At 41.9% G+C, this 60,690-nt stretch overlaps 1 protein-coding gene across 1 annotated transcript; it reads left to right on the top strand.

The window, feature by feature from the left end:
- The first annotated feature begins 27,181 nt into the window (after window positions 1-27,181).
- Window positions 27,182-57,452, top strand: LOC115145622 (15-hydroxyprostaglandin dehydrogenase [NAD(+)]-like). The gene is made up of 7 exons (XM_065003927.1): window positions 27,182-27,332; window positions 27,531-27,654; window positions 29,162-29,268; window positions 35,580-35,676; window positions 54,589-54,665; window positions 55,853-56,016; window positions 57,170-57,452. Exons 1-7 carry the CDS (start codon window positions 27,240-27,242, stop codon window positions 57,291-57,293), a joined length of 786 nt encoding a protein of 261 aa, XP_064859999.1. The 5' UTR covers window positions 27,182-27,239; the 3' UTR covers window positions 57,294-57,452.
- The last annotated feature ends 3,238 nt before the right edge of the window (window positions 57,453-60,690 follow it).

Raw genomic sequence — 60,690 nt, 5'->3', positions numbered from 1 at the left:
CAAAGGGAGAAAAAACAACAGGTTTTAATAAGGAAATGTGAAATGTGGGATTAATCTTAAGGGATCTGGGTAAGTGTAGGCGATAAGAAACTGGGTTAACTCTCCTGGCAACCTTAAAGGGACCGATGTATTTTTGGGACAGCTTGCGAGACTCCACCCGTAGTGGTAAGTCTCTTGTGGAGAGCCAGACTCTCTGGCCGGGGCGCAGGGTAGGCCCGGGACGGCGACGTCTGTTGGCTTGTTGTTGGTACCTCTGTGAGGAACGCATAAGATTAAGACGGGTCTTCCTCCACATAAGCCGACAGCGTCTGACGAACTTCAAGGCTGAAGGCACTCTGACTTCTGCCTCCTGGTCCGGGAACAATGGAGGGGCATAGCCAAACTGACACTCGTGCGGGGACATACCAGTGGAGGAGGAGCGCAAGGTGTTGTGCGCGTATTCGGCCCAAACAATGAAGGACGACCATGTGGACGGGTTGTTACGAGTCATACATCGGAGGGTGGCTTCCAGCTCTTGATTCATCCTCTCTGTTTGGCCGTTGGACTCCGGATGGTACCCTGAAGATAGACTGGCAGAAGCACCCATGAGTTGGCAGAAGGCCTTCCAAAACCTTGAGGCGAACTGGGGACCTCTGTCAGAAACCATATCTTGAGGAATGCCGAAGACTCGGAACACATGATTAATTACCAACTCAGCCGTCTCCTTGGCAGAAGGTAACTTAGTCAGAGGGACGAACCTGGCCGCCTTTGAAAACCTGTCGATTATGACTAGGATAATAGTATTGCCATGGGATGGAGGAAGGCCAGTAATAAAGTCCAACGAGATATGGGACCAGGGTCTGTGGGGAATAGGTAAAGGGTGAAGGAGTCCTTGAGGGCGGAGGTGAGAAGATTTGCCCTGGCAGCACACGGGGCAGGCATTGACGAAAGAGGCAACGTCTTCTCTTATGGTAGGCCACCAGAACTTACGCTGGATGAACTCCAAGGTGCGACCTACGCCCGGGTGACAGGTGAGGCGAGAGAGTGCCCCCACAGAAGGACCTGAGTCCTCACTGCCTTGGGGACAAACAACCGATTGGCAGGACCCCCTTTCGGGTCCGGTTCGATAGCTTGAGCTCGTCTCACGGTATCCTCAACTTGCCACGAAATCGGAGCCACGATCTTAGCAGCAGGAAGGACAGGCATGTCCGTGTCATCTCGAATGGCAGGAGCGTAGACTCGGGACAGGGCATCCGGTTTGAGATTCTTCGACCCGGGCCGATAGGTGAGGATAAACTGGAATCGATTGAAGAAAAGAGACCATCTAGCTTGTCTAGAGTTCAACCGCTTCGCCTGCTGGATATACTCCAGATTTTTGTGGTCCGTAAGCACTTGAAACGGGTGAGAAGCCCCTCGAGCCAGTGTCTCCATTCCTTCAATGCCATCTTAACCGCTAGGAGTTCACGATCCCCCACATCGTAGTTCCTCTCAGCCGGGGTAAGCCGGTGAGAAGAAAGCGCACGGATGAAGCTTCTTGTCTTCACCCCTCTGAGACAGGACAGCTCCAACACCAACCTCTGAGGCGTCTACCTCCACCACAAACGGTTCATCCGTAGTCGGTAGTATCAGGATGGGAGCAGAGAGGACGCGCTGCTTGAGTCCTTGGAAGGCCGTCTCAGCTTCTCTTCCCCACAAAAACCTTGCATTGCCACCCTTGGTTAAAGCTGAGAGAGGGGCTGCCACCAAGCTGAAGTTCTTGATGAACTTGCAGTAAAAGTTTGTGAAGCCCAGAAACGCTGAACTTCCTTAACGGATTTGGGGGTGGGCCAATCCGCTACCGCCCTACCTTCCTAGGGTCCATTTGGACTCGACCGGGTTCCACTACAAATCCCAGGAATTGTACTCGGGATGAATGGAATTCACATTTTTCCGGCTTAACGTACAGATGGCTGTCTAGGAGGCGTTTGAGTACTTGTCTGACATGCTTTGTGTGTTCTTGAAGAGAGCTCGAAAAGATGAGGATGTCATCCAAGTAAACAAACACAAATATGTTAAGCATATCCCTAAGCACATCGTTTATGAGCGCTTGGAACACCGCTGGGGCGTTGGTCAGGCCGAAGGGCATCACCAAGTATTCATAGTGACCAGTAGGCGTGTTGAACGCGGTCTTCCACTCGTCACCAGGTCTGATCCGCACAAGATGGTATGCGTTCCGCAGGTCAAGCTTAGTGAAAACAACTGCTTCCTGGAGCAGCTCGAAGGCTGTGGCCATAAGGGGTAGCGGGTAACGGTTACGGACGGTTATGGCATTGAGTCCCGGTAGTCGATGCAAGGACGTAATCCACCGTCTTTCTTGGCCACAAAGAAAAACCCTGCTCCCGCCGGGAGGTGGATGGACGCATGAGGCCTGCTTCCAGAGCGTCCTTGATGTAGGTATCCATAGCAGCTCGTTCGGGTGGAGATAGGGAAAAGATCCGACCCCTGGGGGCAAGTGCCCGGAAACAGTTCGATGGGGCAATCATAAGGTCTATGGGGTGGTAGCATGGTGGCCCTCTGTTTGCTAAATACCAGTTTGAGGTCATGGTAACACTCGGGAACTCGGGTCAGGTCGATGGATTCTAAAGACTTGGGAGTAGAACTCGGGAATTCGGGAAAATACATGTAGCTTGGCACGTAGGACCCCACTGCTTGATAGTGCCCACAGACCAGTCGATGTGAGGGTTATGGCTGTGAAGCCAGGGGTATCCAAGGACGAGAGGGAACTCGGAACAGGAGATCAAATGAAAGTTCATCAATTCCTTGTGTTGTGAAACTGAAAGTCGCAAGGAGGTAGTGACATGAGTGACAAGTCCAGATCCCAAAGGGCTTCCATCCAATGTAGTAACCCTCATGGGGTCACTTAGAGGTTCAGAGGGAACGCCATTCTCCTTCGCCCAGACACCATCCATGAAGTTACCTGCGGCTCCAGAGTCTACCAAGGCTTGAAGGTGAAGCTTGTGGTTGTCCCAGGAAAGGGTGACTGGAATGAGCAGACGGGAGTTGGACGGATGGGAGGAGGTTATGTTTCCCGTTACAGTTCCCCCGGTCTGTACGGCACAGAGCGTTTCCCTGGAGCCCGGGACACGTGGAACGGAAATGGCCCGGTTTGCCGCAATATAGACAGCGTCGCTCCTCATCCGGCGGTCTCTCTCAGCCTGGGAGATGCGTCCAATCTGCATGGGTTCCGGTGGAGCCAGCGAGGATAAAGGTGGGGACTCGGAGCTGGGACTGATAGGGGCTAGAGGTCTACGGTTGAGTTCTCTCTCTCTCAGACGCTGGTCAATGCGTGAGGCCAACTTGATCAGGGACTCGAGATTGTCCGGTGGTTCCCGAGTGGCCAGTTCATCTTGGATAGTGTCGGAAAGGCCTTTCAGAAAGCACACAGTGAGCGCCTCGTTGTTCCAACCACTCGCTGCTGCCACCGTGCGGAACTGGATGGCATAGTCCGTCACGCTGCGCCGACCTTGGTGGAGAGTCAGGAGCTGTTTGGCTGAGTCAGGACCACTGCTTGGGCCTTGAAACACTCGTTTGAATTCCTCAGCAAAGGCAGAGTAGCTGGCACAGCAGGAACTATGGGCATCCCACACAGCAGTAGCCCAGGCCAGGGCTTTTACCGACAGCAGGGTGATGATATATGCGATCTTAGACCGGTCGGTGGGGAACGACGAGGGTTGCAGCTCGAAGGAGAGAGAACATTGGGTGAGAAACCCTTTACAAGCACTTGGATCACCTGAGAACCGTTGGGGAGGTGGAAGACGAGGTTCAGCCAGAGGGTTAACTGCCATGGGTACGTGAATCTGAGGTACTGGGACGGGAACTGTTGCCGAGGTAAGTCGATCAGATATCTGCTTTATGGAAGTCAGCATCTCCGACAGAAGATGAGAATGTCTAGCCATTAAGGCCTCTTGCTGAACCAGGGCGGCTTCATGGCGTTGGACAGTCTCCTGGTGGTGGGACAGCATGGCAACAAGGTCCTGGGAACTGGCTGCCTCTGGGTTCATTTTTGGCTCTGTGTTTCTGTCAGGACCCGGTTACGAACCCGGGTCTCCGGAGTGAGAAACAGTCACTTAACCAACTGAGCCACGAATAGTCGGCAGAACCCAGAAGATGAGGCAGACACAGCAGTACTTGAGACGGTGTATTTAATGAAGTAAAAAGTGAAGTCCTTCAGGAAAACATGTAACTCCACAACCTCAAAAGGAATTCCACAAGAACAAAGGTAATCCTCCAAGACAAAAAGGTAAATCCACAAGGTGGTAGGTATAGCACAAAAAGCCTCAAAAGATACTCAAAAATAAATAAACAAGAACAAAAAAACAGAATTCCACAAGAGCGTCCACCGGGATCAACAAGAGTTCACAGAATACTAGGGCTGGGTGCTAACATACAAACACAGAGCAAAGGACTGAGGAAAACAAAGGGTTTAAATACAATCAGGGGAAACGAGGCACAGGTGCAAATAATAATGGGGATCAAGGGAAACAAAAGGTCAAAAGGCATAATGGGGGCATCTAGTGACCAAAAACCGGAATAACCCTGGCCAAATCCTGACAGGTGGCAGCTGGCTTCTCATCCGAAGAAAACGGAAAAATACTGCAGCTGGAGATTACGCAATAATTGCAACGGAGGACACCAAGGGACCACCTGGTAAATGTAGTCTCTTAGGGTCAATCTTCCAATGATATGCCTATAAATACGTCACAATGCTGCAGACACCTTGGGGAAAACATGGAAAAGGTAAGCTGACTCCTAGCTCCTCCACAGCCATATAAGGAGTCATTGCTATGAGGCGGTTTCAAAAAATGCGGCACTTCCTGATTGTATTTTTATCTGGGTTTTTCTGTAACATCAGTTCTGTGGCACTCACAGACAATATCTTTGCAGTTTTGAAAACGTCAGAGTGTTTTCTTTCCAAAGCTGTCAATTATATGCATAGTCGAGCATCTTTTCGTGACAAAATATCTTGTTTAAAACGGGAACGTTTTTCATCCAAAAATTAAAAGAGCGTCCTCTATATCGAAGAAGTTAACAGGTACGCGACCAACTTTGCGTCACAACCCATACTTTAAGACACGCTGCTCTATGGGGCTTACATGCTAGCCTCCCAGCTGCCTGACTGCCTGCACTGCCTGACTGCCTGCACCCCATGGCTTGTTGTGATTGCACACTTACATATACAGACACAAATACACAGGGATGCTGGCCCATGTTGTGTCAAGTTGGCTTGATGTCCTTTGGTTGGTGGACCATTCTTTATACACACGGGAAACTGTTGAGCGTGAAAAACCCAGCAGCGTTGCAGTTCTTGACACAAGCCGGTGCGCCTGGTACTTACTACCATACTCTGTTCAAAGACACTTAAATATTTTGTCTTGCCCATTCACCCTCTGAATGGCACACATACACAATCCATGTCTCAAGGCTTAAAAATCCTTCTTTAACATGTCTCCTCCCCTTCATCTGCACTGATTGAAGTGGATTTAACAAGTGACATCAATAAGGGGTCATAGCTTTCCCCTGGATTCACCTAGTCAGCCTGTCATGGAAAGAGCCGCTGTTCTTAATGTTTGGTATACTCAGTGCTGAATAACAATTGATTCCCATTCACTTCCCAACTTCTATTTTCACCAAACCCTAAGCCTAACCCTAAACCTCACCCCTAACCCTAATTCTAAACCTAACACTAAAATAGCATTTTTACAAGTGAGGACTGGCAAAATGTCCTCACTTCTCTGAATTTGTGTTGGTTTACTACTCTTTTGAGTGCTTTTGGAAACTCACAGTAATAGTCAAATGTGTACATGCGCACGCACACACACACACACACACACACACACACACACACACACACCCACACATTAGTACACTGAGGTTGTGTCTACACTCATAGACGATCAAAGAACAACCAAGAAGGTGGGGGAAAGATAAGCAACCCAACACTTACATGCGACTTCTGCTATCAGAACGTGAAGACTGCATTGAATAGACAAAAGTGGCTTTGTGGTGTGATTGTGTTCAGATCTGACGGACCACTTTAGGAGGTGGTCAGGGATGCATTGTGTGTGGATTTCTCCTCAGTCTGGATGCAGTCAGGCTACCGAAAGCGCATACAGTGGGCAACATCATCAGCACTCCTCCCACAAGTCTCCAGAAAACGTGTGTTTTTGGACCGAGACACACCTTTTCATTATAACGTTGGAGGAAATGCTATCCAGCTAGCTAAACATATATAGTTATGCTAACCCATTTGCAATCCCTTTAGTGTTGCTTGCTGGCTAGACACAGAGGTTAGCTGGTTAGTTTGCTACAGTAGCTACTGCCGTCAGTTGTTGTTGTTGTGTTATTATCATATTTAGCCTATTCCACCATTTGTAGAATACATACTGGCATTTGAATATACCGCAGGAAAAGGGATACGGTAGACACATTTCAAAGTAGGTGAAGATGCACGACGTGTTTGGAATTCCATGATCAGAATACTGAAGCTGCATGAACTGTCAAGTCTAGACACGGCCTGACACACACACACACACACACACACATCACTACTGCCTCCTCTCCCTCAGAGACCTAGACCAGAAAGAGAAGGAACGGTGGAGCAGAAAGAGTCAGAGAAGAGGATGAAAGGAAAGGAAGACATTTGATATGATCAGAACCCAGCAGAGAGTGAGTGAGAGCAGAAGGAGTCGTTTGTGGGTGTTTTGTTGTAGGGCGGCGTCATGTGGTGTAGAGGTTATAGCAGTGACTCGTGGGACTAGAGAAGTGCATTAAGGGCCACGTGGCGTTTGGCCCTGAAAACCCAGCTGGCCATGGACTTCATTCAGAATTATTGCAGTATATTCCTCAAGAGACAACAGAGTCCTAGTGTGAGAAATGAATAACGGTATCTATTCGGTACAGATATCAGTGAGGCAGGCCGTGTCCCAAAAGAGCCTATTCCCTATGTGGTGCACAACTTCGGACCAGAGCTTGGTAGTGCACTATGTAATGGATAGGGTGCCATTTGGGACACAGTCATAGTTAACCAAGCTAATGGACAATTATATTTTATGTAATAAAATAACATGGGAAATTTTCTCGCTCGCCCGATTCAAAGGGTCAACCATCCCTGAAACGAGCCGAAATCCAGAGGCAAATAGTGTGAGTTTTCTTTTCGTCCATCCGGTCCATGTACAATGAAGTCTGATTTACAAAACTGGTTAAAATAAGCAATTCCTCCATTGTCCACCCCAAGGCCTGCACTGACAGCTTATCACAATTAATGCCTGTGAGTGGCAAGCTGCTGTCAAGTTCCAGAACAGACACACACAGATGGACGCACCAACCTGGTCTTAGAGGATTTTGTATTATTTTGTAAGAAAATCCGAGACACTCCAATTAGTATGATATGTTACATTTTGTATGGTATGTGTTATTTTGTGGATGTCCATCATCCATTTCAAATCAAATTGTATTTGTCACGTACACATGGTTATTTACATTTACATTTAAGTCATTTAGCAGACGCTCTTATCCAGAGCGACTTACAAATTGGTGCATTCACCTTATGACATCCAGTGGAACAGCCACTTTACAATAGTGCATCTAAATCTTTTGAGGGGGGGGGTGAGAAGGATTACTTTATCCTATCCTAGGTATTCCTTGAAGAGGTGGGGTTTCAGGTGTCTCCGGAAGGTGGTGATTGACTCCGCTGTCCTGGCGTCGTGAGGGAGTTTGTTCCACCATTGGGGGTTATTGCGAGTGTAACGAAATGCTTGTGCTTGTAGTGCAGCAATATCAACAAATAATCTAACAATTCCACAACAACTACCTAATACACACAAATCTAAGTAAAGGGATGGAATAAAGATATGTACATATAAATATATGGATAAGCAATGACCGAGCGATATAGGCAAAATGCAGTAGATGGTATAAAATACAGTATATACATATGGGATGAGTAATGCAAGATATGTAAACATCATTATTACTATATGTTAGAGTGGCCAATGATTTCAAGTCTGTATGTAGCCAGCAGCCTCTCTGTGTTAGTGATGGCTGTTTATCAGTCTAATGGCCTTGAGATAGAAGCTATTTTTCAGTCTCTCGGTTGGTAGCGGGGTGAACAGGCAGTGGCTCGGGTGGTTGTTGTGCTTGATGATCTTTCTGGCCTTCTTGTGACATCGGGTGCTGTAGGTGTCCTGTAGGGGAGGTAGTTTGCCCCCGGTGATGCGTTGTGCAGACCGCACCACCGTCTGGAATGCCCTGCGGTTGTGTGCGATACAGTTGCCGTACCAGGTGGTGATACAGCCCAACAGGATGCTCTCAATGGTGCATCTGTAAAGGTTTGTGAGGGTTTTAGGTGACAAGCCACATTTCTTCAGCCTACTGAGGTTCAAGAGGCGCTGTTGCGCCTTCTTCACCACACTGTCTGTGTGGGTGGACCATTTCAGTTTGTCTGTGATGTGTACGCCGAGGAACGCAAAACTTTCCACCTTCTCCACTGCTGTCCCATCGATGTGGATAGTGGGGTGCTTCCTCCGCTGTTTCCTGAAGTCCACGATCATCTCCTTTGTTTTGTTGATGTTGAGTGAGAGGTTGTTTTCCTGACACCACACTCCGAGTGCCCTCACCTCCTCCATATACAGTAGGCTGTCTCGTAGTTGTTGGTGATCAAGCCTACTACTGTTGTGTCGTCTGCAAACTTGATGATCGAGTTAGAGGCGTGTATGGCCATGCAGTCATGGGTGAACAGGGAGTACAGGAGGGAGCTGAGCACGCACCCTTGTGGGGCCCCAGTGTTGAGGATCAGCAAAGCGGAGATGTTGTTTCCTACCTTCCACCTGGGGGCGGCCCGTCAGGAAGTCCAGGACCCAGTGGCACAGGGCGGGGTTTGAGACCCAGGGCCTCAAGCTTAATGATGAGCTTGGAGGGTAATATGGTGTTGAATGCTGAGCTATAGTCAATGAACAGCATTCTTACATAGGTATTCCTCTTGTCCAGATGGGATAGGGCAGTGTGCAGTGTGATGGTGATTGCATCGTCCGTGGATCTATTGCAAATTGCAGTGGGTCTAGGGCAAGTGGGGGCACTTCAATCCAGCCCACGAGACATTACAAAAAAATGCGGCCCTCCGTTGAATTTCAAAATCCCGATGTGGCCCTTGAGCCAAAAAGTTTGACCACCCCTGGTCTAGGGTGACAGGTAAGGTGGAGGTGATATAATCCTTGACTACTCTCTCAAAGCACTTCATGATAACAGATAGTCATTCAGTTCAGTTATCTTTGCCTTCTTGGGTACAGGAACAGCAATTTCGTATTATATGTGCCAAGTTTGCAAAACGTACCATATGTTACGATCTGCCAAACCTATGATATGTTGTGAATTCTGGCTAGCTGGCTAACGTTAGCTAGCTGGCTAATGTTAGCCAGGCTAGGAGTTAGGGGTTAGAGTTAAGGTTAGGTTTATGTTTTGGAGTTGGGTTAGGGGAAGGGTTAGCTAACATGCTAAGTAGTTGCAAAGTAACTCAAATGCTAAAGTCATCTGTGATGAGATTAGAACTTGCAACCTTTGGGTTGCTAGACATTCGCGTTATACACCCACTCATCCACCCCGACCAACCACCTGACTTTCATTTTTTCCTTAAATAACCATCTGTTTTATGTAACCATACCAAACATAAAATATCATACTAATTTCAGTATCCCAGGTTTATATTGGGACACTATGAGACCAGGCTGCACACACAGACAAACCCACACACCTCCCCGTCCTCCTCTTCAGTTAGTCTCTAGAAGTGCTGGAGCCTCTGGTCAGGTCACTGCCTCAATACTGACATCTCTGTCAGCCTGCAGGGCTCAGGAAAGAGTGTGTGTGTGTGTGTTAGAGGAGGCTGGTGGGAGGAGCTATAGGAGGACGGGCTCATTGTAATAGCTGGAATGGAATATATGGAACGCTATTAAACCTATGGAAACCACATATTTGACTCCATTTATCCAATTCCAGCAATTACAACGAGGCCATCCTCCAATAGCTCCTCCCACCAGCCTCCTCTGGTGTGTATGTGTAGTTATACAGTATATGTGCAGTGTGTGTGTGTGTGTGTGTGTGTGTGTGTGTGTATGCCTGCCTGCCTGCCTCTGTTTGTTTGCTGATTGTGGATTCTAACTCTGCGCTGCTCTCACGGGGACGGTGCACAAACAGACAGAGACTCTGAGAGCGCTCCCTCTCTGTCTTTCAGGAGAGACAGCCACTGTTCAAATATGTTTTGAAGCCTCCGCGGCAGAGGGCAAAGAAACAGACAGCTGCAGCAGAGGCCTCACACACCTCCTCTCCTCGTCTCTCGTTCAAATCTCTATATTTTGAGACTCACTCTTTTCAAAGAGAGCAGAGTGTCTTTGTTCAAAGAGCTTCAAGTACATTGCTGTGTGACTGTTAGCAGAGGTGTCACGCCCATAGGGGGCACAGGGGCATGTGCCCCCTCAGATTTGTCCTGTTTAAATAAATACAAAATATACACAATGTTTTTAGAATGTTGTTGTTGTTGTTTCTCTGTAATACTACTAGCCAACTAGCAATTTTTTCAAGTTGGTTTCATCTAGCCCAGATGGGTTCCCAATCTCCCAACCTCATGACTAGCTATCAAGAAGCCATTTCAGGCTATCAATCCAACTATTTTAGCTGGCCTGTTGGCAAGGTTGTTAGACTTTAGAAAGCAAGCAGTTACTAAATGTACTGAATAAGACTTACATTCTTTTCAATATTTTACGCAGATTTTTAGCGGAGATGTAGAGAAGCATATTTAGTTAATATTTTGGTTTTAAGTAGTCAGGAGGATACAGACAGCTCAAGAGGTATGCTTAGATATCTTTATCTACTTCTCCAGAGTCAGATTGACTCGTAGATACCATTTTTATGTCTTTGAGTGCAGCGTTAACGCAATAACGAAGTCTATGGTAACTGCTAGCATGCTAGTAGATACCATAGACTTCCAGTCATTGTGCTAATGCTAGTTAGCATTAATCCAGATCACCCACCAGCCATCCAATGTACTTTGTGCCCCCTTAGATGTTTGGGGTACATGACGCCCTTGTCTGTTAGGCTACAGTAAACTAACACTACAGTAGGGAAGGCATTTCTTCAAAGTTGTGTGGGTCGTTGCATTGTATTGCTCACTAACCACACTGACTTCATCCTTTCGAAGCAACTATTATAGAGGGATTTATTCTCAAGGGAAATATTGAGGCTGGCGGAATCCTTTGCAATACATTATCTCAAATGTCAGAGGTTTACTTTACGGAAATAATGGCTTCATTCCAGTGCATTGACTCTATCCATTTGTTTCAGTGCATTGACTCTATCCATTCATTCCAGTGCATTGACTCTATCCATTCTTTTCAGTGCATTGGGTTCATATATTTATTTGAGTCCATTGGATATACATACATTTTAGTGAATTGTGAGTATTTGTGTGTTGTTTACTAGAGTGCATTGGGTGCATGTTCTGATCACATATGTAGGAGTACAGGCCCAGGGGCGTGCTTTGGGAAAAGTGACCACTCACCTCCTATTTTATGTATTTATTTTTGAACCGTTATTTAACTAGGCAAGTCGGTTAAGAACAAATTCTTATTTACAATGACGGCCTACCAAAAGGCCTCCTGTGGGGACGGGGACTGGGATTAAAAATACGAAATAAAATATAGGACAAAACACATCACGACAAGAGAGACACCACAACACTATATAAAGAGAGACGTATAAAGACAACAACATAGCATGGTAGCAACACAACATGATAACACAACATGACAACAACATGGTAAGACAACAACATAGCATGGTAGCAACACAACATGGTAACAACACAACATGACAACGACATGGTAGCAACACAACATGACAACAACATGGTAAGACAACAACATAGCATGGTAGCAACACAACATGGTAACACAACATGACAACAACATGGTAAGACAACAACATAGCATGGTAGCAACACAACATGATAACACAACATGACAACAACATGGTAAGACAACAACATAGCATGGTAGCAACACAACATGGTAACACAACATGACAACAACATGGTAAGACAACAACATAGCATGATAGCAACACAACATGATAACACAACATGACAACAACATGGTAAGACAACAACATAGCATGGTAGCAGCACAACATGATAACACAACATGACAACAACATGGTAAGACAACAACATAGCATGGTAGCAACACAACATGGTAACAACACAACATGACAACGACATGGTAGCAACACAACATGACAGCAGCCCAGCATGGTAGCAGCACAAGACATGGTACAAACATTATTGGGCACAGACAACAGCACAAAGGGCAAGAAGGTAGAGACAACAATACATCACGCCAAGCAGCCACAACTGTCAGTAAGAGTGTCCATGTATCCTGTCAAGTGATTTGTCACATGTGCCGAATAAATAAATTATAATGCAAAAGGAATAGAATACACAATAATGAAGCTATATACAGGGACTCTATACTCTGCAGAGGTACGAGGTATTGGAGGCAGGGTAAAGTGACTAGGTATCAGGATAGATAACAATAAGATATTAGAGGTAGATATGTACATGAAGGCAGGGTAAAGTGACTAGGCATCAGGATAGATAATAATAAGGTATTAGAGGTAGATATGTACATGAAGGCAGGGTAAAGTGACTAGGCATCAGGATAGATAATAATAAGGTATTAGAGGTAGATATGTACATGAAGGCAGGGTAAAGTGACTAGGCATCAGGATAGATAATAATAAGGTATTTGAGGTAGATATGTACATGAAGGCAGGGTAAAGTGACTAGGTATCAGGATAGATAATATTACGGTATTAGAGGTAGATATGTACATGAAGGCAGGGTAAAGTGACTAGGTATCAGGATAGATAATAATAAGGTATTAGAGGTAGATATGTACATGAAGGCAGGGTAAAGTGACTAGGTATCAGGATAGATAATAATAAGGTATTAGAGGTAGATATGTACATGGAGGCAGGGTAAAGTGACTAGGTATCAGGATAGATAATAATAAGGTATTAGAGGTAGATATGTACATGGAGGCAGGGTAAAGTGACTAGGCATCAGGATAGATACTAATAATAAGGTATTAGAGGTAGATATGTACATGAAGGCAGGGTAAAGTGACTAGGCATCAGGATAGATACTAATAATAAGGTATTAGAGGTAGATATTTACATGGAGGCAGGGTAAAGTGACTAGGCATCAGGATAGATAATAATAAGGTATTAGAGGTAGATATGTACATGAAGGCAGGGTAAAGTGACTAGGTATCAGGATAGATAATATTACGGTATTAGAGGTAGATATGTACATGAAGGCAGGGTAAAGTGACTAGGTATCAGGATAGATAATAATAAGGTATTAGAGGTAGATATGTACATGGAGGCAGGGTAAAGTGACTAGGCATCAGGATAGATACTAATAATAAGGTATTAGAGGTAGATATGTACATGAAGGCAGGGTAAAGTGACTAGGCATCAGGATAGATAATAATAAGGTATTAGAGGTAGATATGTACATGAAGGCAGGGTAAAGTGACTAGGCATCAGGATAGATAATAATAAGGTATTAGAGGTAGATATGTACATGGAGGCAGGGTAAAGTGACTAGGTATCAGGATAGATAATATTACGGTATTAGAGGTAGATATGTACATGGAGGCAGGGTAAAGTGACTAGGCATCAGGATAGATAATAATAAGGTATTAGAGGTAGATATGTACATGAAGGCAGGGTAAAGTGACTAGGTATCAGGATAGATAATAATAAGGTATTAGAGGTAGATATGTACATGAAGGCAGGGTAAAGTGACTAGGTATCAGGATAGATAATAATAAGGTATTAGAGGTAGATATGTACATGAAGGCAGGGTAAAGTGACTAGGTATCAGGATAGATAATAATAAGGTATTAGAGGTAGATATGTACATGAAGGCAGGGTAAAGTGACTAGGCATCAGGATAGATAATAATAAGGTATTAGAGGTAGATATGTACATGGAGGCAGGGTAAAGTGACTAGGCATCAGGATAGATAATAATAAGGTATTAGAGGTAGATATGTACATGGAGGCAGGGTAAAGTGACTAGGCATCAGGATAGATAATAATAAGGTATTAGAGGTAGATATGTACATGGAGGCAGGGTAAAGTGACTAGGCATCAGGATAGATAATAAGGTATTAGAGGTAGATATGTACATGAAGGCAGGGTAAAGTGACTAGGCATCAGGATAGATAATAATAAGGTATTAGAGGTAGATATGTACATGGAGGCAGGGTAAAGTGACTAGGCATCAGGATAGATAATAAGGTATTAGAGGTAGATATGTACATGAAGGCAGGGTAAAGTGACTAGGCATCAGGATAGATAATAATAAGGTATTAGAGGTAGATATGTACATGGAGGCAGGGTAAAGTGACTAGGCATCAGGATAGATAATAATAAGGTATTAGAGGTAGATATGTACATGAAGGCAGGGTAAAGTGACTAGGCATCAGGATAGATAATAATAAGGTATTAGAGGTAGATATGTACATGGAGGCAGGGTAAAGTGACTAGGCATCAGGATAGATAATAATAAGGTATTAGAGGTAGATATGTACATGAAGGCAGGGTAAAGTGACTAGGCATCAGGATAGATAATAATAAGGTATTAGAGGTAGATATGTACATGGAGGCAGGGTAAAGTGACTAGGCATCAGGATAGATAATAAGGTATTAGAGGTAGATATGTACATGAAGGCAGGGTAAAGTGACTAGGCATCAGGATAGATAATAATAAGGTATTAGAGGTAGATATGTACATGGAGGCAGGGTAAAGTGACTAGGCATCAGGATAGATAATAATAAGGTATTAGAGGTAGATATGTACATGGAGGCAGGGTAAAGTGACTAGGTATCAGGATAGATAATAATAAGGTATTAGAGGTAGATATGTACATGAAGGCAGGGTAAAGTGACTAGGCATCAGGATAGATAATAATAAGGTATTAGAGGTAGATATGTACATGGAGGCAGGGTAGATAGGTATCAGGATACATGGAGGCAGGGTAAAGTGACTAGGCATCAGGATAGATAATAATAAGGTATTAGAGGTAGATATGTACATGGAGGCAGGGTAAAGTGACTAGGCATCAGGATAGATAATAATAAGAGTAAATAAAGATCAGAGTAGCAGCAGCATATGATATGTGTCAGTGTAGTGTGTGTGTGTGTGAGTGAGTGAATGTTTATTTACAGTAGTGTGTATGTATAGTTGAGTGTGCATAGAGTCAGTGCAATATAGTCTGGGTAACCATTTAATTAACCATTTAGTATTCCTATGGCTATTTAGCAGTCTTATGGCTATTTAGCGGTCTTATGGCTATTTAGCAGTCTTATGGCTTGAGGGTAGAACCTGTCTCGGAGCCTGTTGGTCCGAGAGCCAATGCTCTGGTATCGTTTGTCAGAGGTAGCAGAGTGAACAGTCTATGGCTTAGGTGGCTGGAGTCTTTGGCAATATCTGCTAAATGACTTAAATGTAATGTAAATGTAAATTTCAGTCCTTCCTCTGACGCCGCTTGATACAAAGGTATTGGATGGCAGGGAGCTCGATCCCAGTGATGTATTGGGCTGTATTGAAGCTCTTGACCCGCTCTCTGACCTCTCATTGCCGTCAGTGATCAGGCCTACCACCGTTGTGTCGTCAAACAACCTGATAATGGTATTGGGGTCAGCGTGGAGTGGTGTTGTTGCCTACCGTCACCACCTGGGAACGGACTGTCAGGAAGTGGAGTGGGTAAGGTATCTGGGATGAAGGTGTTGATGTGTGTTATGACCAGCCTTTCAAGCATAATTACAGACTGGGACAAGGAGAGATTGAGAATGTCAATGAAGACACTTGGCAGCTGGTCTTCGTACGCTTTGAGAGCGCACCCTGGTGTTCCATCTGGCCCGGCGGCCTTGCGAGTGTTTACCTGTTTAAAACTTTTAACTTTTATAACTCATAGTTGTAATCTGTTATCGTCTGCAAGCCCTGCCACATACGACTAGTGTCAGAGCCGATGTAATAGGATTCCACCTTCCTCCTATATTGTCCTCTTTCATGTTTGATGTCTCGTCAGAGCTCGTAGCGGGCTTTCTAAGTCTGGGCCTTGTCTGTGTCCCGTTCTTTGTAAGCGGTAGCTCTTGCCTTTAGCCCAGCATGGATATTGCCTATAATCCATGTTTTTGGGGGGTTTGGATACCTTCTTATAGTCACTGGTCACCATAGCAGCACCCACCCGTAGCACACGCTCCATTAGGTATATTTCACTGGTCACCCCCAAAGCCAATTCCTCCTTTGGCCGCCTTTCCTTCCAGTTCTCTGCTGCCAATGACTGGAACGAATTGCAAAAATCACTGAAGCTGGAGACTCATATCTCCCTCACTAGCTTTAAGCACCAGCTGTCAGATCAGCTCACAGATCACTGCACCTGTACATAGCCCATCTGTAGAAAGCCCATCCAACTACCTCATCCCCATACTGTTATTTATTTATGTTTTGCACCCCAGTATCTCTACTTGCACATTTATCTTCTGCACATCTATCACTTCAGTGTTTAATTGCTAAATTGTAATCATTTCGCCACTATGGCCTATTTATTGCCTTACCTCCCTTATCATATCTAATTTGCACACACTGTATATAGACTTTTTCTATTGTGTTATTGACTGTATGTTTGTTTATTCCATGTGTAACTCTGTGTTGTTGTTTGTGTCGCACTGCTTTGCTTTATCTTGGCCAGGTCGCAGTTGTAAATGAGAACTTGTTCTCAACTGGCCTACCTGGTTAAATCAAAGGTGAAATAAAACAATAAAACTGTCGGGACTTCGTCTATGCACTTATTGATTAAAACCGTGACTGATGTGGTAACCCCGTCAATGCTATTGGATAGCGGAACATATCCCAGTCTGTGTGCTAGAAAAACAGTCTGGCGTCTGCCTCATCAGACCACTTCCGTATTGAGTGTGGCACTGGTAACCTATGAACTGAGGGTTGGGTGTGTGTGTGTGTTTGTGTGTGTGTGATGGTGGGGAGATCTGACAAAACGTTGACGCATCAAAGGCAGAGAGCATGACTGGCATTTTCATCTGAGGCCCATGCACTGAGCTTTGATCATCGAGATAACCACAGCTGCATGGACCGACTACATGGAGATGGATTTCAACTCCTCCACAGCACGGGGCTTTTGCATATTACATGGCTTGCTAGAATTTAGTGAGAAGCCAACGTGTGCAGTTTGTGTGTTGGCTTATTTACATGTACAGTACACAGTGTGTATGAGAGGAGGAAGGCTGACGTCTGTAAGATATGGTCGACAGAGAAACCCATTAGTCTCCAAAGGAGATAATCTTTCCTATACATTTTCACGGTACATTTCCAAGTATGTTATTCAGGCAGACTTTAATACGAAACAAAGGAAACATAGGCTCTTGTCTCAGTCGCTCTCCTCTCCGCTTTCTCTCTCCTCTCCTCCACACAGGGAAGTTCACGTGTATTGAGGTGCGATTCCACCTGGAGAGACAGATGGGCTATTACCTGATCCAGATGTACATCCCCAGCCTCCTCATCGTCATCCTCTCCTGGGTCTCCTTCTGGATCAACATGGACGCCGCTCCCGCCAGAGTGGCGCTGGGCATCACCACCGTGCTCACCATGACCACCCAGAGCTCCGGTTCTAGAACGTCTCTACCTAAGGTGGGTCGGGGTGCAGAGTGTGTGAGAGTGTGAGTGGGGGTGTGGTTGTGTGGGTTGGCAGGAGAGTGTGTTGTGTGCATCACCACTGGGCTCGCCCAAAAAGGTGTCTCTTCTTCAGGACAGACTGTCCGTTGTTGATTTATAGTCTAGGTACAGGGTGACTTTTTCGGTTTGCTTAACAAGGCCTTTATCTGGAGACTTTGTGTCCGTCTGTCGGTCTGTCTCTTTTCTCTGACTGTGTAACTGTGACTTTGTCTCCGTCCGTCGGTCTGTCTCTGCTCTGACTGTGTAACTGTGACTTTGTCTCCGTCTGTCGGTCTGTCTCTGCTCTCTGACTGTGTGACTGTGACTTTGTCTCTGTCTGTCTCTGCTCTCTGACTGTGACTGTGACTTTGTCTCCGTCTGTCAGTCTGTCTCTTTTCTCTGACTGTGTGACTGTGACTTTGTCTCTGTCTGTCTCTGCTCTCTGACTGTGTGACTGTGACTTTGTCTCTGTCTGTCTCTGCTCTCTGACTGTGTGACTGTGACTTTGTCTCCGTCTGTCAGTCTGTCTCTTTTCTCTGACTGTGTGACTGTGACTTTGTCTCCGTCTGTCGGTCTGTCTCTTTTCTCTGACTGTGTGACTGTGACTTTGTCTCCGTCTGTCGGTCTGTCTCTTTTCTCTGACTGTGTGACTGTGACTTTGTCTCCGTCTGTCGGTCTGTCTCTTTTCTCTGACTGTGTGACTGTGACTTTGTCTCTGTCTGTCTCTGCTCTCTGACTTTGTGACTGTGACTTTGTCTCCGTCTGTCGGTCTGTCTCTGCTCTCTGACTGTGTGACTGTGACTTTGTCTCCGTCTGTCGGTCTGTCTCTTTTCTCTGACTGTGTGACTGTGACTTTGTCTCTGTCTGTCTCTGCTCTCTGACTGTGTGACTGTGACTTTGTCTCTGTCTGTCTCTGCTCTCTGACTGTGTGACTGTGACTTTGTCTCTCTGGTGTTGTAGGTGTCCTATGTGAAGGCCATCGACATCTGGATGGCGGTGTGTCTGCTCTTCGTATTCTCTGCTCTGCTCGAGTACGCCGCCGTCAACTTTGTCTCCAGGCAACACAAGGAACTCTTAAGACTTCGCCGGCGGAGAACGAAGAAGAAGGTAACGTTTACAGACCAATCTAGAACACGTTCGTCGATTCAGAGCGTGAAAAAACAACTCCGTGCAACAATGACTGCATATTGCCGTTATGGTGTGGTTCCTTAAGGAGCTCTGAGGCTGAAGTAAGTGGTCACATAGCACTAATGAATAACTCATATCTCAATGTTAAAGCACCTAACAAACAATGAAACAAGCAATTCTATCCTTCACAGATATATCCTTCTCAGACATACAGTACATGTACACTGAGTATACCAAACATTAGGAACACCTTCCCCTTTTTCCCTCAGAACAGCCTCAATTCGTTATGACAAGGTGGCAAAAGCGTTCCACAGGGATGCTGGCCCATGTTGACTTCAATGCTTCCCACCACTGTGTCAAGTTGTCTGGATGTCCTTTGGGTGGTGGACCATTCGTGATACACACGGGAAACTGTTGAGTGTGAAAAACCTAGCAGGGTTGCATTTCTTGACACAAACCATTGCACCTGGCACCTACTACCACACCCTGTTCAAAATCACTTAAATATTTTTGCCTTGCCCATCTTTTGCCTTGGCACACACATACAATCCATGTCTCAGTTGTCTCAAGGCTTAAAAATCCTTCTTTAACCTGTCTCCTCCCCTTCATCTACGCTGATTGAAGTGGATTTAACAAGAGACATCAATAAGGGATCATATCTTTCGCCTGGATTCACCTGGTCAGTCTGTCATGGAAAGAACAGGTGTTCTTAATTTTCTGTCCACTTAGTGTATATGTTGAGAGTTTATACCACAGATTGTATTATATTGGATTGCTAATGTAAAGAGCTTGTAGCACTGTAGCAAACCATAACTAGTTGTGTCAAAGTCCATGAAACAAGCAGTGTGACATGAAATGTTGTCTGAAGACTGTCTGAGGATGTTGAGAAATGTCAAAAGATGAGGTTGACAGAGGAGCTCTGGGAATTAGTCGGCCAAAAATGTGACTTGACGGATGTCGGGGCGGCTTAGTGGCCTTGACTCTGTGGTTAATTGGGTTTCTGGCCTTTTGGACATTTTAAAAGATTAAGACGGAAAAGTCCAATTATACGCTGTCTGTCACTAAATCGGGCCCAAGCCTGGACTCTGGGCCTGGGTCAGATATATCATGTCTCTATGGTCAAAAGGCTTGCTTATTTAGGTTATTGAAGCTATTTATCCAGGCAATTCAGTTGCGGTCAAATTCTTACTCATGAATGTAGACCATAGAACATTTGCATAATATTTGTATTCGGACTAGGCAAAACAACATGGCCTTGTTTGACACAAAGAAAAAGTTGAGGCACACCAGCAAAGCAACTTCCCCAACAGGTGCAACATTCTACCATCCATCCAGTCAACACTGCACCCCTGTGGCCATATATTGTTACTACACCAACCTGACGTGCACCAAGGATAAAAATTCCAATGTTTACTTCGACATGTTTACTACAAAGCTTCCTGAAGGACAGAACGGGTCAGTGTCTGAACATTTGGCTGATGTCTGTGTTTCTTCCTATCCCTCATCCATTAATATAAAATGGAGACATACAAAAAAAGACTGCCTCTCTCTGTACCAGGGGAAGAGTCCATTTTCTTTATACTGTGTGGATTTTACCAAGGGAATACTCAGGCCAATCAAATCAAAGAGATGGAGGGAAATTGAGATAGAACACGATGAGATAAAGATGAATGAACACTGCTTGTAACCAAGAGGAGGAAAAAGTGAAGTGTAGTAAGTGGATAGGGGTCATTGTCAATTCAAACATGCAGGGCTCAGCCTTTCTCTAACTAACTTGTGGTAACCAACTTATCTAGAAGTCAAATACCAACACCCACACAAAACAATTATGTCATGTTCAATTTCACCTCGCCCAGTTTCTTAAAGCATGGCACAACATTCGTTTTGATTCACCTTCTTGTTTGATGTTCTTGTCTATTTTCATGTGTTTCTGGCATATCCACAGGGTTTCAGTCATGTCCACAGCGTTTCAGGCATGTCCACAGCGTTTCAGGCATATCCACAGGGTTTCAGGCGTATACATAGCGCGTTTCAGGCATGTCCACGGCGTTTCAGGCATGTCCACAGTGTTTCAGGCATGTCCACAGTGGTTCAGGCATGTCCACGGCGTTTCAGGCATGTCCACGGCGTTTCAGGCATGTCCACAGTGTTTCAGGCATGTCCACAGTGTTTCAGGCATGTCCACAGTGGTTCAGGCGTGTCCACGGCGTTTCAGGCATGTCCACAGTGTTTCAGGCATGTCCACGGCGTTTCAGGCATGTCCACAGTGTTTCAGGCATGTCCACAGTGTTTCAGGCATGTCCACAGTGTTTCAGGCATGTCCACAGTGTTTCAGGCATGTCCACGGCGTTTCAGGCATGTCCACGGCGTTTCAGGCATGTCCACAGTGAATTCCTCTATATTGCATGATTCTCATAATCATTTTAGTGCTTTGTTTGTTTGTTTATGTTTTCCGTTTGCATGCTTCTCCTGTGATGAAAGAATGGTGATGAGGATCACTCCATTGATCCCAATGAGCTGGCTGAGTCATTGAGACGCTTTAATGGTTTGAGAAACAACGATACGCCCATATATGGATCTATGGGCCACATCTACAATTCCTCTGACAGGGTAAAGAACATTAGGACCCAGCTATAAGAACCCCACACTCCATCTGGTCATACGTTTGTGTGTTTGTGTTTCTTGTAGTTGTGTGCTGTTCCTCTGCTGTTTGTCGTTGTCGGTGTTCTCTCCATATTCATATTCATTTTCACACCTAAGTATGAGAACTATACAAAGACAGCATAAAACATACATTTAAAAAAATTTTTTTTTACAGTATTTCGTCAAAGAGAGAATGTGTTGTAAAAATGTGTGGCAATTAAATCTTCCCTGGAATCAGATGACCTTGTGGATCCCATTTTTATATCTCTGCATCCAGTATGAAGGAAGTTGGAGGTGGTTTTCTGAGCCAATGCTAACTACTGACTGGATGCCTATGGTTAAAGCTAGCATGCTAAACGTTGCCTTAGAAGTCTAGTTATTGTGCTAACGCCAGTTACAGTAGCAACTTCCTTCAAACTGCACGCAGAGGCATAAAAATAGTGTCGAGTTCATCTGACTCTTGGGAAGTAGATAAAGGACTTCATTGCCAAATTCCCAAAGTATCCCTTTAAGCATAATGTGACACACAGTGCTGGTGTAGTGACTCATTGACTCTGTGACATTCTTCATTACACAAATGGCATTCCATTATTCTTCATCATTTGTTTAATGTCATAATGGCCTGTTGTCAACTTGTCACACACACACACACACTCCCTGTTTTCACTCCCAGTTCCTTGTTCCTTTCAGTTGGTGTTGCTGTTTGTTTTTATTTCCCTATTCAAATGCATTTCGAAAGAAATTGCATTTCAGCCAAAGATTACATTTCCTGCTTTCTTATTCTTCCCCCATGTCAACATGTCATTTGTTGTTCATTGTGAATTTCGCTCGTGGAAAAACTATTGCTCAACTCATATTGATGCTGTTTTCATTCCATTTAAATCATTCCCATATTGGGCATATCAAACAAAACTATCACATGCAGGGCTTTGTTTGTGTGTAGGCCAAAGGTAATACCCCTTCATTCATATGATGTCAATTGCTTTTTAAAGAGAATTTCCAGTTCTGAACCCTTTTTTCAACCCTAGTTTTGACATTTGAGGGAAAAGGCCAGGGAGACGCTTGAGTGGTGACAACTGTAAAGGGTACAGCAATGAGTAGGTTTGAAAGAGAGAGGTCTGTGTCCTAGGATAACACCAGGGGCATTATGGGTTATAAAAACAATAATAGACTAGAGGTTTTAAGCAAGGTCTCATGACGCACAAATCACTCCCTGTTCATGTTGCACTTTGATAGATTTATTGCGTCAGGGAGAATAGGCATTGACTCAACATGAAGTCAAAGGCGGAAGTTTAGTTGAAGTCAAGTTTATTTGGAGTGTTAGCAGGAGGGAGACTGAAGTGTACTTGGCTGGGAGACTTAGTCAGCCTGTCATATTGCTGCTGCTGCTGTTGCTATGGCAAGCGATCCCCCATGGTTAAGAGAGAAGGAGGGAGAGCAAGATCAATGGAGAGAGAAGGATGACATTTCAGTGTCCCTCTCTGGAGCACATCAAGGCCGTCCATCGGGGGAGTGTCCGTTCCCGTTCGGGGAGTTCATTCATCCTTGAACTCTGACCCCTATCTAACTAACTCCTGCCTTTCCTGTTCGTAGGACGACGACGTGAGGGAGAGCCGCCTCAGCTTCACCGCCACGACCGGCAGTGGCGGCGCGGCGGTCAAGGACGGCACCATCCCCAAGGCCACCAACAACGCCGCCACCACCCCGGGCGCCACGGGGCCCCAGCCCGCCCAGCAGCCCAAGAAGGACCCGGCCGCCAAGAGCCACGAAGAGATGAGAAAGCTGTTCATCGACCGCGCCAAGAAGATCGACACGGTATCGCGGGCGGGTTTCCCTCTGGCCTTCCTGTTTTTTAACATTTTCTACTGGGTCCTGTACAAGATTCTCCGGGCTGAGGATGTGCACAAGGACTAGTACAGAACACTACAGTACAGTAGGGTTCAGTACAGTACAGTAGGGTACATTACAGTACAGTAGGGTACATTACAGTACAGTACAGTATAGTACAGTACAATGACACATGGGGAAAGTAGTCCCCGGTCCTTCCTTACAATTTGGGAACTGTTTCACATTAACATTTGGCAGTTCACCAACTACCTGGGGTTCCAAAACAAAGCCCTGCCAAGGTTTTAAAAAGAGGATTAAGGAGATGACTTATACTCGGGAGATGAACTGAGTATTTACAGAGCAGAGTTATGTCCGTATCACCCAACAACAACAAGAGAGGACAGACATCGTGCTCACTATGCAACTGGAGACCAGTTTGGAGTATCGGACGAGTCCCACTTCACCATCCCACACAATGTGCAGTCAAAACAGGAGCAATGCTTTTATTCACCTCTGCAAACCCTCTGTCACAAACACACACACACGCACATGCACACACACACACACACACACACACACACACACTTGTGTCTTACAGCTTTACTGCCAATGTTCTATTACAGTACAGTTTCCACACAACACTGGTAAACAAGTGAAAACTTCCAGTACACTCAAGTCCTTTGTAGATTTTCCACCAGATTATAGTGTATCTTTATTATAACCATCAGATGTTTGTTATAATTCTCAGACATAAAAAGCTGCCACTTTGACACATTTCCAACTCACTATTGTGGGTTAAATGTCCCGTCCCTAGTGCTACTCATCACGTACAGAAACGTAATGAACCTCTTTGTGACTTTGTTGAGTGATTCAACTCCCCGGGTCCACGCTCAGCACAAACTCAACTACGGTGTTAACATGTTTTTTTTCTCATCTTCATTTCCTTCATTTCCTTATTTCCACAAAATGATGATTCACTGTTCCGTTCACTCGGTCAAACAAACCACTGCCGAAACACTCAAGTCAAACAGGGGACAAAAGATGTGAAAGCATCCACCTTAAATTACCTAGAATCTCAACACGAGCTAACAAAGGATCGACCAAAGAGGTAACTTACTGAGAAAAACTAAATGAACAACATGAAAATAGAATATAAAAAGAGAGATTTGATACTGATGCAGTCGCCATGAATCCCCACTGTGAATTTGGAAGGCTGAGGATATCATTAAAGTAACTGCCAAGTTTTTTCAGATTTCTATTAAATATGACCTATAATTTCTTACGATAGGAGTGAAATTGTTTTTTTGTTTAATGTTTTAAATGAAGTATGTTAAAAAAAAAAGCCGGTTTTCTGTGTTTGAAGTGTGTGGACGTACCCCAACAACAGAATGGTGTGGGCGTATAACAATATTAACTTAAGTAGACCGCTGATCAGGGAGATGACATGTTCTATGAGGAAATGGCAAGCATTTTTTTAAACGGTCTGTTTGAGATACAAGTTTGAGGTGGGGTTTTTGAAGTGTTTTTCTTCTACTCCAATGTATGCTTTGGTCACGTACAAGTGTAGGACGAGCCAGCAGCATTATATGGAAATGAGTTAACAGAATATGAACTTTTAAAAGGGAGATTTTCACTGGGCAGTTACTTTAACAGTATATAGCCATAATACTATACACAGCCTGAATCAGGCCTTTCACTTCTTGGTTTACAACTTGCCTTTCAATATAATCTTTATTTGATCATGAATTACCATTGCTCTGGTGTCACTGAGCATATCACTCAGAAACTTGTGTTGGTCGCAGTACACAACCCTGGGGAGCACCATCACAATTAAGTTATAACTGATCTAAGTTCAGTATCCAGAGTACCAATATTTGAATAGTTACATGTATTATACGGATATATGACTTTTAAATTAAAGGAATTCACACTCTCCATAAGTTGGGGGGTAAAAGTGCATGTATAAAGTTGAAGAAAGAATTTAGAATAGATTGTAATTGTTATGTTGAAGTAACATTTTATTTAACTATATTTAAAAAATAATTATAGAAATGAGAGGTTGTTTACTTTGTATGGTATGTTGATATACTGAAATTATTATCAACAACAGACAATGAACAGACAAATTATCAGAATATCGGACAAATGGACAATGATTCAGTCGTATCATATTCTTGTGTTTGATCAAACCTGATGACACACAGAGACAGTATGAAACTGCAGTGTAAAGACCTGACCCAATTTTAAGCTGACTCATAATGGAGTAGACAATATAATAAATACATTTATGGATACATACATGCAATATATCAATCTCCTCTCCTTTTTCTAGATGGTTGATGGGTTCTTGTACTCCAAGACTGTTGTGATGTTTTTTGAAAGATATTTTTTAAAAAAATTTGGTAAGGCATTTACAGAATTTTACACTATTTAAAAACAACTACTGATTAAATCTCTGAAGAGATACTGTGCCATATACTTTTGGTAGTAAAAACATATCTATACTCCCACATTCCTTCATAAAGTGACAAAGCTTTCATATAGTTCTACAGATTTTAATACCACTTCTACATATTAGTATTTGACACAGTTATACACAATGTGAAGGATGAATTAATATACGTTTCATGTACATTTCTATTGCAAGTGTATTTAAATATTTTTTTTGTACAAAAAAATGACAGTATTATTAAATGTTAGATGCATGAACTGAATTCAATGTCAATATATTTATTTTTGAACTTGTGTTCGACCTGTGTTTTAGTTGCTGCTGTGATGATGAGAAGAACACGTGCTTTTTTTCCCCATTATAATGTACATCTGTAAATAGTTTTCATAAATATAATAAAGGTCCTTTGGAGAGAAAAAAAAAGATTGAGAAAAAAAATGGTTACATTTCTAAATGAAGATTTTGTAATTTGTGTCTTTGTTATGGTATCAGTTCAGAGGATCACACAGAGTGGGTTCCTAGCTCCAACAGTGCAGTAGTATCTAACAATTCACAACAATACACACACATCTAAAATGTAAAATAATTAAATTAATAAATACATACATCTTAGGACAAGCAATTTTGGAGGGGGGGGGGGGCATTGACCAAAATAAAGTATACTGTATACACATAAAATGAGTGAAAGAGTATGGTAACATTATTAAAGTGACTAGTGTTCCATTATTAAAGTGACAAGTGATTCCATGACTATGTACATAGGGCAGCAGTTCGAAGGTGCAGGGTTGAGTAACCTGGGTTGTACTGTAGCCAGCTAGTGATGGCTATTTAACAGTCTGACGGCTTTGATGCGCCTGTACTGACATCGCCTTCTGGATGGTAGCGGGGTGAACAGAGGCAGAGGCTCGGGTGGTTGTTTCAGGCCTCTTGACGGAGGCAAATTGTCAAATAAGGGGATATCATATACTGTAGGTCTATATCTCAACGTCATAAAATGCATTCCCAATCTAACGTTAAACTATTGCCTTTCAAAACAGACTGTAGGCCTGCCAATAGCGAGCTTTATGACGTCACTGCATGGTTGCCCAATATGAAGAGCATAGCAGTAGATATTCCCTCATGCTGTTTGTTGCCAGTCACAGAGAACATACTAAATTGAGCAATATGTAATTATATGATGCCAGTAGTGAGCTTCTACTGCAGGACTATCTCATTAGGAGGTCGGTTTGGAATATGAAAAAGGTGAAAGACGAGACGGCGTAATTATCCGCCGTGTGTTTATTTAGCGCTACATACACCACACGCCCCTTTTCTGACAACTAATGTACCAGATGATATAGGAGCCTACATAAAGCAGCGCGGCGTGTCGCAGCCAGATGAAGCGTAAAAGATGACTCTGCGAGGTAAAGTGGCTCTAGTTACGGGCGGAGCCCAAGGCATCGGTAGAGCCGTCGCAGAAAGCCTTCTGAAGAATGAAGCAAAGGTTGGTGTTTATATATAAAGTTATTAGCCTGTTGTCGCCCGTAAATGGACGGTGGTTTTGGTTACTTTACGCATTTTACGCGCGGCGCTTGTACCAACCTATCGTGGTTGTAATGGAGCCAAAACCAACTGTGTTGCACAAGAACCTCTTTAAATATTTGTACATAGTTTTGTATATGTTCTGATTTTATACCCGCAGGTTGCACTTGTTGACTTGAATCAAAGTGTCGGAGAGGAATGCAAGAAGATTTTAGATGGAGAGTTTGGAGATGGGAACTGCATTTTCATTCAGTGTGACGTGACGGACAGATTGAAACTTAAAGGTAATGGTTGCTTGACAATAAAACGGTGATACTTCTGGTTCATAGTCTGAGGTGAATGCAGTTCATTTGTTTGGAACATTTCCTCTCACAAGCTCTACAAGCCAGAATGTTTAATGCAATTGTATTTCAGTTTAGGCTACTCTGCCAGTTGTCTGTGCGGTTTGTCGTTTTGTGGGTAGGAATTTGACAAAAAATATCCACAGGAAAGTATTATTAGACATACAGTTTCAAGCGCTGGTACTGCTTTCTATCACCTGGCGCATGCGCAAAACAATATAAACACGTGTACGAGTTCGGAAAGTATGCATACATCGCTTGCATGTATTTACATCGTGTGAGCATGTTTCAGGTCATAAACATCTGAACACACTACCAGCGGTTTGAAAAGTTGGTTTGATTATATATTCCTATGGACATTTTATCGCCGCTTCCTTACCGTAAAAAGGACCAACGGTATGGACAACCGGTAAAGTAAAAGTACATGTAATGTTATTCAACATTCTGGCTTGTAAAGAAGATGCTGTTGTGTCCATGGGGTAACCATGGTAACAATCTGACTAGGCAAAGGTAATTGCAACTTTACTACGGTCCTGCTATTTTTTCTTTAGAGGTTATAATAGTTATTAGCCTAACCTATTTTTTTTTAAGTATAGCTATATGCCTAGTCTAACTTTAGCATTTTGCCTAAATGCATAATAGTCCATTTTATTTCATGCTGCGCAGTGGTTTATAATTCTGAATATTCTCATGTTCGATCACCTTCAGGCCTTAGGCCTACCTATTTTAAGACATCATTCACCCCTGAAACAGACTTTCATTGTGTGAAAACGAATGAGTTACTTTTGACATGATTTCCAAAACGCCCGAGGCAAAAGACATTGGAATGTTCTTGGATGTAGTCTTACCTAAATATCTGTGCTTATAAGAGTCCATTCAACCAACACTGAACACTGTCAGTGCACGACTGAATCTTAAACGTCAACCGTCTATTTAGTCTTGTAAGACTGGACATTTGTTAGACATTTGTTGTTAAAGTAAAGCCAGGTCTCTCTTGGAAAATATATATTATCTCAATGAGAAAAAACCTGTATAAATAAAGTTGTAAAAAATTTAAAGCACCGTACTTGACTTGTTGCTCCTACCTTGGTTAAGGTGATTATAATTATATCATTTTTTTTTATTGAATGTTTTCTTGTGGAATGTTTTCAGCTGAAAGGCAGGTGCTGGTGAATACCTGTTATACTGCAGTTTTTATGGCTTAGATAATTGTTTAGATGTACTTGTTTATTACTTAGACAAAGATGCAGTGTTCTTGTAGTGAATATAGCATGTATAATCAATCTAAGAGTTAGATGTTCTTCTTTGATATAGAATCGAAATGATAGTTTGGATGTAAATAAAGATGCAATGTTCTTGACAAATGTCCATCTCGTAAGGACTGGTAGTGTTCATCTTCTTCATCTATAGTTATTCAACCTAAGTGTTGGACTCTTCTTTCATATTGCAGATGCTTTTCAAAGTACAGTCGACCGGTTTGGAAGATTGGACATTGTTGTCAACAATGCTGGCATCAACAATGAGAAGGACTGGGAGAAGACCATTGAAGTAAATCTGGTAAGAGGGGTGGGTGTGGGTGTCAGTGTGTGTGTGTGACTAACACCAGTAAATGTTAGATTGAATGTATTTTTGTCATTGAATGTCTTGTCATTGAGATAGTTTGTGAAAATCTATTTTTCCAAAACAATCTGTTACTTGACTAACTGCAAAATCAATCTTACATTATGCTGTAGTTTAGCCTAGATTATATTACATGATGCTGTAGTTTAGCCTAGATTACATTATATTACATGATGCTGTTGTTTAGCCTAGTTTACATTATATTACATGATGCTGTAGTTTAGCCTAGTTTACATTATATTACATGATGCTGTAGTTTAGCCTAGATTACATTATATTACATGATGCTGTAGTTTAGCCTAGTTTACATTATATTACATGATGCTGTAGTTTAGCCTAGATTACATTATATTACATGATGCTGTTGTTTAGCCTAGTTTACATTATATTACATGATGCTGTAGTTTAGCCTAGTTTACATTATATTACACGATGCTGTTGTTTAGCCTAGATTATATTACATGATGCTGTAGTTTAGCCGAGATTATATTACACGATGCTGTAGTTTAGCCTAGTTTACATTATATTACATGATGCTGTAGTTTAGCCTAGTCTACATTATATTACATGATGCTGTAGTTTAGCCTAATCTACATTATATTACATGATGCTGTAGTTTAGCCTAGTTTACATTATATTACATGATACTGTAGTTTAGCCTAGATTATATTACATGATGCTGTAGTTTAGCCTAGATTATATTACATGATGCTGTAGTTTAGCCTTATATTACATGTTTACATTATATTACATGATGCTGTTGTTTAGCCTAGTTTACATTATATTACCGGTACATGATGCTGTAGTTTAGCCTAGATTATATTACATGATGCTGTAGTTTAGCCTAGTTTACATTATATTACATGATGCTGTAGTTTAGCCTAGATTATATTACATGATGCTGTAGTTTAGCCTAGTTTACATTATATTACATGATGCTGTTGTTTAGCCTAGTTTACATTATATTACCGGTACATGATGCTGTAGTTTAGCCTAGATTATATTACATGATGCTGTAGTTTAGCCTAGTTTACATTATATTACATGATGCTGTAGTTTAGCCTAGATTATATTACATGATGCTGTAGTTTAGCCTAGATTATATTACATGATGCTGTAGTTTAGCCTAGTTTACATTATATTACATGATGCTGTTGTTTAGTCTAGTTTACATTATATTACATGATGCTGTAGTTTAGCCTAGATTATATTACATGATGATGTAGTTTAGCCTAGTTTACATTATATTACCGGTACATGATGCTGTAGTTTAGCCTACATTATATTACACGATTCTGTAGTTTAGCCTAGTTCACTTTATATTACACAATGCTGTAGTTTAGACTAGTTTACATTATATTACACAATGCTGTAGTTTAGCCTAGTATACATTATATTACACAATGCTGTAGTTTGGCCTAGTATACATTATATGACATGATGCTGTAGTTTAGACTAGTTTACATTATATTACATGATCCTGTAGTTTAGCCTAGTTCACATTATATTACATGATGCTGTAGTTTAGCCTAGTTCACATTATATTACACAATGCTGTAGTTGAACCTAGTTTACATTATATTACATAATGCTGTAGTTTAGCCTAGTTTACATTATATTACATGATGCTGTAGTTTAGCCTAGATTACATTATATTACATAATGCTGTAGTTTAGCCTAGTTTACATTATATTACATGATGCTGTAGTTTAGCCTAGCTTACATTATATTACATGATGCTGTAGTTTAGCCTAGTCTACATTATATTACACGATTCTGTAGTTTAGCCTAGTTTACATTATATTACATGATGCTGTAGTTTAGCCTAGTTTACATTATATTACACGATGCTGTTGTTTAGCCTAGATTATATTACATGATGCTGTAGTTTAGCCGAGATTATATTACACAATGCTGTAGTTTAGCCTAGTTTACATTATATTACATGATGCTGTAGTTTAGCCTAGTCTACATTATATTACATGATGCTGTAGTTTAGCCTAATCTACATTATATTACATGATGCTGTAGTTTAGCCTAATCTGCATTATATTACATGATGCTGTAGTTTAGCCTAGTTTACATTATATTACATGATGCTGTAGTTTAGCCTAGATTATATTACATGATGCTGTAGTTTAGCCTAGATTATATTACATGATGCTGTAGTTTAGCCTAGTTTACATTATATTACATGATGCTGTTGTTTAGCCTAGTTTACATTATATTACCGGTACATGATGCTGTAGTTTAGCCTAGATTATATTACATGATGCTGTAGTTTAGCCTAGTTTACATTATATTACATGATGCTGTAGTTTAGCCTAGATTATATTACATGATGCTGTAGTTTAGCCTAGTTTACATTATATTACATGATGCTGTTGTTTAGCCTATGCTGTTGTTTAGCCTAGTTTACATTATATTACCGGTACATGATGCTGTAGTTTAGCCTAGATTATATTACATGATGCTGTAGTTTAGCCTAGTTTACATTATATTACATGATGCTGTAGTTTAGCCTAGATTATATTACATGATGCTGTAGTTTAGCCTAGATTATATTACATGATGCTGTTGTTTAGCCTAGTTTACATGATATTACATGATGCTGTAGTTTAGCCTAGTTTACATTATATTACATGATGCTGTAGTTTAGCCTAGATTACATTATATTACATGATGCTGTTGTTTAGCCTAGTTTACATTATATTACATGATGCTGTAGTTTAGACTAGTTTACATTATATTACATGATCCTGTAGTTTAGCCTAGTTCACATTATATTACATGATGCTGTAGTTTAGCCTAGTTCACATTATATTACACAATGCTGTAGTTGAACCTAGTTTACATTATATTACATAATGCTGTAGTTTAGCCTAGTTTACATTATATTACATGATGCTGTAGTTTAGCCTAGATTACATTATATTACATAATGCTGTAGTTTAGCCTAGTTTACATTATATTACATGATGCTGTAGTTTAGCCTAGCTTACATTATATTACATGATGCTGTAGTTTAGCCTAGTCTACATTATATTACACGATTCTGTAGTTTAGCCTAGTTTACATTATATTACATGATGCTGTAGTTTAGCCTAGTTTACATTATATTACATGATGCTGTAGTTTAGCCTAGTTTACATTATATTACACGATGCTGTTGTTTAGCCTAGATTATATTACATGATGCTGTAGTTTAGCCGAGATTATATTACACGATGCTGTAGTTTAGCCTAGTTTACATTATATTACATGATGCTGTAGTTTAGCCTAGTCTACATTATATTACATGATGCTGTAGTTTAGCCTAATCTACATTATATTACATGATGCTGTAGTTTAGCCTAGTTTACATTATATTACATGATGCTGTAGTTTAGCCTAGATTATATTACATGATGCTGTAGTTTAGCCTAGATTATATTACATGATGCTGTAGTTTAGCCTAGTTTACATTATATTACATGATGCTGTTGTTTAGCCTAGTTTACATTATATTACATGATGCTGTAGTTTAGCCTAGATTATATTACATGATGCTGTAGTTTAGCCTAGTTTACATTATATTACATGATGCTGTAGTTTAGCCTAGATTATATTACATGATGCTGTAGTTTAGCCTAGTTTACATTATATTACATGATGCTGTTGTTTAGCCTAGTTTACATTATATTACCGGTACATGATGCTGTAGTTTAGCCTAGATTATATTACATGATGCTGTAGTTTAGCCTAGTTTACATTATATTACATGATGCTGTTGTTTAGTCTAGTTTACATTATATTACATGATGCTGTAGTTTAGCCTAGATTATATTACATGATGATGTAGTTTAGCCTAGATTATATTACATGATGCTGTAGTTTAGCCTAGTTTACATTATATTACATGATGCTGTTGTTTAGCCTAGTCTACATTATATTACATGATGCTGTAGTTTAGCCTAGATTATATTACATGATGCTGTTGTTTAGCCTAGTTTACATTATATTACATGATTCTGTAGTTTAGCCTAGTTCACTTTATATTACACAATGCTGTAGTTTAGACTAGTTTACATTATATTACATAATGCTGTAGTTTAGCCTAGTTTACATTATATTACATGATGCTGTAGTTGAACCTAGTTTACATTATATTACATAATGCTGTAGTTTAGCCTAGTTTACATTATATTACATGATGCTGTAGTTTAGCCTAGCTTACATTATATTACATGATGCTGTAGTTTAGCCTAGTCTACATTATATTACACGATTCTGTAGTTTAGCCTAGTTTACATTATATTACATGTTTAGTTTAGCATTATTATATTACATGATGCTGTAGTTTAGCCTAGTTTACATTATATTACATGATGCTGTAGTTTAGCCTAGTTTACATTATATTACAACCTAGTTTAGCCTTTATTATATTACATGATGCTGTAGTTTAGCCTAGTTTACATTATATTACATGATGCTGTAGTTTACATTATATTACATGATGCTGTAGTTTAGCCTATTATATTACATGATGCTGTAGTTTAGCCTAGTTTACATTATATTACATGAATGCTGTTTACATTATATTACATGTTTAGTTTAGCCTAGTTTACATTATATTACACAATGCTGTAGTTTAGCCTAGTTCACTTTATATTGCACAATGCTGTAGTTTAGCCTAGTATACATTATATTACATGATGCTGTAGTTTAGCCTAGTTTACATTATATTACATGATGCTGTAGTTTAGCCTAGTTTACATTATATTACATGATGCTGTAGTTTAGCCTATTATATTATATTACACGATGCTGTAGTTTAGCCTAGTTTACATTATATTACATGATGCTGTAGTTTAGCCTAGTTCACATTATATTACACGATGCTGTAGTTTAGCCTAGTTTACATTATATTACATGATGCTGTAGTTTAGCCTAGTTTACATTATATTACATGATGCTGTAGTTTAGCCTAGTTTACATTATATTACATGATGCTGTAGTTTAGCCTAGTTTACATTATATTACATGATGCTGTAGTTTAGCCTAGTTTACATTATATTACATGATGCTGTAGTTTAGCCTATATTACATGATGCTGTAGTTTAGCCTAGTTTACATTATATTACATGATGCTGTAGTTTAGCCTAGTTTACATTATATTACATAATGCTGTAGTTTAGCCTAGTTTACATTATATTACAATGCTGTAGTTTATTCTGTAGTTTAGCCTAGTTTACATTATATTACATGATGCTGTAGTTTAGCCTAGTTCACATTATATTACATGATGCTGTTTAGTTGAATATTACCTAGTTTACCTAGTTTACATTATATTACATAATGCTGTAGTTGAACCTAGTTTACATTATATTACATAATGCTGTAGTTTAGCCTAGTTTACATTATATTACATGATGCTGTAGTTTAGCCTAGTTTACATTATATTACATGATGCTGTAGTTTAGCCTAGTTTACATTATATTATACGATGCTGTAGTTTAGCCTAGTTTACATTATATTACATGATGCTGTTGTTTAGCCTAGTTTACATTATATTACATAATGCTGTAGTTTAGCCTAGTTTACATTATATTACACAATGCTGTAGTTTAGCCTAGTTCACTTTATATTGCACAATGCTGTAGTTTAGCCTAGTTCACATTATATTGCACAATGCTGTAGTTTAGCCTAGTATACATTATATTACACAATGCTGTAGTTTAGCCTAGTTTACATTATATTGCACAATGCTGTAGTTTAGCCTAGTATACATTATATTATACGATGCTGTAGTTTAGCCTAGTTTACATTATATTACACGATGCTGTAGTTTAGCCTAGTTTACATTATATTGCACAATGCTGTAGTTTAGCCTAGTTTACATTATATTGCACAATGCTGTAGTTTAGCCTAGTATACATTATATTATACGATGCTGTAGTTTAGCCTAGTTTACATTATATTACACGATGCTGTAGTTTAGCCTAGTTCACATTATATTGCACAATGCTGTAGTTTTGCCTAGTATACATTATATTATACAATGCTGTAGTTTAGCCTAGTATACATTATATTACACGATGCTGTAGTTTAGCCTAGTATACATTATATTACACAATGCTGTAGTTGAACCTAGTTCACATTACATGACATCAGTGAAGAGTTCTACCACAGGCTGATTAAGAGCAAAAGAGTGTGACTGTTGTATGTGTTGGATATTGAAACTCAAGCCCTCTTGTTTCTCTCCATAGACATCAGTCATCAAGGGAACTTACCTGGCCCTGGATCATATGAGCAAAGAGTATGGAAAAGAAGGAGGAGTCATCATCAATGTATCATCCATGGCAGGTAAGGCTGCTCCATACATGCATCAATACTTTATGTACCGCACGCTGCACGTCAATACATGGAAGCCTTCTCAAGCGGTTGCTTTGTACTGTATGCTGTACGTATATACACTGCTCAAAAAAATAAAGGGAACACTTAAACAACACAATGTAACTCCAAGTCATTCACACTTCTGTGAAATCAAACTGTCCACTTAGGAAGCAACGCTGATTGACAATAAATTGCACATGCTGTTGTGCAAATGGAATAGACAACAGGTGGAGATTATAGGCAATTAGCAAGACACCCCCAATAAAGGAGTGGTTCTGCAGGTGGTGACCACAGACCACTTCTCAGTTCCTATGCTTCCTGGCAGATGTTTTGGTCACTTTTTAATGCTGGCGGTGCTTTCACTCTAGTGGTAGCATGAGACTGAGTCTACAACCCACACAAGTGGCTCAGGTAGTGCAGCTCATCCAGGATGGCACATCAATGCGAGCTGTGGCAAGGTTTGCTGTGTCTATCAGCGTAGTGTCCAGAGCATGGAGGCGCTACCAGGAGACAGGCCAGTACATCAGGAGACGTGGAGGGCAACGACCCAGCAGCAGGACCGCTACCTCCACCTTTGTGCAAGGAGGAGCAGGAGGAGCACTGCCAGAGCCCTGCAAAATGACCTCCAGCAGGCCACAAAGGTGCATGTGTCTGCTCAAAAGGGCAGAAACAGACTCCATGAGGGTGGTATGAGGGCCCGACGTCCACAGGTGGGGGTTGTGCTTACAGCCCAATACCGTGCAGGACGTTTGACATTTGCCAGAGAACACCAAGATTGGCAAATTCGCCACTGGCGCCCTGTGCTCTTCACAGATGAAAGCAGGTTCACACTGAGCACATGTGACTGACGTGACAGAGTCTGGAGACGCCGTGGAGAACGTTCTGCTGCCTGCAACATCCTCCAGCATGACCGGTTTGGCGGTGGGTCAGTCATGGTGTAGGGTGGCATTTCTTTGGGGGGACGCACAGCTCTCCATGTGCTCGCCAGAGGTAGCCTGACTGCCATTAGGTACCGAGATGAGATCCTCAGACCCCTTGTGAGACCATATGCTGGTGCGGTTGGCCCTGGGTTCCTCCTAATGCAAGACAATGCTAGACCTCATGTGGCTGGAGTGTGTCAGCAGTTCCTGGAAGAGGAAGGCATTGATGCTATGGACTGGCCAGCCCGTTCCCCAGACCTGAATCCAATTGAGCACATCTGGGACATCATGTCTCGCTCCATCCACCAATGCCACGTTGCACCACAGACTGTCCAGGAGTTGGCGGATGCTTTAGTCCAGGTCTGGGAGTAGATCCCTCAGGAGACCATCCGCCACCTCATCAGGAGCATGCCCATGCGTTGTAGGGAGGTCATACAGGCACGTGGAGGCGACACACACTACTGAGCCTCATTTTGACTTGTTTTAAGGACATTACATCAAAGTTGGATCAGCCTGTAGTGTGGTTTTCCACTTTAATTTTGAGTGTGACTCCAAATCCAGACCTCCATGGGTTGATAAATTTGATTTCCATTGATCATTTTTGTGTGATTTTGTTGTCAGCACATTCAACTATGTAAAGAAAAAAGTATTTAATAAGAATATTTCATTCATTCAGATCTAGGATGTGTTATTTTAGTGTTCCCTTTATTTTTTTGAGCAGTGTACATTGAAGCCTTCACAGACATAAGAAAAAGGGAAACAGTGGTGTATGTGGATGTGGGAATGACTTGCTATGTCTTTGGCAATGCGGTTGCTTTCAGCTGATGTGAGCAACCCCTATCTAATGGAATATGTCACAGATCATCAGCTATAAAGAACCACATTGACTTCATTCACTGTTATTGTTGAAATTCCCAGGTCTTTGTTTTGGTACGATATGGTTACACAGTGTACCATAACACAACATAACACAGGTGTAAAGCAAACATTACAACATTACCGCTTGATAGATTGGAGTTTGATGCTGTTTTCACAGTGGACAATAAGCATTGCTGTGTACGTCTCCTATTTGCTTAGTGGGGTAGGTTAAGGCTGTTCCATCGCCTCAGTCAGCAAACTAACAACTACAGTACTTCTCATATTTCAATCTTTCTCCACAGCAGCATGCGGAGATTGAGAAAGCATGTTATTAGTGCAATCCGAGTCAGCTAGCGCAACCACTTTGTGCAAGAATTGTCTGAATGTCTGTCTGTGGTTCAGTGGCTTACATCTTGATCCGGGGGGGTTCAATTTGGTGTGTGGTGGGCTGTGTTGGATTGGGAGAGATTTGTTGGAGTGGAGACAGTAATGCCATGACAGACAGCCCACTGACTGTGAGACTCAGTCAAGTGTCACTAAATCTGTTTTCATATAAGCAGCACACCTGGGTTCACATACTATTCAAAATCTTTCAAATGCTTTCTGCGTTTTCTCAAGTCTGCCTTGAATACCAGCTGGGTGGGGTTTGGACTAACAAACGGAATTTAGAATGGTGGTACTCATAGAAAAATAGTGATTTATCAAACAATTCTACAAGCGTCATACCCACACTGGTAGGAGATAACCATTGGTAAATATCAATTGTTCTCAGCCTCAGTACTGTAGCACAACCTTGGCTGTTTGCATTTTGAAACGCCCTAATTAACCATATATGGTCAAAATCCTCCCTTTAAAGCCCGAGGGGGATACCCGTACCATGAAATACAACGGCGCAACCACAAAAAAAAGGGGGGGGGGACTACAAAAAAGGACCATTGGGACAATTCAAGTTGCAATGGCAAATATACTTCAAATGAGCAGGCAACACTTGCCAATAAGCCATCCATCCATCCATTTCTGTTCACAGAGTTGAAATCGTTTAGGATGATGATGTTATGCTGATGTGGGTGCCGTCTATTGCTCCCTTCATGTTTGGGAACCCACCTGTTGTGAGATGGTGCATGGAAATTGTATGTGTTAACGTCTGTTTTGCTGATGATTGCATCGAAAATATTTGCTCATGGAGGGCTGTGATCGGCAAGCCCCCACTGAAAAGTGTCTGTTGTCGAAAACCAGAGGGTGGATAGCACTTGGATGTGCACCGCAATGGTATGCATTTGCCTTTTTAAAGTACGTCTTAAATCTTCGCAAAAATCCTATACGATTGTTTTTTGGTACCAATATCTGATGAGCCAATGCAGAAAATGTGCCACCTGTCTCTAAAAACTTGCTCTCTGCAAAATGCAGCGTGTGCCAAATCTTTCAACAGAGCAAGGTTAGCCGTCTCTCATGCAATTTCCCATTATCTCAATCTTATAGAATGTCAACAATGGTTTCAGTTTGACACGTACCTCTCATTCTAACAAATTACTGTACTTTATATTGATTATTATTGTAACCAATGCACTGATGTGGTCAAATGATATAGCGTGCCAAGCGATGTTTCATGAATTCCCAATGGAAATGCAATCCAAATTGAAAAATGATTTAATTATTACTCTCACAATTTCAACACATTTTCCCCATTCTACGCTTGACAAGCAGTTTCCTTAATCCACCACTTGGTCCTGTGCGTACGCATGGTCCTGGCTGTGTGTACATTTACACACACTCTCAAGCAAACGTTCATATTGATCAATTTCACACTGCGTGTTCCGTTTTTCAATGCATGGTTTACACACAGATTTGTGCCTATGCATGGTTGATAAATGAGACCCCTGGTCTGGTAAGCAGCAGCGATTTCCCTTCCCGTGACCCCTTTGGGTTCTTGAACACGCGGTCACAGGAAGCTAACATGTATGCCAACAGAGGGCAGAGTCCGGACAAGTGGACACCCCTCACACTGGGCTGTGGTGGTCATGGGGTGTTGTGACTTCTGTGCCAAGATCCACAGTTTGTGCAATAGTACTCGTGGACTTGAGTCAAGTGCTCTTGTCTAATTTCAACATAATTGTATCTATTATCATTGGTCTGCGGAGGGCCAGTTCCAGGCATAAGTGACATAAGCTTATGCTCCCCCCAAAAAGAATGATCTATCTGTGTTTATTTTTTTTACTCATCTCATCTTAGTTTTAAAGGTTAGAGTAGTAGAATATATAAGGTGCAAGTTCGAAATTTGGCTATGCATCAGCAATTTGTCTCTTGTTATGTCCGTCTCTGACAGTCACACAATTAGCCATGTCAGCAAAATAAAAATGGATTGGTAAGTTAGTCTAGCCAGCTATCTAAACTTGTAGTAATCATGGCCGAATACCAACCGGGAATGCTGGGGCCGTGCCCAGGGCCCCTGACCTCCAGGTGGCCCCCATTGATTTTGTTGGCCACTCTCACTCATATATTATTTACATGGCATAAGTCATGAAAAAATGGTAGAATAGCAGGACATTTACTTTCAAACGTACGTTTTTATCTATGCTGTCGAGTGGGGGGGTCGTGGAATATTCTAATCAAGTGAGAGAAACTTTGTCATTTCTTCAAACTATCATCTTTATTCAATATCGATTTAATTATTGCAATAATGAGACTGGTCAACCCGAGAGCCTAACCTTTACAGAAATGCAGAGTTCTTTATATAGCTGACACTAAGAATGCTTAGTCATGGCTGGTTCAGAATGCTTAGTCATGGCCCATGCAAACCAAGGGGCGTCATAAGGGTTCATCCGGTCGTTATCTGCACGGGGTTGTTGTCTTAACCCCACCCTGGCTTAGTTTCCCAGATGCAAGGAGGATTTTGGGACAATGAGAGATTGATATACTCTTAAGCTATCTCTAGTATAACACATTCCTGTCTATGTAATGCAGTGTTTAACTAATTTGTCAGCTCAAGCCATCTCTAGTGACCATATGCCCAGATTAGCTGCAGAGAACTAGAGTGGAGACCATAAAAACACAGCATTAGTAGGACAGAAATATCTTACTATTAGTTAAATATTAATTGTTAACCATTAATATAAAATAAATCAGGTAAATACGTAATGTTTATATCACAGGGGCCACTAAAATGATTTTCCCGGGGGGCCCAACTTGGGGCGGCAGGTAGCCTAGAACATTGGGCCAGTAACCAAAAGGTTGCTGGATCGAATTCCCAAGCTGACAAGGTAAAAACCTGTCGTTCTGCCCCTGAACAAGGCAGTTAACCCCGGTAGGCCGTTATTGTAAATTGCATCGTAAATCGTTATTGCACACTGTGGTATTTCACCCAATAGATATGGGAGTTAATCAAAATTGGATTTGTTTTGGAATTTGTGGGTCTGCGTACTCTGAGGGAACTATGTGTCTCTAATATGGTCATACATTTGGCAGGAGGTTAGGAAGTGCAGCTCAGTTTCCACCTCATTTTGTACACATAGCCTGTCTTCTCTTGAGAGCCATGTCTGCCTACAGCGGCCTTTCTTAATAGCAAGGATATTGCTCACTGAATGTGTACATAGTCAAAGTTTTTCTTAATTTTGTGTCAGTTACAGTGGTCATGTATTCTGCCCAAGTGTACTCTCTGTTTAGGGCCAAATGGCGTTCTAGTTTGCTCTGTTTTTTTGTTCATTCAAATCAAATCACATTTTATTGGTCACATACACATGGTTAGCAGATGTTAGTGTAGCGTAATGCTTGTAAATTCTTTCCAATGTGTCAAGTAATTATCTTTTTATTTCCTCATGATTTGGTTAGATCTAATTGTGTTGCTGTCCTGGGGCTTTCTGAGGTCAGTTTGTGAACAGAGCCCCAGGACCAGCTTGCTTAGAGGACTCTTCTCCAGGTTCATCTCTCTGTAGGTGATGGCTTTGTTATGGAAGGTTTGGGAATCGCTTCCTTTTTATTTGGTGTTTTATGTTGTCTCTCTCTTTTCTCTTTCTCTTCTCTCTCTTTCTCTCTGCCTCCCTCTTTATCACTAACTGTCTCTCTCTCTCTGTCTCTGTCTGTCTCTCTGTCTGCACTTTGACACAGATATGCCTGAACTCCATTCTCCCTCAGCCAATTCACAAACCGTTTAGTATCCAGATGGATTCTCTGCTAAATATTCCATGTGACTCTATGCAGTCACACACTTTACATTGACACTGTATATCTATCCCCTCATCTCTACTTTTGAGACCCTGCATGGTAAACAAATAGCACAGTCAACTCCAAGTTAGTTTCCCTAAGGTTTGCCTGCAGAGAGAAGGAGGAAATATCACCTGGCTCAGTTAACAACCGTGGGCCAAGAATCTCTCAGATGTCATAAATCTAAATGTAATGAAGACTACATGTTTATCACAAGCGAGACGCATGACTCTGACAATATGACGCCATTGGGCTCATTCAAACGCATTGTCTGTGTGTTGACATCAATCATGGGGTTCTGGTGAAATATAGTTCTGTGGCTGTGTTGGATGATAGATGATGTTGGATGACAGGATTTTGTGGTTGTTTGGACCTAATCCCCAAACTCATACACTGAGCAACTAAAGAGAGAGTTGTGAAATAGTTCCATTGTAGGTTGTTTAGATCCTGGGCTGAAATTCAAACTCCAACTGAACTTTGGACTGACGACTGAGTTGACTGTCCTAACTGGAGACTGGAGGTTAATCATTCTCCTGCTGAGGTAGATGTTTTATTATTATTTTATTTTATTGAACCTTTATTTAACTAGGCAAGTCAGTTAAGAGCAAATTCTTGTTTTCAATGACGGCCTAGGAACAGTGGGTTAACTGCCTTGTTCATGGGCAGAACGACAGATTTTTACCTTTGTCAGCTCGGGGATTGTCACGCCCTGGTCGAGGTATTTTGTGTTTATCTTCATTTATTTGGTCAGGCCAGGGTGTGGCATGGGGTTTTTGTATGTGGTGTGTTGATATTGGGATTGTAGCTTAGTGGGGTGTTCTAGTTAAGTCTATGGCTGTCTGAAGTGGTTCTCAATCAGAGGCAGGTGTTTATCGTTGTCTCTGATTGGGAACCATATTTAGGCAGCCATATTCTTTGTGTGTTTTGTGGGTGATTGTCCTTAGTGTCCTTGTTCCTGTGTTAGTTTACACAAGTATAGGCTGTTTCGGTTTTCGTTACGTTATTTGTTTTGTAGTGTTTGTAATTGATTCGTGTTTTACGTTTGTTTATTAAACATGGATCGCAATCTACACGCTGCATTTTGGTCCGACTCTCCTTCACCACAAGAGAACCGTTACAGGGATTCAATCTCGCAACCTTTCGGTTAGTAGTCCAACGCTCTAACCGCTAGGCTACCTGCCGCCCCATTTCTTCCTGTGATGTTTTTTTGTTTTTTCCCCCGTCTCAGCAGCTTCTTTCTCTTTTTCATTTCTTTCTCTCTCGTTCCTCGTTCATTACTCATTGCATAATAGTTTCGAGAGGGAGAGAGAGAAGCTTCCGATTCCAAGTTGTCCCAGCACAACAGGCAAAGCTGGTTGAAATGACATCATTTCAACCAGTTTACAACCACGTGGTTGTACTGAGTCCAAGATCATCCAAATAGTTTCTAGATGCGTAAACACATCCCTGCGCACCTGGTAACATCACATTCTATCATTACGCTACTTGTAGATGCTATTCCTCAGTGCTGTCGCTAGCAGATAAGTGAAAGTCATGCTACTAACCAAAACAAGACATTCCCCAACCATGCCTGTGGGTGATTCCGATACAGGGCCTTCAGAAAGTTTTCACACCCCTTGACTTTTTCCACATTTTGTTGTTACAAAGTGGGATTAAAATGTATTTAATTATAATTTTTCGTCAACGATCTACACAAAATACTTTAATGTTAAAGTGGTAAATACTCTAATGTCAATGTGGTGATTCTGACAATACATGTTAGAATCACCTTTGGCAGCGATTACAGCTGTGATCCTTTCTGGGTAAATTTCCAAGAGCTTTGCACACCTGAATTGTGCAACATTTGCCCATTATTCTTTTTAACATTCTTCGAGCTCTGTTGGTTGTTCTTTGCTAGACAGCCATTTCAAGTCTTGCCATAAATCAAGCAGATTTAAGTTCAAATTGAAACTAGGCCACTCAGGAACATTCAGTGTCATCTTGGTAAGCAACTCCAGCCTAGACATGGGGGAGGGAATACAGTCAGTCACAAAAGTGAACCAACAACCTAAAACGTGACAACAGGATCCGTAATGGACCAGACATGAAAGTGAACCATATAGTTCACCTACGGTGAACGGGCCCGCACTCTGACACAACCACAAACTGAGGTACCATCCGTACCAAACAAACGAACACTCCACACAGGCTCTACCCATGAGAGGTTGTTCAAAATAACAACCCTGCTACACACTATGCAAACAGTAGCACTGTATCCTTTGCTAGCAGTATCTAAACAAGTCCAGATGTTGCTAATCCCTGGTCCCAGAGGGCTCTCCCAATTGTGTGGTATTTGAAACCGATTGGTTACTTTTCCCACCAGGACGACACTGCCGAGGCAGATGCCACTTGAGGTTTTAAATTGGTTGTTATCGATATTCACAGAGCACTCACGTAGTCGGAACCCCCACCTGGGTCGAACCAGGCACACCCTTCCCAAATTGATTGATTTGCAGCACACAAACCACACAGCTGACTGGAGGAGCGAATTTCACACACAACCTTTTAACCAACTCGATTACAACAAAACCAAGATCATTAATTGACAACAAGGCTCATTCATCAAATTTCAGAAATACCTCTTGGTGAGAGAAGCCAGAAAAGTCTCCACCACAGAGGGGTCAACCCAATTGACTCACCTCCAGAGAGCTGATTCTGAAGCTTCGCTAAACGAACGTGGCTGAAAACCTTAGTGTCTCATCCTCTTCGGAATTTCCAGATGGACTAAAGAAAAGAGAATTGAGAAATAGGGGCGGCAGGGTAGCCTAGTGGTTAGAGCGTTGGACTACTAGCCGGAAGGTTGCAAGTTCAAACCCCCGAGCTGACAAGGTACAAATCTGTCCTTCTGCCCCTCATTGAAAATAAGAATTTGTTCTTAACTGACTTGCCTAGTTAAAAAAAAATTAAACTGGTTTATTACAAGTTGCAACAGGGAGACAACTCCAGCACAGAAGCAGATATCATTTCTAACTGGCCTCTTGGAGACGGGCCCTTTATATTCTAAATCAGACAACAGCAGTTCAAAACCAAGGCAGCGGCTTTGTCAGCTGCTACAGAATCGGTGTCCACAGAAGGTCATCAATACAACCGTGAATAATCAGCGTGTCCTTGTACCTCCAGTCTGGCGTCAATCACTATCAACCGATATGAGCATAATCCATAACAAGTCTAGTGACCAACCCCCACCTTGAGTGTCACAACCAGAAACACTGGAAATGTATTACAGAGAGGGAACATATATAAATATGCTAAATATTGTTCTAATCACTCTGAACGTGATTATGTAACAGTGATAGAACTGTTAGATAGGCTAGCTACAGTGGACAACAGCATCACACATTATCTCTGCCCCAAAGCCAAAACACCGTTGACATGACATCAGTTTGTTTTCTTTACCATTGAGAAGAAACGGTTGGCAAGATGCTGCTTGATGTACAACCGCAGCAAAAGCTGCAGGCGCTCACAGGCCCCGCTTTAACTGGCAGCTGCCTCTAATGGGACCAGGGACTTTGGAATGTAGGTGGACCCACTGCAGTGTTCGGTACAGGCTTCTTCCCTCACTGGCAAGTTGTGCAATGACTGACTGATTGACGAACTGACTGACTGACAGCTCCTATGTTGGATCGCAGTATGTTTGATGTAAATCGTTGTTTTGGTTCACCCTGTTCTTCATGATGTGTGTTAAGAGGAGCCTAACCTGAAATGTACAAAGGGTATCAGTTGACAATAATCTTGGAAGGAAAACACACACATACACATTTGAAATACTTTATTTGAATCCACAAATTACATTACATTACAAAGGATGATTAAAAACTATTTTAAAGGTATTGGATACAAGAGCACTTTAAGGATACAAAAAGCACCTTCTCCACAAAGCTAGGCTGCCCATAACAGCTGAAACAGAGCAGTACTTCGGCCAGTTGCTTGGCTCTAGTCTTTGGCACGCCTGCAATCTGAAGGCCACTCACCGTATGTACGTGGCCGATTCTGTCAAATACTACTGTCACCAAGTTGCACTTATATCCAAGGCTGTCAAAGCCTGATCCGAGGGGCTGGTATTTGAGAAACTTGTCAGCAAAGGCCCGACTCCATGTATCCATCGAAATGAACAGCCCACCTCAAATCAGCACCTCCCTTTGGGCTCGCCCCACAGCAGCAGTAACTGGATTATTCTGCATACAGGAAAACGTGTCATCATCTATATCAAACCAGGCTATTCTGATGAGAACATTTGTATGTGTGCTGTCTGTGAGACCACCTGTCTTACCTCAGTAGCTACCAGGTCGACAAGGCAGACATGTCTAGCAATGTACAAGTATTTTTATGATCGGCAACCATTAACAACGTGTGCACCAGACTTAACTCGGGGTGTAAGATACAGAAGGGATGGTGGTTTGCAGGATACCAGAGTGCTAGGTGGTATTTTGTGGGTAGAATAGAACAGGTGTTGACCTTACCGTGAAAGGCTTTCTTACAAGCCCTTCACCAACAATGCAGTTCTTAGAAAATTAAGAGTTAAGAAAATATTAACTAAATAAACTAAAGTTTAAAATAAAGTAATACCAGAAAATAACTAACGAGGCTATAGACTGACTATAGACTTCCGGTACTGAGTCATGTGTGGGGGTACAGGTTAGTCATGGTAATTGAGGTAATATGTACATAGATATGCATATATAATAAACAGCAGGTAGCAGCAGCGTAAAAAAGCTGCAAATAGTCCGAATAGCCATTTGAAATGAGCTGTTCAGCAGCCTTATGGCTTGGGGGTAGAAGCTGTTAAGAAGCCTTTTGGACCTAAACTTGACGCTCTGGTACCGCTTGCCGTGTGGTAGCAGAGAGAACAGTCTATGACTAGGGTGGCTGGCCTTCCTCTGACACCGCCTGGTATAGAGGTCCTGGATGGCAGGAAACTTGGCCACATGCACCACCCTCTTGCGGTTCGAATGCCGAGCAGTTTCCATACCAGGCGGCAATGCAACCAGTCCGGATGCACTCGATGGTGCAGCTGTAGAACCCCTCGAGGATCTTTGCCAAATCCCCTGAGTCTCCTGAGGGAGAATAGGCATTGTTGTGCCCCCCTCATGACTGTCCCGGTCTGTCTGGACCATGACAGTTTGGTGATGTGGACACCAAGGAACTTGAAGCTCTCGACCTGCTATACTACTGCCCTGTCAATGATAATGGGGGCGTGCTCGGCCCTCCTCTTCCTGCAGTCTACAATTATCTCCCCTGTCTTGACATTGAGAGAGAGAGGTTGTTGTCCTGGCACCACACCACCATGTCTCTGACCTCCTCCCTATAGGCTGTCCCATCATCGTTGGTGATCAGGCCCACCTGTGTCGCCGGTAATTTATTTTAAATTTTTTAAATGTTACTTTTATTTAACTAGGCAAGTCAGTTACGAACAAATTATTATTTTCAATGATGGCCTAGGAACAGTGGGTTAAATGCCTTGTTCAACCGTACCAAACAAACAATGTTCAGGGGTAGCTCGGGGATTCAGTCTTGCAACCTATCGGTTACAAATCCAACGCTCTAACCACTAGGCTACCTGCCGCCCCAATTTAATGATGGTTTTGGAGTCGTGCTTGGTCATGCAGTCTTGGGTGAACAGGGAGTACAGGAGGGGACCAAGCAGGTACCCCCTGAGGGGCCCCCTTATTGAGGATCAGAGTGGCAGACCCGCTGCCGCCCACCCCTACCACCTGGGGGCGGCCCGTCAGGAAGTCCAGGACCCAGCCGCAGAGGGAGTCCAGAACCCAGCCCTACCACCAGGGTCCCTAGCTTAGCATTTTGTATGTGGTGTGGGATTTTTATCATGTTGTGTGACTCTAGAACTCCCAAGAAACCATACAGTGTAATTATAGACTGTCATTAATCATACAATATGTGTTTTGTTATGCATCATTCAAGACTCTGGAGGTGAACATACCCAACAATATATATGATGTCATTGCTGAGAATAAAAAACCCAGGCGAGGAGATGTATACATTTAAAAAGGACAACAACAGCAACACAGTACCAAGTCAAAGATACAATGGACAGAACTGCAGATTATACAACAAGCAGAGTGAGTTGGGAAAGTCAGGGAAAATATGTTAAAAAGTTTGTCAAATATATTGTAAATCATGTAGCCCTTTACACTCGTAGCTGTATACGAGTTTAAAATGGCAGATTTGGGCAATAATAAGCGCCTAAATTGGAATGTAGTGGCTGTTTCAGTAAGGGTTCTGGCTCTGTTCTTCACAGCGCTATATGAGTTTTTATTGACAGCCATTCTGAACTTGAGCACCACTCGCAACAAGAAGTTGCTGCCATCCCTTCCAGTAATTGGGCAACTTTTGCCATTTTTTTTGTTGTCCAGGTGAGGGGAACTGCTGTAAAAAAGAGGACTGGATGTATTTTGAAAGATGAGATGTTGAGGATTATAATAAATACCGCTGTAAAGGCTCTCGTCCTCCTCTTCTGAGGAGGAGTAGCGAGAAGGATCAACGTTTATGATCACTATGTTTGATGTACAGTTGCAAGATGACATGTCGTCATATCCTGGGGTCTTCTGTTTGTTTATTGTGAAAAAAGATTGCCGCATCACACGCACCTGAATGCACCTAAATTCCGATCTGTTTTTCTGAATTTCCTTGTGAAAGCCTAACATTGTAAGATCATATTTTTTAACAGCTAATTATGTTGGCAGTGGAACAAGCTTTCAGATCATACCCACCTGACCCTGATTGCGATTTATAATGGCCCATTTTTGGATTGCGTAAACAACAACAGTAATTGGGTGATTCTGCAACTACAGGAACTTCTATGCCCTCAGGGATAGAAGTTCAATTTTTGTCATTTTATTTTTTTAAATATATATTTTTCTTTATATGTTAAGTTCACACTACCATCACCCCAGCTTTTTTTAACACCTCTCTATCTAGTATTTTAGCTACTTTTCAGATGCATTTTATACCTCAGTTTCACTGTTCAGCCCTTGTCCCTGACCCAGACTTTTGAGCTTCCACTATGTTTTTCTATGAGAAAACAATAATGACACATTATGCAATGTCATCTTCTAGAGAAAGAGTCAATTAAATAAAATCTATATCAATATGTATTGTAAGTATGCCCTTTATATTGTTATTTACACAAAATATACCTGTCCTTTGGTACTGGTGTCATTTCCACCACTGAGGGCAAATTCCTCATTTAATAAAGTGTTGTCAAGAGAATGTTAACTTAGTTACCATGGAAACTTATTGTGACACTGAAGCACATGGCTGCAGCAGACAGTTGTTCTGGAAGTTATGTCCAGAAGTTGTAAAACAATCTAGGTAAATATTACTACTAATAGTCCTACTATGAATTCTGCAAAATATGTCCTTTTTGGGTTGTCAAGCCAACAGTCCAGGATAGGGACACATGCCTCTGCAAAACCCACGCCAACCTCCAGTTCATGGCAGACAAACTACAGCATCACAAAGTGATCAGCTGCAGCAACAATGAGAAGCTAAATTAGTCTTTGTGCTGTGAGAACCTGAAGAAAGAGTGCACGTACACAGAGTGTTCTCTTTTCTAAGCAAAAGAGCTTCAAACATCTGACTTTGATGCTGGTGAATAGACATGGTGGTTTGAGAGGAAAAAGAAAGCTGAAGAGAGAGAAAATGAAAAACAAAGCGGGAAACGTAGATAAGTTCACTGTACATTTGACAGTATAAGAAAAGGTGTGTGGCACACCGCATATTCTACTAGAGGACTTCTCAAAAGGATTGAAAGAGAAGTTGGGGAAACACGTGTACAACATTCCACACCGATACTCCAAACTGAGAGAATTAAAAGAGAATCTGCGGAAAGAGAACTCAGGGGCGCAACTTTCACTGGGGACAGGGGGGACATGTCCCCCTACATTATGAAATTGCATTTTTGCCCCCCCCCCCCACACACAGATTTATCATTGGAATGTGATACAAAATGAGGCAACCGTGTGCTTTAGGACAATGCAGATGCCTCTGAGTGGTCGGGTAGGCTGTTTGGAGTGTTTATCCGACTGGATAAAACAAATTATAATAATTACCCCCCCCCCACACACACACACACACACACTTCTAAAACCAAAGTTGCGCCCCTGAGAGAACTACCTGTGTAAATACACCAGTGAAATCCAGGCAGTTCACTTTGGTGATTCTCACAAGCAGGTGACCTTCCACGCCTGTGTTGGGTATACCACAAATGATACAGTTTCACTTTGCTCATAAATTAATTATAAATTAATTGTATGATATTTCATTTTCAACTCAAATTGATATTTAATAACATTTGTCAATGGCTGTCTGAGAAAAAATGACTAAAATATATACATTCCTGAATAGTACGATCACAGAGATTATCAGATATTATTTCTAGACAAATCAGAGACAATTATAATACTGGTAAAATGGTTTTTCAATATGTTTTAATTTCTGAAATCTTGCATGGCCAAAGTGCCCGAAGTTGCAGAATCACCCAATTGTGTTATGGTGGGGATACAGGGCTGTGTTCCAAACTAAACAACGACAAGTGAGCTTGTTCCTCAATGGGACAGCTAGGAGAGCTCACAAAGGTACCTTTTATAGTTGAAGACTTTTCTTTTGAGTCATAAAAGGGCACTGAAATTGCTTAGGAACTGTGCACACTTTGGAGAGGTGTGTGGCCACTTGGAGAGACCAGTTAATCTTCTCACTCAAACCTTTGTAATGTTTGTCTTATGTTGCATCCACCCCACATTTTCCAGGAATAATCTTATCATGTTAATGAATGTACCCAGTATTTTCAGATTTTGTTTTCAACAAAAGTGGCAAAGTACACTAAATGTAAAATGCACATAACGTCAACAGTGTAATGTTTGGATTCAGTCTTGTGTCAAGTGAACTATTGTGTACTCACATTTGGTCGAATCATTTTCCGATTACCTCCAAACTGTTCCCTATCAATTTCTAAAATGGTTATGCATTTCCATACTTCTTCTGGAAGAAACATTTCAATTTAGTCCCTATCCATATAGGCCAATTCCTACACGGGTAAAGGGTGAAAGCTTTTGGTTCAGTATTATACTGTAATAACCAATTAAGACAGTCAGTATATCGTTCACTGTGGTTCCAAATAAGGGAAGAGCAGTCTGACGTTTTATGTCAGCACTCCGTTCGAGCTGCTTAGGCATAAGGGGAAGTACAAGTATGCCTGAAACTGCAAGATAATGGTTGGTTGTGTTTTATGATAAATGACCCCATATTGTCATGTTATTGCACATACTTTGCTTCCTGTGTGTCCCAGCAGGAAACCTGTGGCTCCTATAGATCCCTTTCCTTCTTGTTTTTAGCTGAAGTGGCAATAAGATTTGAAGTCAAGACTTCATACAATGTTTCCTATACAATTCCAGCTACCATATTTATGCCCTCTCCTACAGGACTGACATCAGCGGGAACACATGGGTAGTTTGGGAGTTCTCATAGCTAAACTCATTTTAACACACTCTTAGATTATTTTATTTTTTTGTGGACTGATCTGGTGCTACTGTTTTGATCGGAAGAACCCTTTTTGGAAGAAAGTTTTTTTTGATGATTCTTTGGAAGGCAAGAAGGGTTCTATGTTCAACCATATATCATATTTCCCAGCATGCTCTAATGCAGGGTGATTTTCAGAAGTGTTTGTTTTAATGTGTTTTTGCATAAACAGTAGAGGTCGGAAGTTTACATACACCTTAGCCAAATACATTTAAACTCAGTTCTTCACAATTCCTGACATTTAATCCTAGTAAAAAGTCCCTGTCTTAGGTCAGTTAGGACTTTGTTTTAATAACGTGAAATTTAGAATAATAGTAGAGAGAATGATTCATTTCAGCTTTTATTTCTTTCATCACATTCCCAGTGGGTCAGAAGTTTACATACACTCAATTAGTATTTGGTAGCATTACCTTTAAACTTGTTTAATTTTGGTCAAACATTTCTGGTAGCCTTCCACAAGCTTCCCACAATAAGTTGGGGGAATTTTGGCCCATTCCTCCTGATAGAGCTGTTGTCACTGAGTCAGGTTTATAGGCCTCCTTGCGCGCACATGCTTTTTCAGTTCTGCCCGCGCATTTTTTAGGATTTGGATTGAGGTCAGGGCTTTGTGATGGCCAATCCAATACCTTGACTTTATTGTCCTTAAGCCATTTTGCCACAACTTTGGAAGTATGCTTGGGGCCATTGTCCATTTGGAAGACCCATTTGTGACCAAGCTTTAACTTCCTGACTGATGTCTTGAGATGTTACCTCAATATATCCACATCATTTTCTACCTCATGATGCCATCTATTTTGTGAAGTGCACTAGTCCCTCCTGCAGCAAAGCACCCCCACAACATGATGCTGCCACCCCGTGCTTCACAGTTGGGGCGGTGTTCTTCGGCTCCAAACATAACGATGGTCATTATGGCCAAACAGTTCTATTTTTGTTTCATCAGACCAGAGGACATTTCTCCAAAAAGTATGATCTTTGTACCCATGTGCAGTTGCAAACCGTAGTCTGGCTTTTTTATGCCGGTTTTGGAGCAGTGGCTTCTTCCTTGCTGAGCGGCCTTTCAGGTTATATCGATATAGGACTCGTTTTACTGTGGATATAGATAATTTTGTACCTGTTTCCTCCAGCATCTTCACAAGGTCCTTTGCTGTTGTTCTGGGATTGATTTGCACTTTTTACACCGAAGTACATTCATCTCTAGGAGACAAAACGCGTCTCCTTCCTGATCGGTATGACGGCTGCATGGTCCCATGGTGTTTAAACTTGCGTACTATTGTTTGTACAGATGAACGTGGTACCTTCAGGCGTTTATAAATTGCTCCCAAGGATGAACCAGACTTGTGGAGGTCCACATTTTTTTTTCTGAGGTCTTGGCTGATTTCTTTTTATTTTCCCATGATGTCAAGCAAAGAGGCACTGAGTGTGAAGGTAGGTCTTGAAATACATCCACAGGTACACCTCCAATTTACTTAAATGTTGTCAATCAGCCTATCCGAAGCTTCTAAAGCCATTCCATTTTCTGGAATTTTCCAAGCTGTTTAAAGGCACAGTCAACTTAGTGTATGTAAACTTCTGACCCACTGGAATTGTGATACAGTGAATTATAAGTGAAATAATCTTGTCTGAAAACAATTGTTGGAAAAATGACTTGTGTCAAGCACAAAGTAGATGTCCTAACCGACTTGCCAAAACTATAGTTTCTTAACAAGAAATTTGTGGAGTGGTTGAAAAATGAGTTTTAATGACTCCAACCTAAGTGTTTGTAAACTTCCGACTTCAACTGTACAGTACATTGATTGGTTGATACATTTTATACTACACAAAGATAAATTACATTTATTTTTTTAACTAAACCAATCTGTTAGTAATTTGACTTATTGCACTCGTTACTGAGATGGTTGTTCCTGTTTGAATACTGAGACTACGTCAAGGATCTAATCTTCCCTACCCTGGCAATCTTTTTCAATGCAGGTTGTGGTTGATTTTGTCACGTTCTGACCTTAGTTCTTTTGTTATGTCTTTGTTTTAGTATGGTCAGGGCGTGAGTTGGGTGAGTTGTCTATGTTCCTTTTTCTATGTTGTGTTTTTCGTTTGGCCTGGTATGGTTCTCAATCAGAGGCAGGTGTCGTTAGTTGTCTCTGATTGAGAATCATACTTAGGTAGCCTTTTCCCACTTGTGTTTCGTGGGTGATTATTTTCTGTTCTGTGTTTTGTTTCACAGTTCAGATCTGTTTTGTTTCGTTTCGCCATAAACAAGATGAACACTTACCACGCTGCGCTTTGGTCCTCACCTCATTCCAACGACGAGCGTCACAGATTTAAACAATTCCACTTGTTGGATATCGTAACTCTTGACTGGATTCCAATAGCAATTACACATCACTTTGCGAGCCAGCATAATGTGACTTGCAGGCCTGACGTGGCCTGTAAACCAAGGTTTTCCTAACACCACTGTGTTTGGGTTTAACTAAGCCTAGACACATCTTTCATAAATAATTTGATTTTAAAGGCTGGTGGAACCATTCATAGAGGGTTCTAAGAATAACCTTTAGATAATAAAATGGTTCTTGGTAGAACCACATACAAGGTATTCTATGAAGAACCCTACATGGTAGACCCTCTGCACAGGGTTCTACCTAGCACCAAAAAGGGTTCAGGAAAACTGAAGAACACTACATGGTTCTACTTAGTACACATTTTTTAAAGAATGCATTTAAACGTTCTCTTTGAGCTCAATTCCCTTTGATTTGACTATGTTCCCAGAGTGATTTTCCCATCTAATTTCACCTCTGTTCTCTTATACAAAGGTGTTGCGAGGTTTCAGAAACAATGGTCCCTGCAGTACTCCATACAACAGGTTTCTCTTAAGGTTTGCCCTGGCTCTATACTTTTTAAAGGGGAAAACTAATGATTGATCTTCACAAGGTTAAGGTTTTATGTATCCATAAAAGGAAGTTGAGCCCATTATTTGGAGGGGAAAGCGAGTTCTCCTGAAATGTAAGGTTCTGGAGATTGTTCTGGTTTAAACAGAACTCGGCAGCCGGCCCAACACACACAAACACACAGCTTTTTCATGTTTGAATTAAGCGAAATAGGGAGAAATATTTTGCCCTGGAGGATCCTGTTTTTCCATGATGGGAAAGGGATAGAGAATAAGTTACAGTACTCATTCATTTCTAGCAAGCGATATGAGATCTCAGTAAAAACCGGTAGATTCCACTATAGCGCGCCGTCAATGAAAAACGCCTGAGATTTAAATGGGTACCATGTGGAGTATGTTGGTGAGTTATCATGACTGTAAACTTTGTTTATTCTTCTTTCTTTCTTTCTTTTTCAGCTTTCCTTCATTCCCCCTACCAGCCAGTGTATACGGCCACAAAGCACGGGGTGATAGGCTTCTCCAGAGCCATAGCGGTGAGTTCTAATACCCCCCCAAACCTCTCCTCAAGTACACCTAGCCGTTCCACATACAGTGCCCTCCGTAATTCTTGGGACAGTGAAACACTTTATTCTTCTTTTGGCTCTGCACACCAAAAGTTTGGATTTTAAATCAATGACTATGAGGTTAAAGTGCAGACTGTCAAATTCACTTATGTGTATTAAAGCAGTAAACAGTATAGCCTACCAATTGGCTTGTCGCAGTGCTTGAGGCGTCACTACAAACCTGGGTTTGATCCCAAGCTGAGTCACAGCCGGCCGTGACCGGGATACCAATGAGGCGGCGCACAATTGGCCCAGCGTTGTCCAGGTTAGGGGAGGGTTTGACCGGCTAGGAATGTCCTTGTCCCATCGCGCTCTAGCGACTCCTTGTGGTGTGTCGGGCGCATGCACGGTCGCCATTTGTTTCCTTTGACACATTGGTGCGGCTGGCTTCTGGGTTAAGCGAGCAGTGTGTCAAGAAGCAGTGTGATGGGACAAGACTGTAACTACCAATTAGATATCACGAAATTCGGTAGAAAAAGGGGTAAAAGTACAAAAAATATATACATTTAGTATTTGGTCCCATATTCCTAGCACGCAATGACTACATCAAGCGTGTGACTCAAAATATTTGTTGGATGCATTTACTGTTTTGTTTTGGTTGGTTTGTGTTTCAGATTATCACTTTTATTGTAAATAAGAAGAGAATATGTTTCTAAACACTTCTACATTAATGTGGCTGCTACCATGATTATGGATAATCGTTGATGTAGTCATTGTGAGCGATTAATATGGGAACAAACACTAAACTTTGGACTACTTTAATAGACATACAGTATGTAATACAAAACCAGTACACACCTGATTTAAGTAATGAAGGGCTTGATGATTAGTTGACCAGTTGAATCAGATGTCATAGTAGAATATGTGATATGTGGAATGGCTGGGGGTACTCCAGGAAAGGCATGGAAAACACTGGCCTAGACACATTCCTTTGCCCTGGGTGATTACGCTTGACCGTGTTCGGACATGTTTGTGCTCCTCTTTCTCACACACACACACACATACCACACACACACACACACACGCACACATAACAAACACATACACACTGGCACGTTGCTCCTTTCACAACCACACACACCCTGACACGTCTGTGTTCCTTTCCTCTCCCCACGCAGGATGCAGCCGAAGTGGAGAACTATGGTGTGAGGATCAACACGCTGTGCCCTGCCTTCGTGGACACCCCTCTCCTGCGCTCTGTGGAACACGAGGACAACATGGGCAAGTTTGACAAGTTCAAGGACGACTTAAAGAGGAGCGTGCACAAGTTCGGGGTGCTTCAGTGAGTTCCTATACATGTTGTGTAGAAGTTGCCTCATTTCCCTCCTTTTACACTCTTTACCTATCAATGTTCTTTATAACTCAAGTTTACTGTAAATCTATGTGGTGTATATAGGATACTGCTTCAGATTAATGTATACAAGTGTTGTTTATACCTAAACAAGTCAGCACAGACCTAGAATCAGCTTACCCTCCCCACATGGCCCCGCAAAATCACCCAAATACTAACTCCATTCTACGACATCAAGTAATACAGTATCTGGAGTAGCAAAGCCTCCCTAATCAGTGTCCATTTCCTCCTTAAATCCTCCCTCCACATAGTATGTGTGGGAGGCCATGGAGGTTGTTATCCCTCCTCAGTTTCCCTGTCTTATCTGGAGAGAGGAGAGAGGGGGCCTTGGAAGCTTCCTGGTGTGTTTATGTCTTGTCCCCTCTCTATGTCACTGTGTTTTGAGTGCTTTGGACGACATCAGATAAGGTTTTCTACTTCAGAAGCAAACGGCGGTGGAGATATACAGATACAAACGTTGAGGGGTATTCTGAGGAAAGACTTAACTAACTGTCAACATTTATTGGAAATGATTAGGTTTGCTACGATATGCATCCGAAACATGCAAAGACAAATATTGAGAAATACAGTGTGTTTGAGATAAGATGCACTTAAAACCATATGCAGGCCAAGTTTTGTTATTTATATCAGAATGCACTTCAGTCTTGAATGCTTACATCTACCAGCTCAGCTGCTTTTAAAGTACAGTATTTCGCAATACCTTGTCCAAGCTGTTTGGCCTGGGGCAAGGCGATTTGATGAATCTGTTGGCTACAGCGTCAAAAAGAGGCCTTTTTAAATGTTGATCTTGTATCTCTTTCAGCCAGGAAATTGTTGAATTAAGTGACATCATGTTTCAGGAATTCTCTGATATAATCATGAGGGCATTTTGCTAGCTAATGTTTGTTTGCTAGTCCAATCCAATCCATAAAAACGTTAGGAATTGAAAGAGAATGTATGGCCATGGCCTCTCTCTTTCTCGGGTCGTGTTCATTAAACACCAGGCGGAAGACAACCGAATGAACCAGGGAGGAACTATCTGGACACTGTGTTACCTACCTAACACGACCCTGTTTTCTCTCTATCTCTCAATCTCTATCCCCAGACCTTCGCTGATCGCAGAGGGAGTGTTGCGCCTGATAACTGATACCGGTCTAAACGGCGCCGTGATGAAGATCACCTGCTCTAAAGGGATCCACTTCCACACCTACGAGCCCCTGTCCGCTTGAGAGGAACAACGCGGAATACCGTCGGACTTCTGTCACCCACCCAGACAAAGGAACTTAAAGTGGTCGGAGTATGGAGTCATTCAGAAAGTAGACCCATGTCTCTATGGAATTGGTAGAAATGTAGGCCCATTGAATTAGGAATTAGAATAAGTAATTTAATGGGACCTCTATGTGTATGCCTACGATGGATGTAACCAAGATTCCAGTAGTCTTACATAATAGGTGTGAACAAAGGTAGACAAAGAGGGTTTAGTTTTCGGGTTTCCCTCATCATAGAATCCTCCAGTTGATTTGACTAGTATGAGAGACTTGTTTCCCTCATCATAGAATCCTCCAGTTGATTTGACTAGTATGAGAGACTTGTTTCCCTCATCATAGAATCCTCCAGTTGATTTGACTAGTATGAGAGACTTGTTTCCCTCATCATAGAATCCTCCAGTTGATTTGACTAGTATGAGAGACTTGGTACAAATTGACTGCTGTATTTATTGTATTTTATTTATTTAACTAGGCAAGTCAGCTAAGAGAAAATTCTTATTACCCAATTATGAAATGGACGTTTTATCACAGCACAGTATGTGTTTACAATTTTACCAAATAACTGTAGTTTATTTATGATACAATAGCATGCTTTATTATCATAGAATATGTGAAAATTGTATTTTTGTTCTCTGTCAGACAATAAACTTTGACTCCTTTCCTCTTCTCCTTCACTTGTTACATGACTATGTACATAACACAGTATCTGTAACACAGTAATGCAGGTTTAGCTGGCAGAAAGAGGACTCTTGAGGGCTGGGGAGTTGTCAGCACGCTACCTAGCTGAGCATGTTGCCGTTGGGCTAAGTATGTTGCCGTTGGGAGTGTCCACCTCACCTCCACTACCATGCAGTAAAACAGGCTTTGACGAGAGGAGAAACTGTGACAAGGAGCAGACAGTTTTTTTTTCAATCCTTTGGTACTTTGAGTTAATTCCAGGATGTATGCGTGACAGGAATTCACATCTGGATATCACCCCCTCCTCCTCCCGCTATCCCTCTCCCCCCCTCCTCCTCCCGCTATCCCTCTCCCCCTCCTCCTCCCGCTATCCCTCTCCCCCCTCCTCCTCCCGCTATCCCTCTCCCCCCTCCTCCTCCCGCTATCCCTCTCCCCCTCCTCCTCCCGCTATCCCTCTCCCCCTCCTCCTCCCGCTATCCCTCTCCCCCTCCTCCTCCCGCTATCCCTCTCCCCCTCCTCCTCCTCCCGCTATCCCTCTCCCCCCCTCCTCCTCCCGCCATCCCTCTCCCCCGCCCGACCTCCCGCTATCACCTGCAGTCTGTGTTAACTTGTTTACCAAACAGGCTTTCCGAGAGATCCTACGACCAGGAAAAGAGAGGGGTAGAGAGAGCGAACGGCACACATTTGATATGGGTCACAGGAGGTGAAGGAAGATGCCTGATACAAACCTCATCAAAGGAGGAGCGTTAGAGAAAATAAGAATTCCTCAGAACAGGTTACCTCATTCAAACTGAGACATTGATTGTGCATGTGTGCCATTCAGCGGGTGAATGGGCAAGACCAAAGATTCAAGTGCCTTTCGAACAGGGTATGGTAGTAGGTGCCAGGCGCACCGGTTTGAGTTTGTCGAGAAATGCAACGCTGCTGGGTTTTTCACACTCAACCGTTTCCCATGTGTATCAAGAATGGGCCACCACCCAAAGGACATCCAGCCAACTTCACACAACTGTGGGAAGCATTGGAGTCAACATGGGCCAGCATCCCTGTGGAATCATTTCGACACCTTGTAGTGTCCATGCCCCGATGAAATGATGCTGTTCTGAGGGCAACTCAATATTAGGAAGGTGTTCTTAATGATTTGTCCGCTCATTGTATACATAATGTATCACACCCATTGTGAAATGATATACTCAGCAAGGTGGAAGGATTGGTACCACCATAATATAGAGTACCAGTCAAAAGTTTGGACACACCTACTCATTCAAGGGTTTTTTTAATTTCTTAAATTGTAAAATAATAGTGAAGACATCAAAACTATGAAATAACACATATGGACTCATGTATTAACCAAAAGTGTTAAATCAAAATATATGTAATATTTACATATATATCTAAAATATCTACACTGCCGTTCAAAGTTCGGGGTCACGTAGAAATGCCCTTGTTTTTGAAAGAAATGCAATGTTTTTATCCATTAAAATAACATCATATTGATCAGAAATACAGTGTAGACATTGTTAATGTTGTAAATGCCTACTGTAGCTGGAAACAGCTGATTTTTAATGGAATATCTACGTAGGCGTACAGAGGCCCTTTATCAGCAACCTTCACTCGTGTTCCAATGGCACGTTGTGTTAGCTAATCCAAGTTTATAATTTTAAAAGGCTAATTGATCATTAGAAAACCATTTTGCTATTATGTTAGCACAGCTGAAAACTGTTGTTAGGATTAAAGAAGCAATAAAACTGGTCTTTAGACTAGTTGAGTATCTGGAGCATCAGCATTTATGGGTTTGATTACAGGCTCAAAATCTCCAGAAACAAAGAACTTTCTTCTGAAACTCGTCAGTCTATGCTTGTTCTTAGAAATGAAGGCTATTCCATGTGAGAAATTGCCAAGAAACTGAAGATCTCGTACAATGCTGTGTATTACTCCCTTCACAGAAGCGCAAACTGGCTCTAACCAGAATAGAAAGAGGAGTGGAAGGCGCTGGAGCACAACTGAACAAGAGGACAAGTGCATTAGAGTGTCTAGTTTGAGAAACAGACACCTCACAAATCCTCAACTGGCAGCTTCATTAAACAGTACCCACAAAACACCAGTCTCAACGTCAACAGTGAAGAGGCGACTCCGGGATGCTGGCCTTATAATGGGCCTCTGTACGCCTATGTTGATATTCCATTAAAAATGATCCGCTTCCAGCTACAATAGTCATTTACAACATTAGCAATGTCTACAATGTATTTCTGATCAATTTGATGTTATTTTAATGGACAAAAAAATGTGCTTTTCTTTCAAAAACAAATACATTTTTAAGTGACCCCAAACTTTTGAACGGTAATATATGTTTGTATGTATATGGAGTCAATGGAATGGAGTGGAGTCATTGGAATGGTATCAAACACATCTAACACATGGTTTTCATGTGGTTGATACCATTCCATTGTCTCCATTCCAGCCAATATTATAAGCCGTCCTCCCCTCAGCAGCCTCCACTGGTATACATGGATTATATATAGTATCTTCAAGATGTGAATCTCAGGCCTGACATGTCAAGCCCGGGTATGTGAAATGCTCCTTCCTCCTGCTGAATTGTGTTTCAACCATGTTCAACAATGTCCGTCCACTCCCCCCCCCCCCAGATTTGTCTAGCTACATCATGGTTCTGAAACATAACTCC

Source organism: Oncorhynchus nerka, linkage group LG18, assembly GCF_034236695.1.
Source record: "Oncorhynchus nerka isolate Pitt River linkage group LG18, Oner_Uvic_2.0, whole genome shotgun sequence".
Lineage (NCBI taxonomy): Eukaryota > Metazoa > Chordata > Actinopteri > Salmoniformes > Salmonidae > Oncorhynchus > Oncorhynchus nerka.
This window is presented reverse-complemented; position numbering and strand designations above follow the sequence as displayed.

Bases quoted from the DNA above. Each gene is read 5' to 3' on its own strand.
- LOC115145622 (XM_065003927.1), top strand. From the start codon at position 27,240: ATGACTCTGCGAGGTAAAGTGGCTCTAGTTACGGGCGGAGCCCAAGGC. The intron at 27,655-29,161 runs GTAATGGTTGCT...TTCATATTGCAG, and splicing joins GGACAGATTGAAACTTAAAG to ATGCTTTTCAAAGTACAGTC. The intron at 29,269-35,579 runs GTAAGAGGGGTG...TTCTCTCCATAG, and splicing joins AGACCATTGAAGTAAATCTG to ACATCAGTCATCAAGGGAAC.